Consider the following 70,926-nt stretch of genomic DNA (forward strand, 5'->3'; position numbering starts at 1 on the left):
TAAGTCCTGCGGATGCAGCAGGAAACCAGAGGGACGGCGTCCAGCCCTCCTGGAGCTCAAAGTCCCCGTACAAGGAAACAGGACAACCTCTGTGCAGGAAGAGAGTTGAAGAAAGTCGTGTAACAAGACATAGAGGTCAGATTTGTGGTTGCTGGGGGGTGGGGGGAGGAGGGCGGGGATGGACTGGGAGTTTGGGGTCAGCAGATGCAAACTATTACATGCAGCATGGATAAACAGCAAGGTTCTACTGTACAGCACAGGGGACTAGAGCCAGTCTCCTGGGATAACCCATCGTGGAAAAGAATATTTTAAAAAAGAACATATATATATGTTAAAAAAAACAAAAAAGAAAAGAAAGCCGTGTAAAAAAGCGCTCTGGGCGAAATCTAAGCAGAGGTCTGAACAGTGAGAACTAGCCAGGCCGAGAGCCCGGGAACACCGTCCAAGGACAGGAGACACAGAAGAAATACACCAGTGGAACCCGCTGGGCCCACATGCAGGCCAGCGAGGCCTGACGGGGAGGGAGAGGCAGAGATGGATTGGGTGGGGGTCAAGGGCCAGCCACGGGGCCTGAACGTCAGGGTCCCAGGCAGCATGCCGTCTCAGAGGACTTACGCAGAGGGGAGGCCCCTCGAGTGTCTTGCACGGACAGGATGGATGCGGGGAGGGCACCAGAGTGTCACTTGAGCTGGGAGGCAGCTAGCAGCCGGGGAAGGAGCTGTTTCTGGATGGTTTGGAGCCAGCCCTAGTGAGCAGTGCTGGTCAGGGAGCTGTGAAGACCCCGGGGCTTCTGGCCTGAGCAGCTGGGCAATGGGGGTGTGATTGCAGGAGGAAGAGAGGCCCCAGCTGTGGACCAAAGCCAAGGTCAGCCAAAGTCAGCGGATGCACAGCGCCTGGGTGAGAATAAAGGGCTGTGACCAGGTTATCGAGTTTGTGGTGGGGGTAGGAAACAGGCCAATGTGTGTACATAGAGGCACTTAGATTTTCTAGGCATCATAAACCCAGCCCGTGGCAGGGAGGGCAAAGGTCGAGCGAGCAGGGCACTCCCTCTGGGGCCAAGCTAAGCCCGGAAGGCAGGTTTTCAGCTGCAGTTCAGGCCCCGCCAGGCAGAGCTGTCCCCGGAGGCCAGAGCCCCCAACCCCGGCCGTGCTTCAGAGGGCCCAGGGGCCCTGCGCTGCGTCTGAAGTTGGACCAGACACCACCGAGGTCCCTTGGGTTCTGCCCTTCGCTGGTGCTTCTCCAGGACAGGCTGCCCAGGGGTCAGGGACACTGGGGCAAAAACTCACCTGCGTTCCCAAGTACCCCCGGGGCCCCGCTGCCCCCACCCCCGCACAGGCCCAGGACCCACCCAGAGCCGGTGCCAGAGGTGCGGAGGGCAATGCAACACCTTCCGAATGCAGGGCCACCCAAAGGGCTCCGCAGGAACACGGAGGCTGAGCGCGTGAGGCCGGGACGCCTCCTCCGTCCCTCCTTCCCACCTGCTGGTTTCTTCGTCAGTTTGCCGGGAATAAGCAGCCCTGGACCCCAGACACATGACATCCTTGCAGCCCTGCCAGTGCCCCCCCGTCCTGCAGCCTCCCTGGCACTGGGGCACCCGGACTGGCCCAGCACAGCCCTGGGGGGATGGTTCTCCCACCATGGGAGGTGGGCCAGGAGGGCAGGGCCTGCCCCCAGCACCCAGGGGAGGAGCCCAAGGGAAGGCCCGGGCACCCGGAGCTCTCAGAGCCCTTCCCTCCCAGACAGGGAGGCCCGGCCCCCTGGGACCAGCTCAGGCCAGCACAGCTTGCCCTCCATCTCAACAACGTCACTTCCGGCCAAGCAGCAGCAGGGGAGGAAAAACAGCTAACGGGAGGGAGAGGGAGGGTCTGGGATAGAAGCAGTTCCTGAGGGGGGTGGGGTCAGAGCCAGGAACCCACAGAAGGGAACTGTTTCAGCACCGAGGCATCCTCTGACGTGTGCTGAGAAAGCGCAGGGGTGGGGATGGAGGAGGGGACGAAGGGGGGCCCAGCGTCAGGTTGGAGGGAACCAGGGTGGGCCTGAGATTGCACACACAGGTGTTCCGGGGTCACGTTTGGGCTCCGTGCAGGGAGGGGTCATGGGGGGCAGCCCCAGGCCTTGTTGTCTTCAAGGACAGAGCCTGTGACCACAGTCATGTGTCACCTGGCATCGCCCCCCCCCCCGATGGGGGAGGAAGCACAGGCACATGGCCAGGAACCCCCTGTACCCGGAGCTGGACTGACCCTGCCCAGGGCCCAGGCCTGTGGGAGGCGGACGCTGGAGGCGGAAGCCCTGAGGGGAACAGGCTGCGAGCGGGCCGAGTCTGGGCCCCGCTTCCCACCCCGCGTGGCCGTGAGAGGTGCAGGGCCCGTGGTTCGCTCACGAGGGGCTCAGGGTCTGAGGGGCTTCCTGGGGTTGCTGTGACGACACACAGACGGGGAAGGGGCTCAAGAGGGCACGGACGGCCGTGTCACAGTCCCAGAGCTGGAGTCCGAGATCAGGGTGCAGGCTGGGCTGCGCCCCGCCAGGGGCTCCAGGGAGGGTCCCTCCTGCCTCTTCCTGCCTCTCCTGACCCAGGGCTGCCCCTCCCCACCTGCTCCACGCTGGGCCCGTCTGCCCTCACAGGCCCTGGTAACCTCACAGGGACACAGACAGAGAGCGGGGCCTCTGCCCCCCGGCCACGCCCTCCACCCTCCAGCTCAGGCCTCGCCGCCCGCCCTCGTCCTCTCTGCCCCCTCATCCAAGTGAAGCTCACGTCTAGTTCCGGACCTTTGTCGTCCTCGTCTGGGAAACACAGGTCACCACGGTTTCATCCACCACTAAAGAGTGACCAGGCTGCAGATGTGCTTTCAAAGGAGAAGATGAACAAGACAGCATCTTGCGCCCTTGTTTCGTTACCATGGTGAACGAGGGGGTCTGAGTCCCCCATCTTCACTAGCGCACTGCACCGCCCGCCTTCGGGGCGACGGAGCGACCTACGCCGGTGTGAGCCCCTCCACGCCAAACCCCGTCCCCACGCCACACCACGCCAGCCTCCCGCGGTCACCGTGGAGCACAGGGGACGCTGCTGCTCGGAGCTGTGCCCTGAGCCATGTGCTGGGGGGAAGGAGGGGGTGCAGCACCGGGGTGCCACCCTTGGGGGCCCAGGCTGGGGGGAGGAGAGACAAGAAGCCTCACCCAGGTAGTGACCCCCTGCCCTGGGCCCCGAAGTTGCTCTGGGCGGGGGCAGGGGGCTTCCCAGGGGCTGTGGTGAGGGGCCGGCGGTCAGCCTCCTGCGGCCCAAGTCCAGGGCGGGGAGCTCTGCATCCGCGTCTTCTCAGCCTGACTCGGTGTGCTCCAGAGATGGGGCCTGGGGGCCAGAGGACCCACCCGCCCCCAGTGTCCTCCAACCGCCCCGCAGGTTCTCTGCAGCCCTGCCTGCCGGCCCCCAACCCTGGGGTCTGGGCCCCGCCCACCGGCCCAGAGCGGGGACTCTCCCGAGTCCACAGCGTCCAGCCCCCCCTGGGTGATCAGGAATCACACACGGAACGCGCCCCCCACCCCGGGTATGAAGCCCCACGGAACCCGTGAGGCGCCCCCTGACCCCCGCCCCCCGCCCAGAGCCGCGGACGCCCCAGGCCCCGCCCTTCTGCTCCTGAGCACGCCGTTAACAAGGGGCGCCACTTCAAAGTCCAGGGGAACGTCCAGATTCTGCCCAAAATTATTACTGAAACTTTTCCTGGTGTGCATTTTACGCTTTTCTCCCAAACTTTGGGTTCACAGGAATCAGTCTTGGGCTGAGGTTGGTCACAGCACCGGGCGCCCGGCCAGCAAAGAGCGCTCCTGCCACCCGGTGGCCACATGGGGAATGACGCCAGCGGAGGGAAAGGGCTGGGGACTCACAGCAACAACGGGGGACCCGGGGACCCCGCAGACAGGGGCCCCTCCGCCAGGGCAGCGGCCGAGAGAATCAACACCGACGCCTTAGACGCTGCGGAAAATGTCCGCTGCCCGCCACGCTGTCCCAGGGGCCTGGGGGCCCAGTCTGCAGCCGGCCCACAGCGGCCTGCCTCCCTGCTGTACCCCCAAACCTGGAGGGCACAGGGCAGATCCAGGAGAACGGGACCCCAGGCCCAGGCACTGGGCGTGCAGAGAAGAGCCTGGGATGCCTAGGAGACCCCCAGGCCAAGGGGCTGCAAGGGAGAGGTCTTGGAACCCCCTTGGGCAGGGCCACGGGCACCAGCCACCACCACGACCTGCTGAACATGAGGCCCCCCAGCCAAGCCTCCTCTGAAGGCCCCCAGGTCCTAGCGAGGACCCTAGCAAGGACGAGGGCAGTGCCACTCTGGACAGCCTCTTGGCGCCTTCCCTCCCCAGGCCTGAGAGGCCAGAGCGGACCCCGAGTGGGCTGCGCTAGAAAGCAGGAGATATGATCCCTGGTCAGGTGGCCACTAGGTCAGATCGAGCTGTAGGGACCCGGGGGAGGAGAAGGGCCCACATGGTGTGCAGCCCACGTGAGGGGTCCAGGCGCAGAGGGCCGCCCCAACTTTCCACTTGGGAAAACGCTGTCCTCCCTGAAGGATTCACCCCGACTTTCTTCTCTCATTTATTTTTAGATCAGCTACTTCACATAACTTCAAGATTCTAAATATTGTTTAATGTATTTTCTTGCTTTTAAGCAAAATTTATTTTTATTAATAAAAATCACTGCATATGCATTGCAATTAAGAAAATCCTCCTTATAAATAGACCCTGAGCAATTTTACGGTTTGTTCCAGGAAACCCACATGGGAGGGTAGACAGCCCTTGCAACAGAATAACATTCTCAGACCCCGGGGAGGCCTAAACAGAGCTCAGAGACGCTCCGCCCTGTTCACACAGTAGGTGATTAATGTGTGTCTGCGGAATGCAGATGGCAGTGGGGCAGGAGTGCCCTCGAAGGGCTGGTACTCGAGGACTCCTGGGCTGTCCTGGGCCCTGGGAGCAGCTGCACAACGAGTCCTCAGGGGGTGGCTTCTGAAGGCTTCACAGACCACGAGGAGGCCCCAGAGGGCAGGGGCCTTGGAGCCCCCAGGGAACCAGGGGACAGAGTGGGGAGGGAGCTGGGCTGCAAATGCCCCACAAGGCTGAGCCTCCTCCTGGTCCTAGAGGACCCCCACCAATGGGCCCAGCTGCAGGACTCAGAAGGACCCCATCATGTCACGTGGCCTTGAGTGGGCTGTGGGGAGCCTCCCCCGCCACAAGCCTGCTGAGCCGTGAGCACAGCTGCTGAGCCCCCCAGCTTCCCTCAGGCCGCCCCCCAGCGTGTCTGGATCGTTTAGAATAACAGTGTGTTTGAAGGTGGCAATTTAAGTTTTCAGACAAGGACAGCGGAGCACCATTATGTACCTGTGACCGCTGTACAGATGTCGAGAAACCGAAACAAAGGCTTGTCTACAAAGTTGGATGGGGACCACTGATTGGGCTTTAATTTAAAATGGAGTCAGACACATTTTTTTTTAAATCCCTTCAAAGCGTTTTCCTGGGGACAAGTGAGCTACTGGGCAAGTGCGCCTCCCGGGACCCCTGCTGAGGCCACACCTGGTGATGGAGCAGGGCTGACAGGTGTGACCTCAAAGAGATGCAAATTTCACCACGTTCCTCGGAGATTAAGATCCACAAATTAAGTGTATATCTTGAAAGGCCTGAGAGCCAGGGTCTTATCTGACTATTTTAAATGTGAATGTTGCACATTTGGGCTTTTAGCCTGACAGGTAGTATTGGCTTCCGATGATCTGGTGGTGATCGGGGCTCCAGAAGGAAACTGTCCAAAAAGCTGGTGCCCAAGGAGCCATGCCGACGTCCTCCTGTCTCACCACCCCGGACCGTGCGTGCCCCACGTGGGCCAGGCACAAACACGGACCCCGTAGCTGAGTTGGCATGAGGTCCTTGGAGGAGCACATGGAACTCGGGCACTCAAGCGCTCCTCAGCTTGCCCCAAAGCTCACCTGGTGGGTTTCACACTGAGAACCAGAAGAATCGAGACCAAGTCCTCAGATGAAGCCGCAACCTCTGAACCTGAAAGGGCTGCCCCTGGGGTGCGGAGGGGCTCCACACGGTGCCCCTGGCCCAGAGGTGGCTAACTGGCTTGCACCCCAGATCGTCCCCAGAACCCGGAAAGCACAGGCACGGAGCATGCCTGGCACACGTGAAGGCAGCTAAGATGCTGGGAATGTTAGGACCAGCTGGCTGCCTGGGTCCTGGGTGGTGGACGTCTGGGTATTCAGGAAGACGGGAGGGACATGACCAGGAGGCAGCAGCCAGCCAACAAGCCTGGTGGCCCTGGTGGGAGGAGGGTCGATCCAGACAGCTGGCACCTCAGGCAGACCTCATGGTCTGCCAGTGTCAGGATGGGGTTCAGAGAATGGACGCTCTAAGGATCCTCCCTGTGCAGCTTGGCTCCCCCAAGAAGGGGCCCTATTTCAGACCAGCCAGGCTCTGTGTGGCCCAGAGGAGGGTCTCCGTAGCTCAGGAGGGTAACCATAGGCCAGCGTGCCCCTCTGTCTCCAACCGGCCACAGCTGGACACCAAGATCCTGGTCTGAGCTGCAGCAGAAGCAAAATAAGCAGACCACACTGCTGCTTTGCGTCTTCTGGTGATAAATTCTCTCAGGTTTGTATGTCTGGGAGTTTATCTTGCCTTCAATTTTGAAAGATATTTTCACTGTAGAGTTCTCAGTTCCAGTATTTTATTCCAATACTTTAACAATATTGACCCACCATCTCCTGGCTTGCATTGTTTCTGAGGCTAAACCGGCTGTCGTTTTTATCTTTGTTCCTCTGCCTGCATTTAGGATTTTCTCTTAGCACTTGTTTTAAGCAATGTACCTGGTGTCATTTTCTTCATGTGCTTGGAGTTTATTGAGCTTCTTAGACATGTGGATGGATGGATGGATGGATGGATGGATGGATGAGTGGGTGGGTCGGTAGATGGATGGATGAATGGATGGACAAACGGAGGGATATATAGTTGACAGTCAACATCACCAGAAATTGCCCAGAGCTCATTATGACCCTGCTGAGTTCTAAGCCTCCTCTTGCCTGGTAGGTGGGCCATAAACACTCCCAAGTAACTGCTCACTCACCTCTGAGAACTCACTCTGAGAGTCGATCACCAACTCCCAGAGATGTGGTCCCACCCACCCATCCATCACACACAGTTAGTTGCCCACACAGAGGAGGTGACAGCCACTGGGGACTGGCTGTCAGTCACTGGCCTGGATTCTGCACATACCTCAGCGATCAATCACCCTCTCAGTCACCCGCCCCACACCAGTCGACCAACTTCTGAACTGTGCCCCTAACCCAGATTCAGCTCCCCCCTCCCAAAGCTCCTTGAGTCATGGCTGTCACTGCAGAACTCACTCACCCCCCTTGTGGTGTTTCATCCTGCCTTCAGCTCACCCATGCAGCCCCTCGGCCAGACTTGGGAACAGTGAGCCTTCCCTCAAGGAGCTCACAGGTAGAGGAGCAGCAGACACATGGAGGGGCAAGTCGAGATTGCACCAGGAGCTGTGGACCCCAGAGAAGAGGTCCCTCACTCAGGAGAGGGAGGGAGGAGTCCAGAAGGCTGCCTGGAGGAGGTGCCTCTTCACTGAGCCATCAAAAATGAGTGGGAAAGCATCTAGTGTTTCACCATTGAGTATGATGTTCCCTGTAGGGTTTTTGTAGATGTTCAAGTTGAAGAAGTTCCCATCTATTCCTATTTTGCTGAGAATTGTTATCAGGAATGGGTATTGTACTTTATCAAATGCTTTTTTTGCATCTATTGATATAATTGTGTGATTTTTGTTCTTTAGCCTGTTGATGCGATGGGTTACATTAATTGATTTTTTAATGTTGAGCCAACATTGCATACCTGAAACAAATCCCACTTGTTCATAGTCCCAGTGTATTCTTTTTATACACTGTTGGATTCAACTTGCTAATGTGTTGTTGAGAATTTTTGCATCTTATGTTCATGGAAAATATTGGTCTATAGTTTCCTTTTCTTGTAATTAATATCTTTGTCTTGGTATTAGAGTGATGCAGCTTCATAGAATGAGTTACGAGATGTTCCCCCTGTTTCTATTTTCTGGAACAGCTTGTAGAGAATTGGTATAATTTCTCCCTTCAGTGTTTGGTAGAATTCACCAGTGAAGCCATCTGGGCCTGGTGCTCTCTGTTTGGGAAGGTTATTAATTGTTAATTCGATTTCTTTAATAGGTATTTAATTTGCTCTTCTTTTTCTAGTTTCCTAAAGTGAGAGCTTAATTATTGCTTCCAGATTTTTCTTCTTTTCTAATGTATGCATTCTTCTGTAAATTTCCCTGTAAGCACTACTTTCACTGCATCTTACCAATTTTGATAACTTATATTTTCATTTTCATTTAATTCATAATATTTTTCTATTTCTTTTGAGATTTTTCTTTGACCTGTGCATTGTTTCTTCTCCAGATATTTTGGAACCATCCAGCTATCTTTCTCTTATTGATTTCTAGTTTAATTCCACTGTGGTCTGAGAGCATACTTTATCTGATTACTAGGCTTTTGAATTTGTGAAGGTGTGTTTTATGGCCCAGAATGTGGTCTATCTTGGTGAACGTTCCATGTGAGCTTAATAAGAATGTGTATCTTGCTTTGTTGGATGGAGAGGTCTGTAGGTGTCAATTAGATGCAGTTGATGGATGGCGCTGTTGAGTTCAACTCTGTCTTTATAATTGTCTGCCTGCCGGAGCTGCCCACTGCTGACAGGAGCGCAATGTCCTACCATCACACTTGTGGATCCGGCCATTTCTCCTTGCATTTCTATTGATTTTTGCCACAACGTTTTGATGCTCTGTTGTTGGGTACAGACACATCTGCATTTGCCCAGATGGTCAGGGTGGACAAGGAGGGGAGAGTAAAGGCCCAGGGAGTCTGGGAGGTCAGGGAGAAGGGGCCAGACAGAGGGGAGGGAGGCGAGGTCCAGGCCAGTTTGGCAAACCCCACGAGGGGTGCCTAGACTTCCCTTCCCCAGGAAGCACGCAAAGCATGTGCTGTGGGGCTCAGACCCCTGGGGAGTCTCGGCAGACAGACGCTGGGTGATCCTGGGCCTCCCACATCCAGGTGTCCACCCTTTGCGTGGCCCCCTCCCCGTGAGTGTGGGCAGGACCCATGACTTGCTTCTGAGCAGGAGAACATGATACGAGTGAGGGTGCCCATGACCACGTGCACGTGACTTCCTCACGTGGGACGGTAACCCCGTCTTGATGGATCAGGGGGCAAAGCAGCCACATTAGGACCACAGCACACCAGGACACAAGGGTGGCCTCTGGCAAACAGCCAGCAGGAAAGGAAGCCATAGTCCTACAGCCAAAAAAGAAGCTGGACGGTGCCAACTGCTTGACTGAGCGTGAAGCACTGCGGCCACGCAGGCCCTGAGCCGACTGCCCAGCCGTGCCAACCTCTTCCCGCACGAACTGTGGATGACAATAAACATGTGGGGTCTGAGCTGTGGTGGTTTGCTCCACAGCAGGGGACAATAGCATGACAGCTGGCACAGCTGGCCCCCAGGCTGGGGCTCTAATGCCCAGGAGCCCAGGGGACAACATCACCAGTGGCACCGTGCCCACAGCACCGAGGGCTGAGCTCGGTTCTGAGACCTCTTGGGAAGAAAGTGGGTCAGGACCAATCTTGTGAGCGGAGCAACAGGTGTGGGTGGGCAGCAGGGCCAGTGGGGGTCCCGCGAGGCTGGGGTGCATGGCCCCCGCCCCAGCCGGCCAATGGCTCCAGCTCCAGACCCCCAGTCCAATTTCCTGGGGACGGTTAGTATAAGTGGAAAAGCAAATGGCACCGGTAATGAGCTATGATGACAACAGACCCGGGAATGGCCGTGTTGGAGAGGGGCAGTGCCTCGCAGCCCAGGTATTAATACTCATAATGCACGCGGTTTGGTGAGAATTACCATGTTTTTCACGTGCCTTCAAACTTTTATTTTCCCTCCACAGTCTCCAAGTTTCTCCAGCCCCATTGCTGATTAGTTCCAGCTAAATCTGCCTTTTCCCATCAAAAGAAAAGATCATGCATTTTATTTTCAATTAACTTTCAGGAATCTATCAGGAGCAAGCCAGCGGAACCTCATCATTCACAATCCAATTTCTCAAAATGCCAGGAGCTGCCAGGGGCCATCAAGGGTGGGCCTGGCCTCCTGCCCGCCTGCCCAGGTCAGCCAAGGGGGCCGCACCAACCCCGCTGTCTGGGTCGGGGCTGCTATGGGCACAGGAGGGTGGAGGAGGGTCCCCATCGCCACATCCAACCAGGGTCCACAAGGCGCTCGTGGACGTCCCTGGCAGGACACGGGCCCTGGCCACCCACACAGGAGGGCCAGCTCTCAGAACGCAGGTGGTGCTGCCAGGCAGGTCTCTGGCCACCCAGCCCCCCAGCAAGACCGGAAGCAAAGCAGTCTGAGGGGCCAGCGGTCCCGTGGCTCCTGACCCCACGTCCCAGGGGCATCCGATGGGGGCCTGCGGTGGGCTGTTGCTTCCCATGGCCTGTCCCCGGGTCCCTCTGGACAAGACCTTCCCCATGCCCCAGGTACCCTCTGACCTCGCACCTGCGCTCAGCGCGGCCACAGAAGACTGACTGGCTCTCAGAGGCCTCCCTGTGCACCCCTCGGGTGCAGCCTCCCTGGGCACCCCAAGCCCCTGCCCTTTAGAGCCATAGCTCCTGGGGCTTCACATAACTCGGATGATGTCACCCCACTGGGTGACATCCCAGTTCTTGGAGCACAGATGCCCAGCACCTCCCCCACCTCATCTGCCCCAGCCCCACGGCTCCTTGCCAGGTGCCCAGGTCTCTGCACTTGCCTGACCTCCACCGAGGACTGGCCACGTAACATGCAGAGCCTGCAAGACGGAAAGGCCCCTTGTTCAGAAACAACAAAGGCTTCGGGACGCCTGCCCCGCCCCGACCCGCGTGTCCTCTGAGCCCCTGTGCCCGTGAAGCCCATGGAGCAAGACTGTGTCCGCAGCCCGGTGCCTCAGACCGGCCTCGTCTACAGCTCAGTCCAGCCACGTCACGGCCTCCACTTCACCTGACATGCACAACTGCCCGGCCAGCACGGTGGCCTGCCTGCCTGTCCAGGTGGCCTTCCCGCCCTGCTGGGCCTCTCTGAGGGGTTCCCCCACCCACCGCAGCCCCTCCGCCCCCCTTGACCTGGTCCATTTCCTGACCCCTCCCTGCCGTGCACCCAGGAGCGCCCCATCCTGGGCGGTGCTATGAGACACCTCCTCCAGGCAGCCTGCCCAGCATACCTGTGACTCCTCACCCTTGTCTGGGCACTGCCCAGCTCCTGCCTGGGTGGGGGTGGGGGGTCAGCAGGCTCTCACCCATCTCTTGTCCGACACAGAGCCTGGCACACAGCAGTCCCAGGAAACATCTGTGGACCCAGGCGGACGCATGAAGGAAGGCCCTAGGGAATGGATGGCGCTGAGGAGGGGAGGGGAGGGGAGGCATCCAGGAAGCTCGAGAAAGAGCCAGAGGTGGAGGCTGAAGGGGGAAGGGAGGCAAAGCAAGGAGGCCAGTGAGGCCAGGCCGGGGGGCTTCCCCAGGGGGCCCTGCCGGGCACGCAGCCCAGGAGTCTGCGAAGGGACATGGGGAGGCCATGGCTGGCGGGCAGGAGTGGAGGGGCAGCTGGGTGGTGCCCAGCAGGGCTGCTGACGCCCAGCGGCTCCCGACCGGGGACGTGCAGTGAGGTCTGTCTCTGGGGGAAGGACAGAGGAGGTCTGGTGGCGGGTCTGGGGGGACCATGGTGGGGCCCCTACCACCTGCAAGCCAGACGCATGTCCCTCCCAGGAGGCCACCGGCTCCCCAGGGCCCCCTCCTCCCAGCACTGTCCACAGAGCCCGTCCATCTTCCCCTGCGGAGCCCTCCTGGCCAGGCGTCCCTGCGGGCGGCAGGTGTAAGGCTCTCAGCCCTGTGGGGAGGCCCCGGTGGGGGAGGACTTGCTCAGGGGGCACCCGGGGCCGGGGGCACAGGCCCGCGTCAGGCTCCCAACCAGGGTGGGAAGCCGAGCAGAGAACCAGCAGCCGCTCCCCAGCCCACGGTGCCAAGCCCCCTGGTCCACAGCAGCCCCCAGCCCCGGGGAGCCCAGCTCCGGCAGGCGCACCCACGGCTCGGAGCACCTTCCTGGCTCCGGCCTGTTTAATATGCACAGAGGTCGCGATTCACCGGGTGAGCCAGCGAAGTCGGAGCATCTGCTACGTATAAATTAAAACAAATCTGCTGTTTCTCTAAGGACACTCGGCTGTAATAGGCACGGCCAGCACATCATACATTGTGATTTATGTGCAGAAAGCTTCACACCGAGTGCAGAATCGTCAACAAACACCAGGAAGACGCCACTGCCCGGGAGCCATGGGCCAGGCTGCCCCTCACCAGCGGTGCTAACTGGGCGCAGAGGTCCGTCCTGCAGTCCCCACCCCAGGGCCGCAGCCTCAGCCCGGCCGACAGAGCAGAGCAGAAGCCCAGACGCCAAGCTCAAGTTCACTCACCGACACACACACACACACACACACACACACACACACACACACGGCCTCGCCACACACACAGTCAACACTGGTGTGCATATATATTTATGTTTATATGTGACTATTATTTATTCATCAAACCACCACTTAAAGGCCATTAATGCAGTCCTCGAGGGAGACAAAGGTTCAGGCAGCTTCTCCTGCTGAGCCGAGCGCAGCGCGGAGGTACCTCGACTCCTGGCTTGACTCTGGGGGCTGAGCGGTCAGCACGGACCAGCCTGTCCACAGACCTTGTCCGTCACCCGACGGAGACCCCACACCCACAGCAGGGACAGGTCACGGAGGCTGGGGGTCACAGAGCCAGCGTGGAGACGGAGGGGCGGGGGAGGGGGCGCCACTTTCCCACTTGGGCTGTTTTATTAATACCGGCAGGAGGGCCTGGGCCTCCCGCCCACGCCAGCCCCTCCCCCGGCCCAGGGCCCTTCGCACAGGGTCCCCCCACCGCCCTGGATGTAGCCACAGACCTCGGACCTCTGTCTCCCTCCACCCTGGGGGGCCTCTTCTAGTCGAGCAGATGGAGGGAGGTGTGTGGGCCTGGAGGTCTGGGGCTTCAGGTTGGGAGCTGGTACCACAAGAGACGCTCTTCATGTGCCACAGGAGAAGTACTGTAATGAACTAAGGTAACAGAGCCCCGTTAAAAGTGACAAGAAGAACATTTCAAGCGCATAACGGCCCCGTGTCTGTCCACACCAGCCAGCAGGCAGCCAGGGGCCGGAGTGCCGCTTCCTGCTTGGGGCTTGAGGCATCACTGTGTCCTGGGAACGGGAGCCCAGCCCTCCCAGGTGCCTGGTCGCAGTCAGATGGATTTCCCAGGGAGCCTCTCTCTCTGTAGTTTCTCCCCATATCTGCAGCAAAGAGCCAAGTCCCCCACCCAAGCTTGACAAATCACCGCTTGTGTCTCTGTGAGCCACAGAGGGAGTCTCAGAGCACTGATGAATTTTTAATTTTCAATATCTTTGTGTATATTGCTTTTTAAGACCAAAGAAAATAACTCCACCAGGATATCAAAGCATTTATTTTTAAATACAAGTCTCGTGTGTGAACTGGCGGAGATAACCATGAAATTGTGCCCACGCTGAGCTCTGTAACTCAGCAGCAATCAAGTGTTTTGACCACACGACAGCCGAGTTTGTTTTTATTGAAATGATGCATTTTTAAAGTGAGCGTCTGGGTTATAAACAGCTGGTATGGCAGAGTAGAGGAGGCAACATGATATTCCCCCAGGAGATCCCCCCGCCAAGTCAGCCCAGGCCCCTCCGGGCCATCCCAGTGTCCCCCGACCCGAGGCCGGTTCCCCGCAGCCCCTGCTGCCCAGCCATCCAGGGGAGCACGTCTGTCCACTCGGCATCCCCATCCTTTTACACGGAGACCAGCCGCGGCTGCACGGCAGCCTTCATGGGACCCCAGGCTGGGCCCCGCCAACCTCACCTGGAGGGACCCTCTCAGCCACCTGGCTCTGGACACACTCCTGGGGATCAGGGTCACTGCGCTCAGTTCCCACAAATGCAAGCAAGTCCCCTCTTTGACACAAACAGCGGCATACCCTGCTCATTCTTCCCCGCTTTGCTTTTTACACTTTGAGATTTTCCGCATCAGTATATAAAGCCCTTCCTCACTCTGTGCAACAGCTGCTGAGGACTCCACCGTGTGGTGTGTCTCCGTTGATCTTGGCAATCCCCTGTGGATAGACATTTAGGTTGTTTCTAACCTTTTGCTTTTACCAAAATGCTGCCACCTGACAGAGTCATGTCACACTGGTGAGAATATATCTGAAGGATAAATGCTCAGAGGTAGAACCACTGGGTCAAAGGGCGTTAGTCTGATGACGGGTGTGGATTCCTCCCCCGGGGGATCAGCTCAGCCCCTCGCCCACCAGCAGCGTCTGAGAAGGCTCATCCCCCTCCCTTGGACATTTCCTGTGGTTTTGTTTCTTTGCCAAGCTGACAATTTAAAAATGGCCTCTATGGTGCAGTTTTAATTTGCATTTCTATTACTATGAGTGAAATGAAGCATTTTTTAATATGTTTAGAACCATTTGTATTCACTTTTCTGGGAAATGAGTCCATTGTTGGCCCATTTTTTTCTATCGTATTGGTGGTCTTTTTAAAACTGATTTGTAGAACTTTTATTTCTTAAGGAAATGAGCCCTCTTTCCGTGGTTTGAGTTGCAAATATTCTTCCGAATTGGTCTTTTGACCTTGTGAGTGATGGGATTTTTTTGACCTTGCCCACACAAATTTTTTAGTGTTACATTGTTAAATATGTTGATACTTTCTTCTATGGTTTCTGGAGGTTGTGTCATATTTTAAAAGATCATCTTCACTCCATGGTAATAAATAATCACTCCATGATTTTTTCTGGAATTTTAATGATTTCATTTTGACCGATTTGAGTTTTACCTGCTCTAAAGAAAACAACTGTGGCTTTGAAAGGTAATGTTTTGGGCTTCCCTGGTGGCGCAGTGGTTGAGAGTCCGCCTGCTGATGCAGGGGACACGGCCTCGTGCCCCGGTCCGGGAGGATCCTACATGCCGCAGAGCAGCTGGGCCCGTGAGCCATGGCCACTGAGTCTGCGCGTCCGGAGCCTGTGCTCCGCAACAGGAAAGGCCACAACAGTGAGAGGCCCACGTACCGCAAAAAAAAAAAAAAAAGGTAATGTTTCTATCACATAAAAAAATCTTCAGGCCTGGTAGTGTCAACAAAAGAATTAATCAGTCGAGGGCTTCCCTGGTGGTGCAGTGGATAAGAATCCGCCTGCCAATGCAGGGGACGCAGGTTCGATCCCTGGTCAGGGAACTAAGATCCCACATCCCGTGGGGCAACTGAGCCCGCACGCCACAACTACTGAGCTCGTGCGCCACAACAAGAGAGCCCGCGTGCCACAACTGCAGAGCCCGCGCAACCTGGAGCCCGCGCGCTGCAGCTAGAGAGAAGCCCGCGCATCACCGCAAAGAGCCCCGCGCGCCGCAATGAAAAGATCCCGCCTGCCTCAATGAAGATCCTGTGCGCTGCAACTAAGATACAATGCAGCCAAAATTAAATTAAATTAAAAGTAAATAAAGAAAGAAAGAAAAATTAATCAGTCGATCTACAAAAGAAATGGAACATTTTATTCGAGCCAAATTTGAGGATTATAACCCGGGAAAGAGCATCTCAGAAAGCTCTGAGAACTGTTCCACCCACTAGAAGTCAAGGCAGTTATATAAGGTTTTTGAGACAGAGGGCTGTACATCAAATGACATATTACTGACAATTTTCACAATCCAGATCTAAGTGTCATCGTGGGCCCTTAGGAGATCAAGAAGGAAATTTATCTTTAAGGAGTTGTCTTGTTGACTACGCTGGGAGAATATTGTTCTTTATGGTTGAGCAGGCATTTCTGCCAGTGGGGAAGGTGTGGTCGATGTAACATGCAGATACACAATGTGAAGTAAGGGGGAGAGAGGGGGCCAAAGGGCAGAAAAACATTTTTAATTTTTTTTGTCTTGCCATAAAATATGAATTGTATTTCACAACAGGAAAGCTCTGCGCTTACAGCAAAGGCCCAAGCTCCATCAAGCTTGTGGCTCTGCCACTTTCCACATGGTCCAAAATGGCTGCTCCAGTTCCTGCCACCACATTCACATTCCAGCCAGCAGGAGGAAACTCCTCCCACATGGAGGACATTTCCTGGAAGTGATGCTCCCAGTTACTTCCCATTGATCTTGTCTCCTGGCCTCACCTCACTGCAAGGGAGCTCCCCTGGGGGTCCCAGGAGGGGCCGGGGTACAAGCAAGTGTGGCAAGATCTGACCCCACAAGTCTGTGGGGTGCGGGGGGGTGTGGACAGTCTCTCCCCAGCCTGGGGTCAGCCCCTGGTTGGGGGAAAGGTTTAGGGGAGACCTCTGCCCCCCCCACCCCCCAAGAAGCCAAACGCACCTGGTCCAGGAGTGGGGAGTCTGCCCTACCCGCAGAGCACGCCTGGGAGGGGGACACTGAGAGGACATGTCTGGGGTGGGGGACCCCAGAGAGGGCTTGCTGGGGGGACGTGAGGATCTCTGTCTGCTTTGGGGAAACCCTGAGTGCCGCCCACAGAACTGGGGAGGGGGCCACGCCGCGTGGTTGGACCCTGCCCTGGGGGGACAGGGCCGGGAGCCCCAGTCACATAATGAGCACTGTCTACACTGCCTTGGACACGAAACGCCCCAGCGCCGGGCTGTAGTTCTGCCCCTGCGCTGGGAGCTGGATGACGGGGCCACGCAGGCCTGCCATGTGGGGACTCCGGAGGCTCGGGCCCCACTGCTCAGACCACAAGACCCCAGTGTCCCCCCGAGTCCCCAGCCCTACGGCCTCAAGTCTACAGGGCCAGGGCCCCAGGCAGCGGGTCACACGGGACTAACTGCAGGTGTCAAGGAGAGACCGCCAGCCTCCCGCGGGCTGGCCTCTGGCCTGAGGCGCCCCAGCGCCCCTGCTGGGTCCTCGCCCCCAGCTACCCTTACAGACCCCCCCGCGCTCTGAAGCTGCCCTTTCTGCCCACCTGCCCAGAGGCCCTCCAAGAAAGAAGGAAGCCACAGCCAGGAGCCCCAGGGCCCCCGGCGCTGGATCCAAGAGGGCAGTGGGGCCCAGGAGGTCCCGCTAAGGACACGGGGCACCCTCAGCCCCGCCTGCCAGGCCCCTGCTCGGGGTTTGGGCCACGGCACCACCACAGCCTGGGTGGGGTCAGGTGGCCAGTGCTGGGCCGAGTGAGCTTCCGAGACGGGGGCTCCTTGGGGCTGCCCCGGCCTGGCAGGGGCCCCAGGTACGGGTGAGGAGCTCCCGGGACGCTGACTTCGGTGCTGACACCACAAAGCCCCGGGCAAACGGGGACAGGCTGGACGCCCGCCCAGTGGGCCCGAGCGGCAGCAAGGGCCAGCTCCAGCGGGGTGGGCAGAGCTGAGCGCGGAGGCCCCACCATGAGCCCGGACACGTCCCGGCGGCCAGGGTGGCGGGGCTCCATGGAAACCACAGCAGGACTCGGCGCCAGCGGACGCCGCCAGCAGAGTTCAGGCCGCGGCAGCCCCTCACGACCTTCGGCGTAACCGTGACTTGAGGCAGTGGGGACAGAGGAGGCCCCAGGTGCAGCTCCAGGCTCTGGGGCAGGAGCTCTGGCGTGAAGACCCCGTCCCTCCGTCCCTCCCGTCCCTTCTCCGACCACAGCCGGGGGCCTCACCCGCGGCGACGTGGCCCCAACAGGCCTTCCTCGAGGACCCCAGAACCACAGCAGAGAGAAAGCGTCCGTCAGACACGGGACAAAACTATCAAAGGAAGATGTTTTATTTTCAAGTTTCTATGGAGATGTTACAAACGATGCAGATTGAAAAAAAAAAACATTTAAAAATTTTAAACTACCGTTTTAAAATAAAAATATGATTAGGTAAAATAATAAATAATGACACCCCATGACACTTTTTGAGATGAAGGTGTGTCGCGTGCCTCGGCTGCAGGGACCCTCGCCCCAGCCCCGGCCCGGCCGCCAGGCTGCACGCCCACCCGGCATTCTAATGATGTAGGAATGAAAGGGACACACCGTCCAAATCTTGACTTTATTTTTTAATATAAAAAATGCAATTTTGGAAACCCACCCTACCTTTTCCCCTAACATAATGCTTTACCTCTTAAAAATAAAAATAAAGTACTAATTCTATATACATCACGTGTACCATACAAAAATGTATCCAAAGTTTCTATTGCTACCAAAGTGTTCTAAATTAAAACAAGTTACAGAAAGCCCCTCATTGTAAACAAAAGATTACAAGTTACAAAATCAAAGAACACAGCCAGAGTCATTTGTACAACAACCAACACATCCTGCTCCCGAAGCAAGTTGAATTTTTATGTGCCTGTATAAAAATGCATATCAATATACTTCTGCAAATTTATCTCTCATTATAAAGCAAATGAATACACTTTCTACAATAAATAATCCGCTGGGAGGCACACCCGTGGGAGGCTGGAGCGGACAGGCGGAGGCTGGCGAGTGGTCGAGGCTGGCGAGGCTGGCGAGGCCCAGAGGAGGCGCCTGCCCCAGCCCTCACGGGGGCGGCGGAGTGTTTTTGGTGATTTGCAAGTGATGCACGCGGCATAAATTTATTCTCCACCTCTTTCCACAAAGTACCATTCAAAATAATGTCATTTTCTTTCTTAAAATACACATTTGTCATTGTAAATTTACATCCCATCTATTAAATAAGTGGTACTCTGTGTAAAGAGTATGATTTACAAAATTATTAAACATTCAAAAGTCTTTAAAAAAAAAAAAAAAAACCAGCTACAGATCAAAGAAAGTGACGCCGGCAGCGCCCTCTGGAGTGACCCATGAGGGGCACAGAGCTGCACTCGGGGGACGTGCCCACGCCATTCACAGAGCGCCCAGACGGGGGTGATTTAATAGAAAACTGGGAAATAAAACCTCCCCCTCCCTGGGAGAAAGAATTAAACTACACCTAAAAATCAGAATAAGTTAAGTGGTGAACAATATACACTATGTACAGCGTATCGACACTATGGACAAGGCCACGGCCGCGTCAGTCTATGTCGCTGAGGTCGCTGGCCGGCTCCCCATGCACGCGGCTCAGGTGGTTCATGGCGCGGTCGAAGGCGATCCTCACCGCCTTCCGGATGCTGGAGTTCCTCCCCTCCATCATCTTCAACTTGTCTATCGTCTCGTCAATGCCGAGGGGAACCATCTTGGACTTCGGGAGCCACTGCCTTTGAAGGAAGAGAATGGACTGTGAGGCCGCACAAGTGTCAACCTGCCTTTCGGCCACCGTGCACACACCCAGCCTCCACGCCGTCGGGCACTTCAGGCCAAGTGGCATCTCGGAAAGCGCCCGAGCACGGAATCAGTGGTCACCTCCTCTCCTCGGTGTCACTTCCTGGGGGGCCACTGCAGCCCTCAGACGTCCACGCCACGCCTGAGTGGCCACCAAGGGGCACGCACACGTGACAATGGGCACACACACACAGACATACACACGACACGTGTACTCACACGGCAAGGAGTGGAGGGCAGGGCTACGGGTCCGGGAGACCCACTGAGCCACAGGGAACCCAGCAGGGGGGCCGCCCGGGTCAGCGAGAGGGAGAAAAAGATGGGGGCAGGGGGCAGCAAGACACACAAGCCCAATGCACCCGCACGGGACACTGCGGCCGGCTCCCCACTGAGCAGCCTCGGGCACAGAAAGGGCCACAGTGCAGAGGGCAGAGGAGCCTGGCCCCAGAAGGGCGGGGGGCGGTGGGGGGTGGCAGTTCCCTCGAGCACTCAGGTCAGGGTCTGGACCGCGGCACGTCGGGGGCCGAGGCAGGGGCATCCGCTGGCAGAGCACAGGGGTCTGGGAGCCCGTGGCAGGCCCGGCGGGACCACACGGACGCACCAGGGCCCGCGGGCACTCACCAGCTTCTTTTGTTGTCGAAGAACAGGACGAGGAAGAGCTTCTCGTCTGCCTTGGTCTGCATGTGCTCGCCCACCTTCAGCACATCCAGCGGCGGCGCCGGGATGGTGACCCCGTTGTGGTGGCCAGGCACACGCGGCATCTTGGGGTCGATGATCTGCCGAGGGAGGACACAGGGTCACGGCGGAGCCCTCGCACCCCGTGCCCTGGAGCAGGCCAGGGCCCGACGAGGGGGGAGTCTCAAGGGAACTCCGCCCACACCCCGACACCCCCCCGTGTGCGTCTCCCGGCAGGTGGTCACAGGATGCCTGTCCCCAGGGCCCGGGGACACGGCCACGCGGCTCGACGCCCCCACCCCACAGGCTCCGCGGCTCACCAGGGCCGGGTACGAGGGGTAGCCGCTGCACTTGGCCCACACGACCTTCAGGGGCTCGAGGACGGAGGCCGCGACGTCAGTTGAAATCCACATGCTGTTCTGACCAACTTCTGAGAAGAAGAGGGAGGGAGAGAAAGGAGTCAGAAGGGCAGGGCCCCCAGGACCCAACACGCGCACAGCTGAGGCCGCCCCAGGGCGGCAAGACGGGCCTGGGGGGTGCGCCCGGCCTGAGGGCGCGAGAGCCCGGGGAGGCAGAAGGCCGGCCCAGCGCCTGCCGTGCTGCTGAGGGCCTCCGCACCCGCCCTCAAGCCGCGACACCACGTCGCCCTGCACCCCACCCCTTCCCCAGCTCCAAGACCTCCGGCCCCCGGGTCCCCAGCATCTCCCGCTCCGCGCACAAGGCGGCGGCGGGCGTGGACGCACCGGCCGCGATGCGGGCTGCCTTGGCGTAGTTCCCGTTCTCGATGCAGGAGATCAGCGCGCTGCGGTCCTCCAGCGTGTGCCTGCGGACCAGGGCGGGCTTGCCCCGGCCACACGGGGGCGCGCTAAAGCTTCAGGAGGGAAAGAGGGGCCCGTCAGAGCCCAGCCGCGGGCCCTGCATGAGGGGAGGTGGGGAGGGGTCAGGAGAGAAGGGAGACCGCAGGGCCGTGCTAGCCACCTTTTTTTTTTGGGCCCCACCGCGTGGGATCTTAGTTCCCCGACGAGGGATCAATCCTGGGCCCGGCAGTGGGAGTGCTAACCACTGGACCACCAGGGACTTCCCAGCCAGCCACCATCTTGGTAAAGGCAAGACTCAGCAGGAAAAAACCAAGTATAGACGTAACTCATGCATTCGCAACTCGAGTTAGACTTCTGTGGGGTTTGCCTTCCCACTTCTGGTGAAATTCTACAAAGCAGATTACTGCGGAACAGAGACACTGCCCCCGAGGGAGGGAGGCAGGGTGGGCGGGCGGGGGGCTCGGGGCGGGGCCCACCTGGAGTCGCAGAGCGGGCTGCTGCTGGAGGAGACGCTGGACTCGGAGGCGCAGCGGCGGCGGGGCGCGGCCGTTCTCCCCGGGGCGCCACCCAGCTCCTGCTCGCTCCTCGCGGCCCCAAAGCCATTGGTGAGCCCTGCAACACAGACGCACGCGGCCCTGAGCTCAGCTCCCCGCGGCAGGTGCCCGCGCCATCGCCCTCTCTAAACCGGGGACAACGCCAGACAATCGCGCCCTGCCCACCCCGGCACCCAGCACGCTCAGAACACTGGGACAGGGGCACAGGGCGCACCGAACGGAGATGACAAGCCACGGCGAAGTCAGGGCACACTGGTCTCCAGAAGGTGCTCTTAAAAAACAGGCCCCACAAGGCAAGGAGGGCCTCCCGCGACTCCTTCTTGGACGGTCAACGCCTGCCGACAGAGGCCCCAAGTCTGGGCGGGGGCCCCAGGGGGGGTGGGGGGAGGGAGGGGAGCCACAGGCTTCTGGGGGATCAGCACGTCCACATCTAAGGAAAACCTTTCAGAACAAAGCACTAGCAGGAACCCCAAAAATCGCTCACGACCTCCTGAAACCCAAGATGAGCGTCTTGCTCACGTGGGCGCCCTGTGTCCAGACGCCACCGAGACCATCAGCACCAAGGCACACGGGTGAGGACGCGCCACCGGGGGGCCAGAGCTCACAGGGGTCCAAACACCCAAGCAGCCCAACAAACCAACGGTTTCACCTTAGCACCTGAGAAGTGTTTTAATTGAGGCAAATTTCAAAGACAAACCACACATCCTGCCCCCGAAAAGTCTGACACCAGCAGGAGGCAGGAAGGACACCCCAGGTCAGAAGGTGCCACGAGCTGCTGCCTGTGTCCAGCGCCGCCAGGCCCAGCCCGGCCCCTCTGGGTGCGACGGCTGCAGGGGAAGGCGTGGTTTTTCCCCAGAAAAGAATCCCACTCCTCGTGCTTCAAAATTTTTTAAATCCATTTCTTCAAAAACATTTTTTGAAGTAGTTAGCCAGATTACAGGGGTTTCTCATCTGCTTCACATTACTTTCCTGTAAACAAAGGGAGGTGAGTAAACCTAGACAGACAGATGGCTGCTGGCAAGTACAAGTGCAGAAACAGAGCGCGCTCTGCTGCTCCCGAAGAGAACGAAGCCCCTGACTCCCTGTAAGTAAGCCAGTCAGACGTAATGCTCCATCTCTGTCAGACTTGACACCACTGGCTACAGGAAAAGCATAGCGTTTCCCGTTTTAAACCTAATTCATATTTATAAGTAGTACCTGCAGGCAGTGGCGGATGCTGCACTCATTTTCGGAACTTGGACCAAACCACCTCAGGAAGGCAGGCCCGTGAAATGGAGCAGCTGGGCCCAGGCGCCGCTTCTCGTGGTCCCAGCCCGTGGGGCCCAGGTCCGCCAGGAGGGCCCGCGCTCACGCAGGCGCACGCCCAGCACCAGCGCTGCTACAAGACCCCACCTGTACCCCCCGGGGAGGCCCCAGGACAGCACCCGACACTGGGCCAGGTCCAGACGCACCGTGTGGCGACAGCCCAGGGGTCAAGGACACGCAGCCACCAAGCTGCTCCAAGCACAGCCAGCGTGGACGGCCTCCCCCTGCGCCCAACCTCCCGCCGGCAAAGCGGGCTGCCCGTCCGCCTCTCCTGGCAGAGCAGGAAGAGGGGCCCTAGAAGGTGACGCAGAGTCTCACCGCCTGTGACAGGTACCCGGCGCCTGGGAAGAGCTGGGGCGAGCAGTGCATGGGGCCTGCCATCTGCGACCCACCCCCATCCCAAGGCAGGAGGCGGCAGCCAGGAAGGGCAAGAGGAAGGGCAGGGTGCCCGTCACAGGACACGCGTGGTGAAGGTCAGACGAAGGACGGGCCTCCTGACTGCGGAGAAAGGAGAGGGGAGACCGGCCCCGGCTCCATGGCACTGAGCAAGGCTGCACTCATGTCGTCCTCAGGGAGACGGCACAGACATCACCCACGTAGCACACATGGTGACAAGTGACACCAAGGGGAGAAGATCCAGAAGTGAGGAGCCCTCAACTGGAAACAAGAAGACATGCACGTCTCCCTAAGAACTCAGAGGACACACGCCCCCAGGGTGACCAGCTAGTCGCATATGGTTTTCCCCGTGTCATCCACTGAGCAGCAGACAAGCCCAAGGGCACAAGGCCGCGTGGCCAGAGCAGCGCCAGCCTCCGCAAGCCACCCCACGCCACCCAGAGACCTGCAGGGACCTGAAATGACACTCAGTAGGGCAGGGTCACAGGTCTGCACAGAGGTGGGCCCAGAGCCACAGGCAGACACAGGACAGGTGCCCCCGCAGTGCCTCCGAGAGCCAGGTTAGTACCCGGTGAAAAGTGCCTTCAGGGACAGGCCAACGCCCCCCAGACATGAGCTGCACCCCCAGAGCCCCTGGGAATCAGGGCTGATGCCTCGGGCGATAGAGGAGGCACCCCAGAGTCTAAACTCCCTTCTCTGTCCCAAAGGAGGACACACCGAGCGGGGAGCCCCGGCCCAGCTGCAGCTCAAGCCGTCCAGGCGCCCCCAGGCCTCTCGAAATGCGCGTCGTTAGTGGCTGCAGCAAACTCCATCCTGAACGCCTCGCACCTGCCGGGTGGCAAGAAGCCTCCAGATGCTCCCACAGGGGTGCCGGGCACCCGAGGTCCACCCTGCCACGCCCTTGCCGGGCCGTGAAGACCTCCTGGACAGCAGCCCAGCAAGAGGCACAGTGACAGGAGCGGCTGCGCCCCCTGCCAGCCACACGGTGTGGACACAAGGGCTCCCCTCACATGCACACTGTCAGGGCCAGCGGGCACAGGGGCTGCAGCTGGCCTCTCGGAGCAGGGGGCACGCCTGTTATTTTGGCTCCAAGTTTTTATTTTTACTGTTGGCAACAGAGCTGCATTTTTTGTGTGTTGTGTGTTTTTCCACCTTTCACTAAAAACACAGAAGCACATCAAGTAACGTCCCAACATCCTGCTTTTGCCCAGACCGGCTCCGAGAAGATGCAGCAGCATGCAAGGCTCGCCAGGACGCCCCCAGGCCCCCAGGCCTGCAGCCAAGACGCCCGCTCGTGGCGACCAGAGACAGAACTGTGCCTCCCCGAGAGCCCCAGGAAGAGCGGGAGGAGGAGCCAGAGGAGAGACAGGCGAGAGCAGGCGGGCCCGGCGGGGGCCAGGAGGCACCAACGGCAGACAGCGAGGGCACACGGGGCTGACACCACGTGGTCCGGCACCGCGTGCCCAGTGCCCAACCCAGAGCCCCTGGTCATCTCAGACCGGTCCCGTGCCGGCCAAGGGCGGGTCAGAAGCTCTGTCCACGCGAGTCATCTGTGGACGCAGCAGGCTCTCCAGGCACCTCAGCCCGAGGCTTCCTTCTGCATTGTCACCCTATCCACGGGGAGGCCGAGCGACATCCCAGCCAGGTCCCAGCCAGCTGGAGGACGGGCGCCGTCCCCGGCACCTGCAGGCATCTCGCTGACTTACAGAGGGGTGGGTGGGGTGGGGCACGGCTCCTCTGAGGGCTGGTGATTGTGTTTTTGTCTGGAGGGCGGCTGAACGGATGCTTCCAATGTCATCCACAAGAACTGGGTGAAATGCAAGGGTGCAGGGATCCTTCTGCTTTCCAAAATGACCGCGTAGCACAACTCCAGTCCAAGGTGAGTAAGAGAAAATAATTAGGATCCAAAGAGTGAACTACCCAGCATGTTAGTAGTTAAAATGAGAACCTGGAAAACAGCGAAAAAGCCGTTTAGTCTGACTGCAGGCCCCAGAGAGCAGCCTCCTGCCTGAGCAGCCTGCAGACACGGCGACAGGCGCAAGTGCACACGGCCCGCCACGCGCACGACGGGAGCCATGCGCAGGCATCTCAAGCGAGGAGACGGGCAGCACGGTGTCCTGGCCTGGGGCCCACGAGCCAGCGGTCACAGAAGGAAGCCGGGAGACCACGCAGGCCCTGGCGGCACGGCTCCAGGAGGAGCAGCCAGTGTGTCGACGCCGCCCACGGGCACTTCCGAGGAGAGGCCCGAGTGCCCAGAAGGAACAAGGCAGGGTTCACCCTAACCCGGAGGCCCTGCAGCATATACTGCGGAGCCCCGCGGGCTCCCTATGAGGCAGAGCGCGCAGACGGACCCTTGGAAAACAGAAGGTTCGCAATACCCCAAGTCCCGAGACTGCAAAGACTGCTGCTCGGGGCAAGGGACCCAGCCGCGGAGCCCATGAGACGCCCGGGCGACGGGCCAGCCGAGGGCCGAGCAGACCCTGAGGACTCACCGCATGCCACTGAAGGCACCGCCATTCTTTAATGGGAAGCAAAGGGCTCCGCCTGAGCCAGGCCATAGAGGCCGACACCTCGGACGCGCCCCGGCCCTCATGCAAGGCCTGCGGGAAACTCCTCCCGGCCTCAACCATCACCACTGAATACCTGCAAAATCCTCGGCTCAGACGCAGAAACTGGAAGGAGGGGACGTGATTTTCTACAAGGGACCTTTGGTGAGGGAGTCCAAGAGGCCCCCGAAAGCCCAATGGTTGAAGGCCCACGGGGGGCAATGGTTCCAGAAGAACAGCCAGGCAGCGAGGGCCACCTCGGGGCCTGGCAGCCCAACCCCGGACACCAGCTTCGCCGGGGGCCCTTGACTGCAGTGCCCTGCGCACGCTGCACCAGAACACGACGCCCTGACTCGCCTCCGGGTGCAGATGCCGGGACCCTCCAGTGCGCTTGAAAACCAAGCCGAGGCTCTTTCGCTAAATTCGGCCAAGCAAGGCCCCAGGGTAGTTAGGGAGCCCCGAGCACTGACACAGGCTCCGTCTGATTCTGCATCCGGGACACGCTCAAGCAGCTGGCAGCACTGAGAAATAAAGTTTCAGCAAATTATCAAGAAACACCAACTTGATATCGACCCATCGAACTAAAATCACAAAACGTAACGTTTCAATAACCCTAATTCCATGTGCAAAAGTCTACTGTGGAAGAACAGCCAGCCAGGCGACACACGTCCCCGCACACCGGGCTGCAGCCGCCCCTCCAGGGTGGACGCCTGGGGCCGAGGCACCCAGCCGGCCCCACGAACCCGTGGCTCAAACTCAGTCAAGCGCCGAAGGAGTCTGTCTGGATGTGGCAGACGGAGCAGTAGCAGACACAAGCCGGCTCTGGTCCACATCCGGGACCCAAGGGAGCTCAGACCGCCCCCAAGAGACAGCCCCACGGGCCCGCCGCCGTGGAGGGGCGCGGATGGCAAACGGCTAGGCTACCAGCACAGAAACCCCTTGCCTCCCAGTGAGAAGGCTGGAAACAGGCTTTGAAAGAGCAGGAAGGTGCCTCCTGCAAACAAAGCTGGAGGGAAATTCCTGACAGAGCGCCAGCACGTGGATGTCTGGGTGAGTTAATTAGACGAACTTAAGCCATAAAAGCTTAGAAATAAATGAGAAACACTTTCAAGTATTATCTCAGCAGGAGATAACCCATCGTGTGTGTACCAACCAAGCCACATAGAACGGCGAGAAAATGTCCAAGTACGCTGTAAGCAAGTGGGTGACGCGCCACGTTTAGCCCAGACCCTGTGGGCCTCAGAAGGGAGGCCTGCGGGACGCCCGCCATCACCCGCTGCACCTGGACCCGCCCACACGCACAGCACAGCCAAGCACCAGCCTCGCTCGGAAGCCGGCCTGGGTCCAGACTCTCCAAGGGGAGGGACGAGCAGGGCCCCCAGCCCCCCCAAGGTGGTGCCACCTCAGACTTATGATTCAGGGCTTCTCGAAGAAAAAAACACCATTTGTCTTCTTACGTGGACAACAGAGTGCAAAACACCGAAGCTGCTGGCAGCCCCCACCCCCCCACCCCCGCCCTGCCCCGAGACAGAACGCGCCGGCGGCCGGCGCGGCATTTACCTGTGTCCAGGCGCTTTCCCGGGGACCCCTCCTCCACCTCGGAGTCGCCGCAGGTGCTCCGCGACCTTTTTCTTGGCTGCAGAAGAGTCTCCAACCTCGGAAGGACTACAGACAAAAAGGTTTTGGTCCCTAGCTGAGGAGAAGTTGGCTGGGTTTCAGTGTTCTTGGCAGACTTTGGGGGGCTTACACTTTTCGATTTGCAGAAGAGAACAGAAGTGCGTCTGTTTACATCGCTTGATGGCTCCGCCACCGCGGAGGCCGCCGCCGGCGCATCGCCACTACTGGCGAGGGTGGGCTCTGGAGGGTGTCCGATTACCAGTGCGCTCTGAGGGCAAGTGCTATGTGATTCATTACCAAATGTGACTCTTTTGAATAGTTTACTCTGCTCTGGGTTGAGTTCTACTGGTTTGAGGGTTGGTGGTTCTGAATTAGTCTCCGAGTTTGAAGGAAGAGGTAATGCATCTGATGGTTCAAGTTTAGGGGGAGATTTATCTCCTGAAAAAATTATAAATAAAGTGATTTTTGAAAACTGATAATTATAAAATCTATTATAAAACTTACTACAAATGTGAAGTCCACCAAAATACTAATTCAATTAAGGAAACACAGCATCACACATAACTGTCTGCAAGCAGCCGCAGGTTACACCCTGTGTGCGCTTCCCTAACACCGAGGCCGCGGCGCCTGGCGCCCAGGTGTCCAGAGTTACCCTCTGAAAACAACCGTGAAGATCACCGCACATGCGCCAGCATCAAGACATCGTTCGAGTTCATGACAGTTTCTGCAATCAACATTCACTTACCTTGAAGAAGAAAAATATCTCACGTAACTAAGGGGTTCTAAGCGGGCATTCCCACAGTCCTGACCTGGTCCACAAGGTTAGCAGACAGAAGGAAACAGCACATAAATCTGATTTCTGACCAGGGCATTCTAAGTCGATGTCAAAAATAGGGAGTGGTGAGTGGCTGAGAAGGATCCAGGAGAGCAGGAAAACTTCCCGCTCTGTTCTCAGATACACTAACTTCTGTGCCACCTCCAGAAACATTACAACCTAAGTTCTTTCTTCTAAGTCTGACTTTAAATATAAAAACACAACCTTTGGGGCTTCCCTGGTGGCGCAGTGGTTGGGAGTCCGCCTGCCGATGTAGGGGACACGGGTTTGTGCCCCGGTCCGGGAAGATCCCACATGCCGCGGAGCAGCTGGGCCCATGAGCCATTGCCGCTGAGCCTGCGCGTCCGGAGCCTGTGCTCCGCAACAGGAAAGGCCACAACAGTGAGAGGCCCGCGTACCGCCAAAAAAACAAAACAAAACAAAAAAAACACAACCTTTGGACAAAGACTATTTTAACCTCTTAAGAAAGACTTTTAAAAATTACTAACTGTAGAAACAAGACGCCTGAGAGCTGGTGTGTTAGCCCCGGGCCGCGGGAGGCTGGAGAAGCCTCTCCAGGGAGGACGGGGCTAGCCAGGGCAGGCACACCCTCTGGGATAAAAGCCACCGAGGTTTCTCTCCAGGCAAGGCTGATGCTGGCTTCAGGATGTATGACATAAAACAAGAAAGACACTAAGTAGTACATACCATCACAAAGTACAGTTTCTATTTTATGAAATCTGCACATCTCCCCAAAACCGTCTAGAACACATAAGGTTAATATTTTAAATCCAAAGTCATTTTGAAAATGAAAAGCTACACAACTTCTAAGGTTCGTTTATGTCTCTGAGCAAATGTTTTGAGAATTCTCCCAACTTATGGTGAGGAGAGCCAGCCAGGCTCAGAGCCCAGGAGGGTGGCACGGAACTGCAGGAGCACTCTGCCCAGGCAGCTGTGGTCAGGCTCTGCCCCAGAGGGGCCTTCACTTTCAAACGCCACTCAAAGCCTGTTAAGGCACGTGACAGCGACTCAGAAAATGAGCGGAGAGCCTCTCCTGGACCAAAAGCTGTTAGAAACGTCAGTTTCAGAAGGAGACACTGACTCATCTCGCACATGTGTGCAAACACTAGGGCCTGAGTCCCACTGACGGCACGCGGCTGGTGAGGAAACTCCCCCGCCCGCTGTTCGTGACCACATAGGGAACACTGACCAGGTGGGAACTAGGGACGTGCAGAATGACCGCTGGGAGGCCTCCTGTCACTCACTAGGAACGCCAAGGGCATCTTCCCAGGGGTGGGGCCCTCCTCCCTCCCTTTCTCCCACCCGCCCCCAGACCCATGACCCCACCGCGCTCGCCGCACACAGAGCAGGTGCCAAGCAGGGCCCCGGGGGGGAGGTGCACACGGAGCCGACACGAGACCGCAAGTCCCTGTACAGTCACTGGCTGCAAACAATCACACACCACTTAAACGCTCGTGAAAAACACTCGACTGACTTCTAGAACAAACGCTCTTCGTTCGTGTGGCATAAACGGATGCAAAGCACCTGAAATGCTGTTCACAGGAGCTCATCACACACAGAACAACCCGGCGGCTCCACTCGGGGTACCCCCCTGCCCCCCTGCTTTGGGGCGTCTGCAGGGCAGCTTCTCCGCCGTCCACACCCGTGGTGCCAACCCGCCCAAGAGACGCTTCCAAACCAAAGCCACAAACGACCTGGGGACCCAGCGAGGCACCTGTCTGGACGCCAGGCCACCGACCCTCCCGAGTCAGGGGCCCCTGTCCTCACTCGAGCGTGACTGCGCCGTCCAGCCTCAGCTGCGCTGACCCTCGCAGCCCCTCTGGAGCCTCCAGGGAAAGAGACGGACGCAATCTTGAAACAGTGGAGACAGGGCTCGAATCCGACACTGGACCAAAACCCCGACAGCTAGCGGCAGAGGCCCCTCAGCGACCCAGGCCCATGGCCTCGGCCACGCCGTCCTCACTGCCCTGCCCCCCGCTGCTCGACAGAAACCTCACCATGTGTGAAACCGACGACCCGGGCACGAGGCTCCCCGGCTGACGGCCCCAGACCAGCACCGCACAGACCACGGGCAGAGTCCGCGGGCGCCCGCCCCAAGCTGCGCGGAGCCCCATGCCCGCCACCCCTGGCGCCTGACGCCGGCGTCTCCTCCCTGCTCAAGTTTCCAATGGAAACCCGTGAACATCAAATCACAACTAAGACCGCCATTGATGTTGAGAAATCACTACTCTTTCAAGCGTGACGGATTGATATTGTGGTCCTGAGTCTTTCAGAAGATTCTTGAGTTTTGCCCCAGGACCGTGATCCCAAGTACACGTTTCTACACTCGCTCACAAATGGCTGCTTCCGCCACCTCCACCAACCTGTGTCATCCACACGACCCCAGCCCCAATGTCTGGAGGCCACGCCGCTGCTTCACGGGGGGCGCCCCCACCTCCCTGACAAGCCCAGCTGTTTCTCCTCTCCACCCACACCTCGCCTTCCACGTGTCGCTCCTGACCAGCACGGCTCCAGGCCTCCCTGTTCACGTCTGCCGCACCTCCACCTGCTTCCTCCGATGTGGACCAGCCCCACGGAACAGCGAGAGGGATCGCCAGGGACGCCCGCCCAGTGGGAAAGCTCAGAAGCTGATGGCGGACCAACCTGTCGACACATTCTCCCCCCAACCCACTCTTTTGCACATGAAGAGAAACGCATGCCCTCGGCCGGAAGGGCAGCTCGGGCAGCGGTAAGGGGCCGGCTGGGAGGCAAGCAGGCGCCCATGCCGGAACCCACGCTCCAGGCCCACCCTGCACCCCGAGGACCCCTGAAAACACAGAAGGGGGAACAGCCCGGGAAGCCAGGTAGGCCCGGCTGTCGAAGGTCCCCTTGAGCAAGAGCTCCTCAGAACCAGACCCCCAATAGGCAGGGCCGGCGCAGGTGGCGGCAGGGAGGCTCCCCCAGACTCTACGGACCGAACGTTAACTCCCATCACCCAGGAGAAGCTGCAGAGCTGCAGCTGACAGCGCAGCCGTGCAAACAGAGAGGCCATCGCGAGGAAAAGGCTGCAGGAGCGACTCAGGGCCACTCTCTAAGGGAAGAGAAAACTCAGGGCTCCAGGTCCTTCCTGCCCCACTGCTGCCTCAGGCAACTGGATAAAAAAGTAGAGGGACATGCAGGACACGCTCGGCCAGAGGGACGCCCAGCGCCAGCCCACTCACAGGCGCCCATGCAGAGGCACATGCGGTCACTGCCAGGACGTGGCAGGTCCGCAAGACTGGTGCCCGTCCACGGCACACCACAGATCTTTTAAAAAGTTAAGCTATAGAACAACTTGGCGTCTGGTTTGATTAATGTCTTTGTTGTTCTTATCAGGATGCGGTGGGGAAAAAAATCAGAAAGCCCGTAAAACAGCTGCCAACTGCTGTGCGGGCAGGGAGTCTGACTCCACGGCCTATGTCGCTGCCTGAAACGTGCTGGCCCTCAGGTAAGGTAAGGAGAGCACGAGGGGAGGGCCCTCCGCCCGCCCTAGAGATCCAGCCTGGAGGGCACCTCCCAGGGACCAGGCTGAACTGGCGTCCACGGCCCGTCCTGCCGGGTAGGGGCTCCTCTGGGCATGTGTACGGCCCAGCCCTGTGCCCCACGCGCTCGGCCCACGATGGAGCACGGGAAGGACCTTCGCACCCCCCAGGCCCTCCGCCCTCCCAGGAGCGAGTCAGTGAGGGCTGAGCGCAGCTACGCAGGTCACCAGGCACCTGGTGCAACGACTCTGCTCCACTTTCCTGACCCGACACACAGTCGTGCCCCCCGTCACTCTCCAACCACCCCGGCAAGGCTGTGGACGACCTGAACGGTGCTCCTGAAATAGCTTTCCGGAACCAAACTAAGAAAAAAATCTCATTCCACGCCCCAGACTCTCGTTAGTGCCCCAACGCGGCGCGGACGGCCCGGCGTGTGCCCGAGGTTTCCGAGCACTCCTGGCCCACGCCCCCGAGCATGCTTACCTTCCTCCCCGGTCTCCTGCCCCCGCTGAGCACCGTCCTCTTCGAGGCCTGCGGTACCTGACTCGGCGGCCGGGGGCTGGCTGTGCCGCTGGCTCAGCTGGCTCCGAAGGGCGGCGATCTCCTTCTTCAGCAGCTTGGCCCGCCTGTTCCGCGACCCGCTGGGCTTCATGGAGCACGTGAGGTCCAGCGCGTCCAGCAGCTCCCTCAGCTGCTCCTCCAGGACCATGTGGGCCCTGCCGGCCGGGCTCAGCAGCCTGTCCACTGGAAGCAGAGGCACGACCATCAGGAGCCTCGGACCGCCCCGCCGGCCACGCCGGGGAGCCCCAGGCCCCCACCCGCGCGTGGCGCCCACGAGGGCTGCCGCCAGGGGGTGCACGGGAGCAGGGGCAGCGCCCAGGGACACCGAGCACCCCTGCTCGCCCAGGCCCAGCGAGGACTCCAAGAAAGGGCCCGAGGGAGGTGTGGACTCCCCGAGTGGAGGCGCCAGCGTGGGGCGTCTGCGCATCGCGACTGGTGTCTGAGCCCAAGTCTCGGGTCCAGGCTGTTGTTTGGCTTTTTTAAAACTGGGCTGCAAAATTCAGATAATTTGGAGTTTGGGGCACAGTTACTTCAAAAATCGCTAGCAATTTCCATTTCAGCCAAACACCCAAATTCATAAAGCACAGATTATCTTAAATCAGTGAGAAGCGGCTAAGAAACAAAACGAGTCTACAGAAGCCCCCGCAGATAAAACTGGGACAAAAACAGCAGCACGGCCGTCCAGACAAAGGAACACACCTCCCTCAACAGGCAAACCTTTTACTAAAGCACCGCCTCGTCCACGAAGGGAACGAGACGACGGTATAAGGAAACAAAGCAGAAAGCATCCCGACAAAACCCCGCAGGTAAGAAGGTTCACGGAAACAGAAGACACGTCACTCGAGGAGCCTCACCACAGTGTCTGGTCCGCCCTCGTGCCACCCCAATGCTGAGGGAGAAGCGGATTGGAGTTCGCATCCCTAATTCTACCCTCAGTGAAACCTGGGCGCGGAGGCATACACAAGCACTCGTGGCGGCTCGCCCAGCCGTTTCCTGCAAGGCCCGACCTCCGTGGCCCCGCGCCCCTGCCTGCCCGGGGCTCCTGGGGTGGGGGGGCAGAGCCATGCAGCAAGGCAGCAGCTTCCAAGGGTCGAACGAGTCAGCGGACGGCAGGCCCCCCAAGGCCACGGCGCAAGGAGTGCACCGCCGGGGAGAGAGCCCCGTGCCTGTGCCCTGCTAACTTCCAAGCACAGCGACAGCCTTGCTCTGGTCACAGACGCCCTCCCAAGTCCGTAAGGGCCCACGTGGGCCCAAGGCCCCGGCTACACTGCTTCCTGGTCTGTATCAGGCCGACCCAGGCCGTCCTTCTCGGGGCCACAGGCCACGCGTCTCTCTCAAGTGGGACCCTGAAACGTGGCTGCCCTGAACAGACATGTGCTGAGTGTAAGATACACACTACACGGCAAAGAGGAAATGAGAAGTCAGTGGAGGCAATCCTCCGTAAATTTTATGTCGTTTATGTGTTAACATCACCATACTGCGACACAGTGGGTTAAAAATACGTTGCTAAAGGGGCTTCCCTGGTGGCGCAGTGGTTGGGAGTCCGCCTGCAGATGCAGGGGACGCGGGTTCATGCCCCGGTCCGGGAGGATCCCACATGCCGCGGAGCGGCTGGGCCCGTGAGCCATGGCCGCTGAGCCTGCGCGTCCGGAGGCTGTGCTCCGCCATGGGAGAGGCCACAGCAGTGAGAGGCCCGCGTACCGCAAAAAAAAAAAAAAAAAAAAGTTACTAAAATAAGTTTCGCCTATTTTCCACTTTTTCATGAGGCTACTAAGAAACCTCAAGTCAGTGTGTGGCTCCCACCCCCCTTCTCCTGGGCCTACCCGCACGGCGCCTGCGGGGAGAGCACCCTCCCGCCTGTTCCCAGACAGCCCCGCTTACCGTCGTCCCAGGAGAAAGGCCGCCGGGGGGCCGCGGGGGGCCGCTCGGGCAGGTGCATCCCTGAGGCCTCCTCGAAGCCGACGCTGTCTGCCTGGCGCCTGGCCTGCCTGAGCACCACGCCACCCTGGTCACGCAGCCGCACGGCGGCCCGGTAGAACACCGTGTCCTTGGCGTTGTACTTCATGCAGTTGTCCACGATAAGGTCAAAGTCCTCCTCCAACTCCCTGAGAGTCCGGTACCCTTGTGCTTCTAACCGTTTCCGCATCGTGGCAAAGTCCATAGGGTGTTTAATATGATCCAGATAATCCGGAACCTGATTCCAGGGAAGAAAACAGCCATTTACAGACAAAACAGGATTCATTCATGCTACATAACCAGCACACCTGCCACGTTAAGGCAGCCACACGTGCACATCCACACGTGAACACACGCACACACACACGCACAATGCTCACACAGTACCGAGTGGCAGCAGTGAGACACACCAAACTGAAGCCTGGGTCCTTCCAAGGACCCTCCCAGCCAAGGCCCCTGAAGTACAAACGCAGAAACCCGTCCCCTGGCCAGGCAGACACGCACTGGGAAGGGCTCTTTCTTCATCCCTTTGGTCACCGCAGACATGAGGAAGGACGGGGAACGCGAGGGCGAGGACACCCACCTCCTTCAGGCTCACTGGCTGGGCAAATATCCGGGCCGGGTCCTTCTCCTGCAGCTGGTCCAGCACGGAGCGCAGCAGCACGGTGAGCGGGGTCAGCCGCAGCTCCAGGGCCACCTGCTCCAGCTTCACCTGGGGGCCAGCGCACGCGGTCTCAGGGCCCGAGGGGACCCTCCCGCTGAGAAGCCACTTCCTGCCTCAAGCGCTCAACACCGCCCCGTGGCCGACGGGGCCCACTTTACGGGCACACACGGCGCCCCTTCCTGCCCGTGCTGCCCGGGACCGCACTGGACACCACACCGCCCCAGGCCAGCCAGCCTCCTTCAAGACAGGTCAGTGCCACCCCCCAAAGCCACCCGCACCCAGGGCGACGGTCACCCGGTCTGCACCCCTCACCAGGGAGGACGGCTTGGAGGCGGCAGGGGGCGAGGACTGCGGGCCCAGGGGACCAGCGGCTGCACGCCCCGCCCCCCGCCCCGGAGGCCCCGCCCCACCCCGCCCCGCCCCGGAGGCCTCACCTGCTCCCGCTTGAGCTTCTCGCGCTTGCGCAGGAGCTCAATGAGCAGGCGCGCGCGCTCCAGGTCGTGCCGCAGCCGCTGCCAGTACTTCAGCTTCTCTTTGGCAGCTTGAATCTCCTCGTCGTTTTCTCTCTGAGGAAAGGAATGGAGTCGGCCTCGTCCCCCGCAGAGACCCGCCGAGAAAGGGCTCCACGGCCCAGGCGCCACCTCCCCAGCGTCTCAGCCCCGTGCACGTCCTTCCTGGGGACACGCGTGCGCACCCTGCCAGCCCATCTCCAGGCCAGCGCTGGCGGGGAGGGATGGGGCTGAGCAGCGAGGGCTGGGGACCAGGGCATGCCGGTGTAGAGACCTGGCCACCCGCCCGGGCAGCGCGCCCTCCAGGCGGCCTCGGCTAGGGCGCTCCCAAGACCCTCGCCCAGCCAGGCCGCCCAGCCCCCCCACACGCCACGTCCTCACTTCCTTCCCACCCCAGCTCTGCACAGGCGCTGGGGCCCTCAGCACGCTCCTCCCGGAGGGTCAGGGCTGCTGCCTGTCCCCAGCCCCAGGCGCCCACCCTCTACCGCCTGCGCCCAACACCACCAAGAAGCCCACGTGCCCAGGCTCAGCCCACACTGTGCCAGCATCTCAGCTGAAGGCTTGCCTGACCACAGCTCCAGGAGGAAGGGGCAGTCGGGCTCCTCACCTTCCCACACCAGCCCCGCTAAGGCTCCCAGCGGGTGTCTGGGGCCCTCCCAATTACAGCAGTCCCGAAGCCGAGTCCCACTTTATGCACGGGGCTCCCCTTCCCTGGTGCCGTCGAGGACACACGCACTTCCAGCCTCAGCTGAGGCAGCAGCGCCGGCACTACTGCCGGAACACACAGCACAACTCTCAGCCCCTCTTCTCTGCCCGGCCCCTTCTGCCCCTCGGGTTTCCACCCCCATCCAGACAGAGCGGAAACAGCACAGCCAGCAGGCGGGGTCCTGGCCCGCAACGCTTATCCCAGTCCTATCCCAGTCCGAAGCCTGAACCTGGCAGCAGGGAGCACTCAGCCCTGAGGGCGGAAACGGTGAGGATCAACCCTGAGGCCACCACACATGGGCTGACGCTGCCCTCTGGGACCCTGGGGTCTGAAGGCAAAGAACCCATGACGAGCTGCAAGGCACCTCTCTTCTCGCTCTACCGCAGCAGAGGGAGGCCCAGGGGGCCGGGTGCGGGGACGTGGGCTGGGCCGGAGCCTCCTCTCCGCCAGGCGTCCTCCAGGCCCCACCAGATTCCAATCACTGGGCGTGTTTTTATGTTATCTGAAATTCTCAGGCATCAACCAGGAGTTAACAGTAACATCAGCTGTGTAAACAAAGCCAGTAAATAAATACACTGAAAGGTGGGTTTAGAAAACCAAATTCCCCAAAAGAGCGTCTGAAAATCATCTTGTCCGTTACTTTGAAGCAGACACTCTGAAAATATCAGCTAAAAGGATGTTTAGCTGATATGAGGGCAAGGAAGGCAGGTAAGTCCCAACAGGCCCCTGGTGCCCATCTGCTGTGCTCACCGCCCGGCTGCAGGACTGGAGGGCCGCCCTCCGCGCACACAACGGCCCCACCACGCAGGAACCTGCTGGCAGGACCTGACTGAGGCCCACGCCTCTTCTGAACAAAAGGGCCTGAGTTCCTGACTCTGCTCAAGTGGTCTTACTTCACCTAAAACCAACCCTGGGAAGTTCCATAAACTGGGGCGGTAATGAAGCCATTTCTGGTGCCAAAAAACTCTCAGGAAAGAGGATCTTAGAGGACGGCTTGCAATCGAGCTGAGGTCCACCCAACAAAGGAGGGGAGGACACCCACTGCCTGGAAGGGAGACGGCCAGGACCCCCCCCCGCCCAGGGTCAGGACCACCTAGGTCGGATCAAAACCCTGTGCTGGAGGGACAGGGCAGGCCAGCTCTGCGGGGTGAGGCCCTGGCACACCCACCGACTCCCCGGACATCACCAAGGGCCTAAGACCCTAAGGGATAGCCACCCCGGCCCCTGAGGCTGACATCAGCAGCAGCAAGGTGGACAGCGAGTGGCCCTGCCCCAGCAGAGCAAGACAACCGTGCTGTCCCAAAGCCACCAGAGAGCGGACAGGGGACGCTCTCCCGCCAGAGGGCGCATCGGGGTGAGTGGGCGGGCACGCTCGCTCAAAGGCAGGACAGGAGAGACAGGAGCTGCACCACACCCCAGCACACGCCACAGGCCCTCACCCCCAGCAGGCTCTGCAGGATGGCGGAGGGCAGGATCCAGGGAGGGTCACCGCCAAGGGGACCCGCTCTGAACAGACCACCAAGGAGGCAGCTCCCAACAACCCAAGGCACCTCGTCTGCCCCAGGCCAGCTCATTCCATCTATCTGTCTGTCCCCAACCAGAAAGCGACCACGGGAGGGAAGGGCTGCACCTGCCCTCTTCCAGGGCCCGGCTCAGGGCTAAAAGAGTCAGCTTAACCTCTAATACCAAGTAATTTTAAGGTTTCAAAGAACATCAAAATCACACCAAGGCTTGAACGTCCCGTGTGGAACATTAATGTTTCGGACGTCCCCGTGAGTCAACCTCTGCTAGAACGTGATGGGAAGAGGAGCTGGGTGCCGCCCTTCCACCCGTCCGCCTCCTGTCCTTCCTGTGAAGCGGGAGTTCACACCCCAGCGTGGCGGGTGGCAGGCCGCCCCGCGTCCGTGTCCCTGCCCACACAGGCCACATAGCTGGGCTCTATACGACCCGGTCAGAGCCCTCTCCTGGCCAAGCCAAGGTGCACCCCAGGGCTCAGTGTAAGTCATAAGGACCCAGATCTCTGTGGTTCCTCCCAATTCCTTCCGCCAAGAGAGCTGACGCTTCCCTTTCCTGTTTCCTGTGGGTGAATCCTCCCACCGTTACAAATTTACCTCGTGTGGGGCAGGATGGGGATACAACACGCGACTGGTCTCGAAACCTCGTGCCGGCCTCCTGAGAGCAGTGCTCCCCCAGGAGTGCCCCCCCGCTCCCCTGAGGTGCAGGCAGGCCCCTCGCGTGCACACACCCCCAAACCCCCAGCTTCCTGCCCCCAAACCCAGCCCAGGTCCCACCGGCAACCACACAGGCCCCGGGCCGCCACTCCCAGCGCGGTTCACCCCGCGACGCCCCGGGCCCCGAGACGAGACTCCTGGGGCTGCATTCTGCACGTCTCCCATTTCTCTGCCGTCATCCGGGTGAAGACAAAGGCCTCCGTCCTGCCTCACTGCCCCGATCTTGCGACGCCTGCTGCCTTACCCACCACCCCAGAGGCCCAGCACCCTCTCCTGGCACCCAAGGCCTGCAGGCTCTGGGCCCCCGCCCCTGCCCCTTTCCTGGAGCTCCCGAGACAGCACCCAAGCAAGCCAGCCAACTCAGTCCCCGTGGTTCCAGCCCTGCGGCCTCCTGAACGTCCCCCAGCCCACAGCTGGCCCTCCCGGCCCACGGGCACGTGTTCCGACACAGCCCCGACCGAGACCCGAACTCCGGGCCCAGTGCGGAGGAGGGAGGAGCACCCGGGGCGCCACTAACAAAGGCCCGGGTCTGACGGAAGGCTGAGGGTGAGCCCCGGGGGCCAGGCCCCCACTGGTGAGCACGGGCGCCCCCGGCCCCCAGGGTCGGCAGCACGACCAACACAAGCGGTCAGCGGTCCCGACGCTGGATGGAGCGAGCAGGCGGGCGCGGGACAGCTGAGCACCCGGCAGGCCAGCAGGGCTCAGGACGCGGCACCTCCCGGTGCCTCTATGCACACGTCCACTATAGCCGCAGCCCAGGGTTAAGGGAGCCGCTCGGTGTGCAAGGTCCACCCCAGCAAACAAGGGCGGCAGCGCTGGGTCTGCACAGAGGCCTGTGCCACGTCTCGGGGGAGGGGACTCATATGGCACTGAGCGCACCAGGACCCCCAGGGGAGAGACGGCCCCATCAGCACACCCTCGGGGGCAGCGGGTCTGAGAAGCACACCCTGTCGCCTTGTGGTGCCTCCTTTCCCGGAGGTGGAGGAGGGTCGGGGGCACGGCCCAGCCCGCAGAGGCCCAGGATCTTAACGGTTCCTCTGGATTTCAAAAAGCCTTAAGAAGACGTTAAACTGAGCATCTAAGTGTGTTAGTAACGTTCAATGACCTACGCTGCGAGCACGACAGGACTGGGAAGATCGAGAGAAGGGGCTCCCTAGCAAGGACGTCGCCGCCGGCGAGGTGGACAGGGCGGTGCACAGCCCGGGCCTCGCGCCAGGACCAAGGAGAAGCGACAGCAGAGTCGGGAAGCAGCAACTCCCGAAACACCAGGATGAAAACAGCGGCTGATTCCCTCGACGTGGGGACCCCAGGGATGGCGACCCTCACAGCTGCCAGGCAGTCCTGCCCCGACCAGAACTCGGCGGAGGCAGCTCCCTTCACGCCAGGAACCCAGATGCCGGACGCAGCTCCCGGGACCCCCTGACTGATGATGCACAGGGACAGATGGCAGAGCCTTCAGGGTACAGTGGGAGCCACAGCGATCCAACAGGAACCGGTCGGGAAGGGGGCCCCCGCTGTGCGCCCAAATCTAGAAGGCGGCGCCCCTCAGCACACATGGGCAGATGACCCTTGCTTGTTTTGCGGCATCTCACAGAGTCGACCCCTTCCTTTCTAAATCCATCCTTTTAGAGAAACGCTCTACAACACCAGATGGGTCTGTGAACGCAGATCAACCGCTAAGACGTAAGCGCTAGTCTGGTTTTGTCCTTTGCTCCCCCCTCACTTGTCTTGGCCCTCGTCGCCCTCGGCAAGGCCCCCCAGTTACATCGCTCCTGCACGGCGCCCCCGGTCCCCTGCTGCTCCACCCCCAGCAGGCATCCCCGCGCACAGGATTGGGAAAGAGGCAGACGGAGGCACTGCCTGCACCCACCGGGCTAACGCCGGCACGCGGTCCCCTGGCCCGAGAGGCCGGCCACGCACCTGAGCCTGCATCCTCCGAGCTCCTCGGAGGCACTGGAGGCAGAGGAACACCGGGGGCGCGGGCACGTACCTGCTGTGTGTTTCTGTGGGACTGCAGGCTGGACTGGAGTCTGCGCAGCAGGGGGGCTCCGTTCCTCGACAGCCTTTTGAGGAGCCAGTAGCTGTGGGCACGCTCAACAAACTGCTTCTTCCGCTGAATGGCCACCTGATTCGCAATCCTATTTAATCTAGAACACGGAAAAACTCAGAGTTTAGCTGTAAAGCAAGACATGGGCGCGCTCTCATCACGGAAACGAGAAACCACAGCGTTACTGTTAACACGCTGCGTGCGTCCCGCCGCACCTCTGAGCAGCGGCGCCCTTACGGCCACCACCGCCTCCCTGGTTCTCCGCCTACCCGCAGGCTGCGTCCACCCGTGGTCACTCCAGCGGCCCTTGGGGCACACGTCTAAGAAGAAAAACAGGTGGAGTCCTGGGTGTTTCCGCTTTCTCTGAGTCGCGCATCCACGCGCACTGACCTTCACCAGGTGTGGCTGACCCTGCAGTCGCCCACTCTCACGGGGTTCGGGGCCGTGGCGCCCCGGTCCCCTCAAGAGGGAGAGCAATGGCGTAAGTGGAGGCAGAAGCAGCGGAGCGGGGGCGGCCACCCTTCACCAGAACAACCGTGAGCGTCCCCAAGCCGCCTGCGAGACTCCACCCTTTCAAGGACTGCAAAGCGTGAAGGATTTATAACAACACTTGCACGAGGGGACGCGAAGCCAGCGTGAAACCCTTGGAGGCCAACAGGACAGCCTCCAGTCCCTGCCATCACCCCTGCTGCTGAAACACGCCTCAGGAAGACGACTGAGGCAGCCGAGAACCAAACCTCGACAGGACAAGGAGGCGTCCCCACTGTGCACCAAACATCAACATTTCAGGTCAGAAATTAAGGAATTTCAAGAGCACGTTTTTTGAAAGGCGCGATCCTGAGTTGCACAGAACTGTGCGGCACCCTCGGCTCTGCCGCGTCCAGACCCACAACGGTCCTTCTTTTTAAAGCAGCGGCTGCAGCTCGAGCCTTGGTGCCGAAGGCCACGCACCACACAGGGCAGCCCTGCCCGGGGTGCACAGGGGAGACCCACCAAGGGGGCAGCTCCACACCAAGCACAGGCCAGGGGTCAGCGAGAGCAGCCGGGCAGATGCAGAGCCCAAGCCCCAGCGTGCCCACAGGCCCACCCGCTCGGGACACCTGCTCACATGGTGCTACCAGAGGCAAGGCTGGAACGCCTGCCAGCGGCGGCCAGAGCATCTCCGCTGTCCCATGATGGCTCCAGCAGAAGGCACCAGGGACCCCAGGGCTCCTCATCTGAGGACGGGGCTGTGTTCACCTTGGGCACCTCGGAGGCGCCCTTCTGTTGGGGGCTGTTTTCACCTTTTTGACAGCGGCTTGACAGAGGGGCAGCGAAGTGCATGCATCTTAATGCACAGAGCTCGGGGGTCTCTACACACGCAGACGTGTGTTCTAACGCGCACTCAGTTATCGCAACAGTCAAATGGGGCGGCACAGATAAAAGGCTGAGCACCCAGCTGAAGAAGTCAGGAGAAGACAAGAGAAGAAGGTCCCAGGACCGCACACAGGTGGCGGCAACTGCCCCCAAGGCCGCGCAGCGTCCTGGAAAGCTGCTGAGGGCAGCTTTCATGTTCTCCCCACCATAGCAACAGTGACTATGGCAGGTGAAGGATGAGCGAACTGACTTCACCCTGCAAACACTCACAACGTGTAAGTGGTGCGAATCATCGCACTGTACGCCTTAAACTTACAATGTCACGTGTCAATTAAATCTCAATAAAGCGAGGGAAAAAAAGACAAAAAGCAAAAAATCATGAAACAGGAAACAAGAACACAAGAAAATCTCAACAAGACCAGAACCGCACTCTCTGAAAAGACTAGTAAAGAAACAAACGGGGGCTTCCCTGGTGGCGCAGCAGCTAGGAATCTGCCTGCCAATGCCGGGGACACGGGTTCGAGCCCTGGTCCGGGAAGATCCCACATGCCGCAGAGCAACTGGGCCCGTAAGCCACAACTACTGAGCCCACGTGCCACAACTACTGAAGCGCGCACGCCTAGAGCCTGTGCTCTACAACAAGTGAAGCCACCACAGTGAGAAGCCTGCGCACTGCAACGAAGAATAGCCCCCGCTCACTGCAACTAGAGAAAAGTCCACGCGCAGCAACAAAGACCCAACACAGCCAAAAATAAAATAAATAAAAAATAAATTAATTTTAAAAATGTAAAAAAAAAGAAACAAATGGGACTTCCCTGGTGGTGCAGTGGTTAAGAATCCGCCTGTCAATGCAGGGGACATGGGTTCAAGCCCCGGTCCGGGAAGATCCCACATGCCACGAAGCAACTAAGCCCGTGAGCCACAACTACTGAGCCTGCGCTCTAGAGTCCTTGAGCCACAACTACTGAAGCCCACATGCCACAACTACTGAAGCCCGCGCGCCTAGAGCCCGTGCTCCACAACAAGATAAGCCACCGCAATGAGAAGCCCACGCACCGCAACGAAGAGTAGCCCCCGCTCGCCGCAACTAGAGAAAGCCCACGCAGCAACGAAGACCCAACACAGCCAAAAAAAAAAGAATGAGAAGATAAGCTGAGGAAAAGACACGTGATGAGCACAACCAAACAACCTGCCACAACCAAACAACCTGCCACCCACAAGCTGAGCCAGGGAAGAGAGAGACCCACCACCGGGAGAGCTGGGACTGACTCTGGTGTGCTGGCAGTGCATTCAAGGGCATTGCCCAAGCCCACACCAGACTGCGAGCCCCCCAGGGCAGGAAAACCAGAAAAACAGGCCTCAGAGGAACCCACCCCCATTTACAACTGACTGACGAGTGGTGGGCTGATGGGACAGGAGGGGTCCCAAAAGCGAGTGGTCATTTAACGTGTTTGGGGTTTTTTTGCTACATTTGACAAATCAATGTTGCTATCTAGTTTTTTGTTTTTAAAGTTTTTATATAAAAGTCATGAGAGGGCCTCCCTGGTGGCGCAGTGGTTGAGAGTCCGCCTGCCGATGCAGGGGATACGGGTTCGTGCCCTGGTCTGGGAGGATCCCATATGCCGCGGAGCGGCTGGGCCCGTGAGCCATGGCTGCTGAGCCTGCGCATCCGGAGCCTGTGCTCCGCAACGGGAGAGGCCACAACAGTGAGAGGCCCGCGTACCACAAAAAAAAAAAAAAAAAAAAAGTCATGAGAAACAGGCAAAAATGGCATTAAAAGCCATCCCCACCTGACATGCACAGACATTGGAGGAGCACCTGGGCCAACCCACCGGTGTCTGCGGGGCGGGGTCCACCCTCCCTTCTCAACACCTTCTCAGCCAGCTGGGTCTCCACAACAGGCATCGTACACTTTCAGAACAGCTTGGACGGAGGTCGGGGCACATGAGTGAAGTCCACCTGCCAGACCCGAAGAGCCTGGAGTCTGCCTCTGGAGGGATGTGGTTCTGGGCCACACTGGCTCCGGGGGTGCCCCCTACGCGACCGCACGGACCACAGGCAGGAGCCCCAGGCCCGCATCCACACCTCCCAGCCAGACCTCACCAGCACCCATGGCCACGGCCACAGCCGCGCAGCCAAGGCCAGGCGGCCGACTGCCCCGGGGCCTGCCCTCGACTACTAAGCAGGTTGACAGTGACAGCCAGCTGGGCAGAGCCTCCTTTCCTGAGAAACCCCTCTCGAGCTGCCCACCTCAGTGCCTGGGCCCACAGGGCAGACCCCTCTGACAACCACACCTCCTGGTCCACGCCGGTGGGGAGAGAATGACCCCGCTGAGGTGGATGCTCCCTTCCAGCCCTCGCGGGGAGGAAGGCCAGGAAGAAAAGAGGAACAGGCCACATGGAGAGGAGCCGTCGCCTCCAGGGGCCCCCGGACCCCAGATCCGACGCCAGAAAAATCAAGAGCAGAAATCATCTGGTAGAGGCACTGGTGACACCTCGGTCACCAAGGAGCAGGGGACGTCGCTGCCTTCAGGTGGGGACGCAGGGGCCCCGCAGTCCCAGGCACACCTCTGTGAGCTGCAAAGGCCTATCGCAGGGGACACAGAGGTCTGGGGATGCCCAAATCAAAGGAGGCTGAGTGGGACAGGGCCCGACTGGAGGCAGGAAGGTTCCAGGGGAGGCCGGCTCCACCGTGGGAGACACGCAGGAGCGCGTGGAAACCACCCCCAAGAGGGTAAGCGGGTTATTAGCAAGAGGGGACTCTGGGTAAAGAGCGTTTGGGTGGGGTTTTTTTTCCGACTTTTGCAACATTTTATAAATTTGAAGTTATTTCTGAACAAAAAACTGAAACTGAAATGAAGACAAGACGAGATGCAATGCTGGTCTCTGTGCCTTGGAGGGGAAGGGTGCCCAAAGCACCAAGGTCCGTCCCACCATCCACTCCAGGCAGCGACTCCAAGTGCTAGGATGAAAGAAAACTTCAATGCACGTCCGCCCCATCTCTATGGAAGCAGATACAGTGAACGTGACCAGAAACTGCCAGATTCCACGACCTCGGCAGACCCTCCCTGTGGGCCAGGCCTGCTCTGTGCGCCCGGGATGCCCGGCTGCGGGAGGTGTGAGCACATCAGGCCTGCTGAGCGGGGGTGACGCCAGGGCCGGTCTCAGCAGAGACCACCAGGCAGGGCCCTCACGGCTCCCACCAGGAGGAGGGAGCCGGGGGCGGGGGTAAAGCGAGCAGGACACGAGCCAGGGGTCCACCCGCCCGAGGGACACGAGGCGCGGCACACGGCACCACGCTCAGCACTCACTTCAGTCCTACGCACACAGGAATCCCTGAGACTGAAACGCGTCAGAAGAGCCTGCAACGCAGCAGAGACACATCGTGAAGCATCCAGATTCCTCCCCTGTGCTCTTTTTTACTTTTATTCACGTCAGCTCTTTGGTCAAAACACATCCGCTCTGGGATGTGCCATCCCTGCGCTCCCACGCTCCCCGCCCCGCCCCAGGAGGGCCAGTCTCCCAGCCCCCAGTTCAAAACCAAGGAAAGCAAAGAAGTCACAGGAGGGTCAGAAGCAGAACACTGAGAGCAGCTCCGGGGAAACACAGTGCTCGGCCCCACATCAGGAGGCAAGAGCCACCAAGGCCACCTCCGCTGGGCTCACCCGACGTGACCGGGAGGGACACCTGGAGGAGCGGGACACGTGGCCCGGCTTCTCCACACCGCCTGCGTTTCACGACCCGCACTTCTGACTTCCGGCTGGGTTTGCAGGGCTTCTGTCCAGGAGTCGCTCCTTAAACAGCCCTTCCCCAAGGACCTGGGCAGGCAGGTGGGAGGGCTGCCCGGCAGCACCCACAGAGCAGAGGTGGCACCCACATGCACAGGGCGCCCAGAGCCAGGCTCCCACCTGCAGGGGCTGACAGGCTTCTCCGATTTCCCCAGGCCACGACCCATGAGAACTTCCATAACACGTAATAAAGTTAACTGCTAGAAACATGAAAAAAGACATACAAAACTCAAGTCCAAACTTCTTGCTGTTAAGTTCAACAGGCATTAAATTTGTCTGCCCAACGGCTCCCAAGCACCCGCTCTCCAGCCGTCCTCACCTGGTGTCCCAGCGGCGCCCTCAAGGGGACAGAGCCGTGACCCGGATCCTCCATCCTCATCATGCACTTCCGGTAACAGCTCATTACGCAGGAACACGTACATCAACGAGGACAGGCCAGGCCGGATGTTCCTCCCTCGAGGCCCCTCCTCCCCAGATACACTGGGACACCCATAGCGCAACCAGAGAGAGCAGAGTGACCAGGTTAATTACCCCAAGGGACCCAGGAGGCTCCAACTCCACAAGTCCCTTCACCTGGCCTGGCCCCTCCCCGGTGCCCACCTCCACTGGCCCCTCCCTTCCCCCCACGAAGCAGATGAAATGGGCAAAGAAGCAGAGAGGCTCCAATCAGAAGAGCGGCTACTCGAGGAAAAGGCAACGCTTAACAGAAAAAGAGCAGCACCAGCAGAGGCCAGAAAACGGAGAACAAATGCCTGTTCTCTCTTCTTCAGCCCTGACTTTTCATATCTTCCCCAACTTTAAATATGTTGCTTCTGGGCTGGGAAAAGAATTATTCTGATTTGAGAACAGGTGCGGGAGGGGAGACACAGACAGGCGGGCACAGCTCCGCGCCACTGTGACAACTGCTCAGGAGCAGCTCATCCTCGCTGAAGGCTGGACCCTCACAGGCAAAGGGACCGAGTGGCCGCGAGGACCCCGCCAGACCCAACCCACCCACCCAGGGCAGAGCACAGCATCCCATCAACGTGGCCGCGCCACTCCTGGCCATGCGGCGGCCTGCAAGGCCTCGACCGCCCCGGCCAGCCGGCCTGACCACAGGCTCGGAGTCCTCGAACAGGTGGGCGAAGCCTCAGAACACCCACATCTTTGTTCCGGAGTCTATTACTGAGAGACAAGAAAAGCAATCTTTGTAGCTCAGAAACACTAAACAATAAAACAAATTAAACCAACCATCTTCCTCTCGTTGAGAACAGACTATTAAAGTTAGTTGGTCTGAGTTATCTTTCTTACTTGAAAACTTTTAAACCCCTCAAATTACAAAAGCACCTACAGCTCCTGCCACACACCCCCAGCCTTCTCACAGCCAACCCTCCTTCCTCTCTGCAGGGAATAGGGGGATCCTCCTCTTCTTAGATCTCCAAAGCCCCTCTTCCAGCCCCCCTGCCCCGGGCCGGCTCCCAAGCTCGCTCAGAACGCCTGCCACCCTGGTGGCAGCTCTAGACAGGTCCTGAGCCAGAGGCCGTGGAGAGCAACCAGCTTTACTCCCATCTACACGCCACTGTGCCTGGGTCCTAAGAACAGGACCACCAGCCCAGCCACAGCTCAGGCCACAGCTTCGGGACAAGAGCAGTGGCTGTGAGCCTGGGCCTCCCAGCACCTGCCCCGACACCCACAGGGTGGTCTGATGTCAGGGTCTCCCGGAAACTCTGGGCAACACTGACAGCAAAGCCTGTGGCCATGAGCACTCATCCAGGTGCGTCGTTTATGTCTGCTCCAAACCGAAGTAACAGTTTGTTCCTAAATTAGGAAAGGACAAGACGGAGCATGGCCCAGTCACCTGAGCTGCAGTGTTTACTCCAAAGCAAGTTCTCCTCTCCACCAGACCGGGTTATCTCAGACTCTAGGTGCCCACGTTTCCCAACCGCAAATGCTTTCTCCTGCGGACGGGCTGACAGACCCTGGGGCAGGGAACCAGGCAGGGCTGGACAGACAAGGCAGCACCTCAGACTTCTGGGTTTTCAATTTACTAGATCACATTTTTTGTTTCATTTCTTTCAATTTCAGTAAAGCTGAAATTTTCGGGCTCTTAGATAGAAGCTCTTGATACAAATCCTATACTTTCTGACCTACAGGTAGAAATCCAAGTGAAACTGTCTTTTAAAAGTGAGACTGGCTTATATGCAAAGAGACACCTTGATTTTAACAGAAGCCTTCTCTGGATAAGAGGGATTATAAACACTTTGTATTCACTTTGAATTTACTGATTCTGTAACATAGGTACTGTTCTGTAAAAACAAAAAAACTTCATTCTGGGAAAAAGGCCACACTTCTTCAGTAGCAGTTCCCACCACATCTCACGACCTGACAACATCCCAGTACCGCTCTCGGGAGCAGACACCCACTTACGTCTTCCCTTCATCATCCTGATGCTTTGTTTTCTTAACCAGACTGTTCTAAAGACCCGTGCCCTATCATACAGGGTTTACTTCCTCAAAGCTCAAGCAAGTGTTTGAGTCTTTCCCAAACCACACCCGGTGAGAAATTCATCAAGCCACTTACCTCCTATTCCAAACAAGAGCGTTCTTAAATACAACCAAATAAAAAGAACAAGTCAGTACCAAGGAGAACAAGCAGAGGAGGAAACAAGTCCAGGGATGGGGGTAGCCAGCGGGGTCCTGACCCCACCACCATGGACGGCTCTAGGCAAAGAACCCAACACTGACCAGGCAATGCTAATATCACGAGAGAAACAATCAGGAAAACCAGAAAGCCTGTCCCATGACAGGAAAGAGGCCAGCACCTCCTGCCTCGCGGCTCCAGTGGCCCCACTCTGATCTTTACCCCGGGGTCACCCTTACCCAGCCACGCTGCTTAAGTTTCCAGCAAATTTAAAAATCCCACAAGATTCCCAAATTTTGGGGAGGGAGCAGGGTGAGGAACGGTGTTTTGTCACATCAAAGAAGACAACAACTCCTGGGGCGCTGCGGGGCCCCAGACCGGAGCGGTCAGTGTGGCCGCAGGCCCACGCGGCCATCGAGGAAACCAGACACACTTCCCCATCTCACAGACTCAAGTCTTTTGCAACATCCATGCTCCCGTGAAGCGGAGACTGAAGGAGGCCACCTTGGAGAGGACCGTCAGGGCCAGACAGACAGCACGCTGTCAGACCCTGCGCGCCCTCCCAGCAGGCCTGGGCCCGCCACGCTTACCTCTGAGGGGGAATGTAGGGCGCGCACACAGGCGGCAGGGCCGCACAAGGCTCCCGGAGCGTCTTCTTGGCCTTCTTGGCTTTCTTCCTGACCTTGGACGTGGACCTGACCGTTTTGGCTGCACTCTCCTTCCGGCAGACACCGTTTTTCACCTCGACGTCTCCGTAAATGTTCAGGGGCCTCCGGGTGCAGCCCGGGGGCGTGTGGACGTCACAGTACGCAGTCTTCCTGACGGAGAAGGTGGCAGCACCGCCGGCCAGCTCCTTCACGGGCTCCATCTTCATGTAGAGGCCGGCCCGCTGGGCGCACGTCACGTGGAAGGCGGTGTAGCAGTTGGCCTTGTGGCACTGGATGCAGGCGCCCACGCCCTTCTGCTTGCAGAGGTAGCACGTCAGCTTCCAGCGGGCGGGGGGAATGTTCCGCACGCCATCGATGGGCTCGATGAACACCGTGTTGGCGAAGCCAACCTCGGGGATCCACAGGGCACACACCACGTGGCCCCAGCGGTCATCGTCCGTCTTCTTGAAGGCGCCGCCCTTGTTGGGGCACAGCACGCAGTCAGCCGGCCGGGCCCGGGACTGCAGGCAGTGGCGGCAGAGCCACTGGCCCTCGGGGATGTAGGGCACGCCATAGCACTCCTGGTGCACCGCCAGGTTGCACATGTCGCAGAAGAGGATGGCGTTGCTGTTCTGGCACTCGCCGTCCATGCACACGCAGCACACAGCGTCCTCGTCAATCAGGCACTGCTGCTCCCCTTGTTTCTGCTTCTCGCAGTGCGACGCCTTCTCGAAGCGGTCCATCAGGAACTCGAACACGCTCTGCGACACGGCGGCCACGCAGTCGCCCCTGCGCTTCTCGTTGACGATCTCCAGCCAGGCGTAGTCCTCCTCATCCATGTCGTACTCCACCTCGTTGTCCAGCTCCTCGGCCGACTTCTCCACGAACTTGTAGTACACTGGGGGCCGCCGGGGCGCCGACGGGGGGCTGTACTCCACCACACGCACCTTGGGCTCGGGGAGCGTGCTGGCCGAGGCGGGGGCACCGTGGGCACTGGGCGGGGCTTCATTTTTCTTCTTGACCCTGTTGTTCTTGTGCCGCTTAGTTCTTAAGCACACGGGCGGCCTCTCGCTGTTTTCTTTGTTGCTGTTGCACTCGCTCATCTCCTGAGCAGTGAGGTCATCTTCTAATATGATCTCCAGAGGGTCGAAAATACTGATCCTGTGCAGGCGGCCCTCAATCTCGATCTCCACCATCCTCTGCGCTTGCGCGTAGGTCAGCGTCTCTCGCGTGGGGGAGTGCTTAGTGCTGCCGGGGGAGGAAGGGTGCCTCGCTGCAGCGCGATGACCTCGGCCTTTCCTCCTCATTTGGTACTGACTCCCTGAAACGGACGCAGAGGACACGTTAACTCCACACAGAGGACACGAGAGGCGAAAGCCACCAGGTACGCTTGGGCAGACCTAACCAACTTGTGCTAAATCGAAACAAAACTCCCGGCAAACCTATCTCTGAGGTTTCCAAAATCACTCGTCCCGGGACTCACAGTGGTATCTCAACAACCTTCAACAGCGCGTTGCCCCCAGGCTGCCCCTCCCCAGGGACTCCCGGGACCAGAGGAGAGGGCAGGGGGTGAAGAGGGGCTCCCAGAGGCACACGCGATGACAAGTCCTTCCAGGATGCTGAGGCCCACTGCTCGCCAGTCACCTTCTTGGATCCACAGGTCACCAAGCCGACTGCCACATCCCTCACAAGCAGGGGTCGCAGCCCTGAGCCCAGGGCAGCGCACACACAGGGCTGGACCCCGGCAGGCTCTGGGCCCTGGCTCCCCCGCTACTGCTGCCCCAGAGAGAGCCCTGAGCCACGAAGTGGCGGTCCCGTCAGCACCCCTAGGGAGCCTGGAAGCCTCAGCAGCCTGACCAGAGCCCCGTCCATCCTCTCAACGAACGTGTCCTCCACAACCGTGTTGAGGCACGGGGCCACCAACCACCCCAGGGCTCAAGAGGGAAGCCCCGTACTGGCCTGGGGGCAGACTTCACCCCTGGGAGGCCTCCACCCAGCCTCTACAGGGCTCAGGAGTGGCCACCACGAAAGGCCCCACGGGCCAGCCACCTGCCCTGCCCCTCGGAGCACTTCTCAGCTGCTGGCTTCACCACGGTGCCGGGCCCGCCTCCTGCCACAGCAAGGGCCACCCCAAGACCCCCGCGCCGCCTGCAGAGGCGCCCCCAGCCCCCCCCCGTTCTCAGGTGCCAGCACAGGCTCAGGTGCCCAAAATCTGGGCCACAGAGACTTATGAGGATTTGCTCTTTCCAGACGTCTGCCGTGTGTCACCGACCGCGTCTACTACCGGTCTCACTCGTGTGATGACTCCTGACTCTGGACCACTGCCCGCCAAGCAGGGTGGCACCTTAGGAACTGATGACGAGGACCCCTCCTCCCTCCAAACGACCACATTTTACTGACAGGAAGCAGAGTGACATTTAAGAGACTGGCTGACAACATCCCAAGGTGGAGCCCAAGGCCCACAGCGGGATGTGGCCCCGAGGAGCCGGCACGGGGCGCCTCCGCACAGCGACCCACCTGGCCTCCAGGAAAAGCCCTCCCAGGGCAGGCTTCGCTTTCTCAAACCCGAGTGGAGATCCCGGCAGAACCTAAATGCACTTTTTAAGAGAGATCCTTCAGATCGTGGTTTTCTCTTCTGTCAAATAGAAATCCACGTTTTACGTGAAATTTGACAGGAATCCCCTACAAAGAGAAGCACGGAAAACAGCATGAGCAGCCAACTCGTCGCTCACCTGCATCTCAGGGGTCTCCAGGGGCCCACGCAGCCCTGGACTCCTGTTGTGCGGTCAGCCAAGCCGCTGCCCAGCTAGCTCTGGCCCCGCCATCCCTTCTGGGGGAGAGGGGCACGGCCCCCCTACTGTCAGCACCGCAGCCTGCACGGAGGGGACGCCGGTGCGCCAGGGCACAGCGCACAGCTTCAGGGGTCCTTACTGGGGTGGGGCAGAAGCGACAGTTGGTTACTCAGCAGATGCAAAGCGAACGTGTAATTTTCTCCTCGAAAGCAGAGAACCAACAGCACTAATCAAAATCGGTCCTTCAAAACCCACACTCTCCCAAAGGGCACTGAAGCTCTGGACACTTAGTACCCGAAGAACAGCACTTAATGGTCGTGGCAGCTCCGCCAATTTGAAAGCTAGACGGTGACAGGGAAAGAAGGCGCGGGTCACTCTGCAGACCACCTCACCCGGCTATCACTTCCCGATCTCTGGCCCTCGGGCTCCACCCACACTTGGCCCTTCCGCGCGGGGACAAGCGCACCCACGAGGAGGCGATCAGCAGCCTCTCCAGACCCTACTGATAAATGCACCTTGAAAAGCCATGTGGCCACAAGAGAGGCAGTCGGCACCCAGGGCCGGCTCACCTTCTCAATCAGTGCCTTTCCCGCCTGGCTTTGGACAAGCCACTTACACCCTCGTGCAGGGACGGGACGGCAGGCAGCTCCCGGCCCGCAGGTGAGTGCAAGCAGCGCCCTCCACCCACGACCCTTCCCGGGCGGTGGGCGCCTTCTCCACGGGGGCGCGGCCTTTCGTCAAAACTCCACTGCGCACCCGCAGCGCGCGCGTCCTCCGTAAATTACACCTCAATCAAGTTACTTCTTCCAAAGGGCCCCGGAGGCCGCTGAGTCCACCACCGGCTCTCAGCGCGGGAGGGGGGGGCGGAGGGGGCGGAGGCCCGGGTCCGCGCGCCCCTCGAGGCTTTCAAACGCGGCCCTGGAACAGGGAGTTTCCCGTCCGGGCTCAACGTGCCCAGCGCGTCCGTTACATAACGCGACCCTCGGGCAAACGCTCGGCCGGCGGACCCGAGACCCCGGCCCGCTCCCTTCTCGCCGGGCGGCCGGGCGGAAGGCGCGGCGGCCGGGCGCTGGGGCCCAGTCAGCCCGGCCTCCCTCACCGTCCGGCTTCCCGCCCGCCAGCCTAGCCTCCCTCCCTGTCAGCCTCCCCGGCCGCCCAGCCTCCCGGTCCGGCCTCCCTCCCCGGCCTTCCAGCCTCCCGGCCCGGCCTCCAGGCCTCCCCACCGGCCGGCCTCCCTCCTTCCCGGCCGCCCAGCCTCCCAACCCGACCCGGCCACCCGGCCCGGCGTTCCAGCCTCCCGGTCCGGCCTCCCCGCCTCGACAGCCCGGCCTCCCCTTCGGCCGGCCTCTCTCCTTTCCGGTCCCCCGGCCTCCCCGCCGCCGCCCTGACACCGCGGCCTCCCTCGGCCCCGCCGCCCGCGGACAATGCGCCGCCACGGCGGCCGCCAAACATGGCGGCGGCACCAGCACCGAGAGGCCGGCGGCGGCGGCCCGCGAGAGAGGCGGGCGAGGCGGTGGCCCCGGCCCCGGCCCGTCCGGCGCACTCACCTTCGGGGCCGCGGCCGCGGGAGCCGGGCGGCGGGCGCGGGGGCCGGCGCGGCCGAGGAGGCGCTAATGGCGCCCGCGGCTCCTCCGCCAACGGCCGCGCAGGCCCGGCCCGCCGCCGCTCTGGGCGCGGGCTCCTGGCGGCGGCGGCCCGGCCCGGCTCGGCTCGGCCGCCGCAGGCTCTCGGGCGGCGGCTCGCGCGGGCGGTGGGGCCGGACGGAGGCCCGGCGCGGGGGCCCGGCCGGCGGGCGGCGGCGGCGGCGGCGGCGACGACGGCGACGGCGACGGCGACGGGGCGCTGGCGCGGGGCTGCTCGGACGCCCGGGCCGGCTCGCTTGCTCCCCAGCGAAGCAAACAATGCGGCGAGCGCTCCGCCCGGCGCGCTGCGTGCGAAACGCGCCCCGCCCGCCGCCGCCATGACGCGCGACCGCCGCCGGGGCCGGGGGGAGGGGACGGGAGCGGAGGGGAGCGAAGCGGAGGGGAGGGAAGGGGAACGGAGGGGGGCGGAGGGGGACGGAGGGGGGCGGAGGGGGGAGGGCCTGGGGGAGGGACGAACGGGCAGAGGTGGGAGGGGCGACCGGCCAGAGGGGCCACCGGCCGGGCGATGGGGCGCAGGACCCCGGGACTGGGGGATCATCGGAGGGGGCGCGGGGTTCAAGGGAGAGGGGCGCCGGACGGGCGATGGGTTCGCCGGCACCGGGGCTGGGGGGTCATCTACGGGGGCACCGGACATGGGGGCTTGGAGGCCTGAGGGGGCGCGGCGTTCAAGGGAGAGGGCAGCCGGCGCTGGGCAGAGGGGCTGGGGCGCGCCTGAGGGGGCGCGGGATTTGAGGGAGGGGTGCGGCACACCGGGTCTGGAGGCATCTGAGGGGGTGCCGGGCGGGGGAGGGGCCTGAGGGGAGGCCCCTGGGGAGGGGATGAAGAGGTGGGGGCCAGAGCGGGAGAAGGGGGCACTGGATGGGGCAGGCCCGGCTGAGTGTTCGGGGGACCTGGGGGAGTGCCGGGCGTGGGCAAAGGGAGCCCAGACCACAGCGTGGTGGAGACCCGAGTGGGCGCCCCATGGGGTCCCGCTGGGCCAGGCAGGGGGTTGGGGGGAGCCTGAGGGGCCCGTGCTGGACAGGATCAGGCGCTGGTGGAGAGGAAGCTGGTGGAGAGGAAGCGGGTGCTGGTAGGAGTGGGGAAAGCAGCGGGGCGCACTGGGGAATGGGGGCTGCAGGGCGGCCCAGCTGGCCCTCCTCCTTCAGGAGTTACAGGCCTAGGATGGGGCCTATAGGTCCGGACCACTCTCTTAGGCTCCAGGTAGAACAGAAAGGACCCCTGCGCAGCAGTAGTTCAGAGACCTGAATCTTGGTCGCTGCCACTGGCTGCTTCCACTGTGGCCTTTGCTTCAACGCCAAAATTCAGAGGTTTCATGATAGTTTTCATCCCGAGATTAGTCCCGAAGTGCTTTGGGAGGAGGGAGAAGCCTAGATGTTTCCTTGGTTTCCGTGAGGACTTGAGGTTAGTGCAGTGGCTGTGAAGGAGCCCAGCCCTGGGGAAAAGGAGCAGCAGGTGCCCCCCTCCCCGACAACCAGGGGAGGCCCTTCAGTAGGAGAAGGAACATGCCCCCCAGGCAGAGGCTGGGTCCTTCTGAGCTGGTGAGACCTTACCCCGCGTGGGCAGGCAGGGCGGGCCCCGCTGCTTAGGCTCTTCCTGCAAACGCCCTATCGAGAGCAGGCTGGCCATGTCCACCCAAGTGTCCTAGCCGGGGGCCCTCTGCTGACCAGAACTTGTGCCCCATTGCATCCAGTGTACAAGTAGGAAAGTGAAGGCTTGGAGGGTCACTCAGCCAAGGTCACCCAGTGGTCAAGTTCCTGAGCAAGGTCCCACCTCCAGACACATCCTTGGGCCAAGGTGAAGCAGGTCCAGCAGTGGGCCCCGACCACGTCTGCACCAGATGCAGGAGCCTCAAGTATGTCCTCCGCTCTTCCAGACGTCTGCTATCTGAGTCAGTGGAGAGCAAGCACACGGGGCCTGCACCCTTCTCCACCCCGGGCAAGGAAGATGCAAACCAGGAAGCTGGAGGCCGTGTTGTGAAAGAAGAGAGACAGGAAACAGGAGAGAGGCAGAGAGGATGGCTTCTCCACCAACCAAAGTGACGCCCAGGAGGAGTGAAGGCATGTCATAGTGGCCTTCTGGAATTCCAAGGATGAAGAGACTAGCTTAAAAACCGTCAGAGAGGGACTTCTCTGGTGGTCCAGTGGGTAAGACTCTGTGCTGCCATGCAGGGGGCCAGGGTTTAATCCCACATGCATGCCACAAGTGGAAAAAAAAAAAAAAAAAGATCCTACACACTGCAACTAAGACCTGGTGCAGCCAAATAAATGAATAAATTTTTTTAATTTAAAAAAATTAAATTGGAAAGAAGAATAAAGTTTATTTTTTTAACATCTTTATTGGAGTATAATTGCTTTACAATGGTGTGTTAGTTTCTGCTTTATAACAAAGTGAATCAGTTATACATATACAAATGTTCCCATATCTCTTCCCTCTTGCGTCTTCCTCCCTCCCACCCTTCCTATCCCACCCCTCTAGGTGGTCACAAAGCACCGAGCTGATCTCCCTGTGCTATGCAGCTGCTTCCCACTAGCTATCTATTTTACGTTTGGTAGTGTATATAATATGTCCATGCCACTCTCTCACTTTGTCACAGCTTACCATTCCCCCTCCCCATATCTTCAAGTCCATTCTCTAGTAGGTCTGTGTCTTTATTCCCGTCTTACCCCTAGGTTCTTCATGACCTTTTTTTTTTCCTTAGATTCCATATATATGAGTTAGCATACGGTATTTGTTTTGCTCTTTCTGACTTACTTCACTCTGTATGACAGACTCTAGGTCCATCCACCTCACTACAAATAACTCAATTTTGTTTCTTTTTATGGCTGAGTAATATTCCATTGTATATATGTGTCACATCTTCTTTATCCATTCATCTGTTGATGGACACTTAGATTGCTTCCATCTCCTGGCTATTGTAAATAGAGCTGCAATGAACATTTTGGTACATGACTCTTTCTGAATATGCCCAGTAGTGGGATTGCTGGGTCATATGGTAGTTCTATTTGTAGTTTTTTAAGGAACCTCCATACTGTTCTCCACAGTGGTTGTATCAATTTACATTCCCACCAGCAGTGCAAGAGTGTTCCCTTTTCTCCACACCCTCTCTAGCATTTATTGTTTCTAGATTTTTTTTTTTTTTTTTTTTTTTTGCGGTACGCGGGCCTCTCACTGTTGTGGCCTCTCCCGTTGCGGAGCACAGGCTCCGGACGCGCAGGCTCAGCGGCCATGGCTCACGGGCCCAGCCGCTCCGCGGCATATGGGATCCTCCCAGACCGGGGCACGAACCCGTATCCCCTGCATCAGCAGGCGGACTCTCAACCACTGCGCCACCAGGGAGGCCCTGTTTCTAGATTTTTTGATGATATGGCCATTCTGACCAGTGTGAGATGATATCTCATTGCAGTTTTGATTTGCATTTCTCTAATGATTAATGATGTTGAGCATTCTTTCATGTGTTTGTTTGCAGTCTGTATATCTTCTTTGGAGAAATGTCTATTTAGGTCTTCTGCCCATTTTTGGATTAGGTTGTTTGATTTTTTGTTATTAAGCTGCATTAGCTGCTTGTAAATTTTGGAGATTAATCCTTTGTCAGTTGCTTCATTTGCAAATATTTTCTCCCATTCTGAGGGTTTTCTTTTCGTCTTGTTTATGGTTTCCTTTGCTGTGCAAAAGCTTTTAAGGTTCATTAGGTCCCATTTGTTTATTTTTGTTTTTATTTCCATTTCTCTAGGAGGTGGGTCCAAAAGGATCTAGCTGTGATTTATGTCATAGAGTGTTCTGCCTATGTTTTCCTCTAAGAGTTTGATAGTTTCTGGCCTTACATTTAGGTCTTTAATCCATTTTGAGCTTATTTTTGTGTATGGTGTTATGGAGTAATCTAATCTCATACTTTTACATGTCCCTGTCCAGTTTTCCCAGCACCACTTATTGAAGAGGCTGTCTTTTCTCCACTGTATATTCTTGCCTCCTTTATCAAAGATAAGGTGACCATATGTGCGTGGGTTTATCTCTGGGCTTTCTAGCCTGTTCCATTGATCTATATTTCTGTTTTTGTGCCAGTACCATACTGTCTTGATTACTGTAGCTTTGTAGTATAGTCTGAAGTCAGGGAGCCTGATTCCTCCAGCTCCATTTTTCATTCTCAAGATTGCTTTGGCTATTCGGGGTCTTTTGTGTTTCCATACAAATTGTGAAATTTTTTGTTCTAGTTCTGTGAAAAATGCCAGTGGTAGTTTGATAGGGATTGCATTGAAACTGTAGATTGCTTTCGGTAGTAGAGTCATTTTCACAATGTTGATTCTTCCAATCCAAGGACATGGTATATCTCTCCATCTATTTGTATCATCTTTAATTTCTTTCATCAGTGTCTTATAATTTTCTGCATACAGGTCTTTTGTCTCCTTAGGTAGGTTTATTCCTAGATATTTTATTCTTTTTGTTGCAATGGTAAATGGGAGTGTTTTCTTAATTTCACTTTCAGATTTTTCATCATTAGTGTACAGGAATGCCAGAGATTTCTGTGCATTAATTTTGTATCCTGCTACTTTACCAAATTCATTGATTAGCTCTAGTAGTTTTCTGGTAGCATCTTTAGGATTCTCTATGTATAGTATTATATCATCTGCAAACAGTGACAGATTTACTTCTTCTTTTCCAATTTGGATTCCTTTTATTTCCTTTTCTTCTCTGATTGCTGTGTCTAAAACTTCCAAAACTATGTTGAATAAGAGTGGTGAGAGTAGGCAACCTTGCCTTGTTCCTGATCTTAGTGGAAATGGTTTCAGTTTTTCACCATTGAGGATGATGTTGGCTGTGGGTTTGTCATATATGGCCTTTATTATGTTGAGGAAAGTTCCCTCTATGCCTACTTTCTGCAGGGCTTTTATCACAAATGGGTGTTGAATTTTGTCGAAAGCTTTCTCTGCATCTATTGAGATGATCATATGGTTTTCCTCCTTCAATTTGTTACTATGGTGTATCACGTTGATTGATTTGCGTATATTGAAGAATCCTTGCATTCCTGGAATAAACCCCACTTGATCATGGTGTATGATCCTTTTAATGTTCTGTTGGATTCTGTTTGCTAGTATTTTGTTGAGGATTTTTGCATCTATGTTCATCAGTGATATTGGCCTGTAGTTTTCTTTCTTTGTGACATCTTTGTCTGGTTTTGGTATCAGGGTGATGGTGGCCTCGTAGAATGAGTTTGGGAGTGTTCCTCCCTCTGCTATATTTTGGAAGAGCTTGAGAAGGATAGGTGTTAGCTCTTCTCCTAAATGTTTGATAGAATTCGCCTGTGAAGCCATCTGGTCCTGGGCTTTTGTTTGTTGGAAGATTTTTAATCACAGTCTCAATTTCAGTGCTTGTGATTGGTCTGTTCATATTTTCTATTTCTTCCTGGTTCAGTCTTGGCAGGTTGTGCATTTCTAAGAATTTGTCCATTTCTTCCAGGTTGTCCATTTTATTGGCATAGAGTTGCTTGTAGTAATCTCTCATGGTCTTTTGTATTTCTGCAGTGTCAGTTGTTACTTCTCCTTTTTCATTTCTAATTCTATTGATTTGAGTCTTCTCCCTTCTTTTCTTGATGAGTCTGGCTAATGGTTTATCAATTTTGTTTATCTTCTCAAAGAACCAGCTTTTAGTTTTATTGATCTTTGCTATCGTTTCCTTCATTTCTTTTTCATTTATTTCTGATCTGATCTTCATTATTTCTTTCCTTCTGCTAACTTTGGGGGTTTTTTGTTCTTCTTTCTCTAATTGCTTTAGGTGCAAGGTTAGGTTGTTTATTTGAGATGTTTCCTGTTTCTTAAGGTAGGATTGTATTGCTATAAACTTCCCTCTTAGAACTGCTCTTGCTGCATCCCATAGGTTTTGGGTCGTTGTGTCTCCATTGTCATTTGTTTCCAGGTATTTTTTGATTTCCTCTTTGATTTCTTCAGGGATCACTTCGTTATTAAGTAGTGTATTGTTTAGCCTCCATGTGTTTCTATTTTTTACAGATCTTTTCCTGTAATTGATATCTAGTCTCATAGCATTGTGGTCGGAAAAGATACTTGATACAGGGGCTTCCCTGGTGGCGCAGTGGTTGAGAGTCCGCCTGCCGATGCAGGGGACACAGGTTCGTGCCCCGGTCCAGGAAGATCCCACATGCCATGGAGCGGCTGGGGCCGTGAGCCATGGCCGCTGAGCCTGCGCGTCCGGAGCCTGTGCTCCGCAACGGGAGAGGCCACAATGGTGAGAGGCCCGCGTACCACAAAAAAAAAAAAAAAAAAAGATACTTGATACAATTTCAATTTCCTTAAATTTACCAAGGCTTGATTTGTGACACAAGATGTGATCTATCCTGGAGAATGTTCCATGAGCACTTAAGAAAAACGTGTATTCTGTTGTTTTTGTATGGAATGTCCTGTAAATATCAATTAAGTCCATCTTGTTTAATGTATCATTTAAAGCTTGTATTTCCTTATTTATTTTCATTTTGGATGATCTGTCCATTGGCCCACATCCTTGGGCCAAGGTGAGGCAGGCCCAGCAGTGGGCCCCAACCACATCTGCACCAGATGCAGGAGCCGCAAGTATGTCCTCCGCTCTTCCAGACGTCTGCTATCTGAGTCAGTGGAGAGCAAGCACATGGGACCTGCACCCTTCTCCACCCCGGGCAAGGCAGATGCAAACCAGGAAGCTGGAGGCCGTGTTGTGAAAGAAGAGAGACAGGAAACAGGAGAGAGGCAGAGAGGATGGCTTCTCCACCAACCAAAGTGACGCGTCAGAGAGGGACTTCTCTGGCGGTCCAGTGGGTAAGACTCTGCGCTGCCATGCAGGGGGCCAGGGTTTAATCCCACATGCATGCCACAAGTGGAAAAAAAAAAAAAAGATCCTACACGTTGCAACTAAGACCTTGTGCAGCCAAATAAATGAATAATTATTTTAATTTAAAAAAATTAAATTGGAAAGAAGAATAAAGTTATTTTTTTAAAAAAAAACCTTCAGAGAGGAAGGATCTTCTTTAATCAGACTGAACCTGATTGTCAGTTGGCAAAGGGGTGAAACTGTCAAAATCCTAAGAGAATTTTTTTTTTTTTTTGGCTGTGTTGGGTCTTCATTGCTGTGTGTGGGCTTTTCTCTAGTTGTGGGGGCTACTCTTCATTGCAGTGCACGGGCTTCTAATTGCAGTGACTTCTCTTGTTGCGGAGCATGGGCTCTAGGCACACGGGCTTCAGTAGTTGTGGCACATGGACTCAGTAGTTTTGGCTTGCGGACTCTAGAGTGCAGGCTCAGTAGTTGTGGCTTACAGGCCTAGTTGCTCCGCGGCATGTGGGATCTTCCCAGACCAGGGCTCGAACCCGTGTCCCCTGCATTGGCAGGTGGATTCTTAGCCACTGTGCCACCAGGGAAGCCCACCCTAAAAGAATTGAACCTACAATTCCATACACAGTGAAACTAGCATTCAAGTGAGACAGCAAAATAAAGGTGTCTTCACAACCTGAAAACATCCATACACTAAGTCTCAAAAAGGACTGAAAGACATTCCCAAGCAAAATGAGAAGTGAACCCAAGAGAAAGACCTGGACGCCAACAAAGAAACTAGCTTAGACTGCTCAAAGAAAGTCAAATAACAACTTGAGAGAAAATCCCGCATGAGCTCAACATGGCATATGGCAAGGGGAGGGAGGAGCAAGAAGGAAATGCGCACGGAAGTTCTTGTATAGCTAGAGGATTTTAGAATCGATAGAAAAAAAGTCTGAAATACCCAAGTTTCCATGAGAAAAATGGAAACAGAATTTACAGATTTCAAAGCAGCTGGGAGAAAACTGAAATGAAGAAAAATTGACAGTGCCAACCAAAAGCAGAAAAGAGGGCTTCCCTGGTGGCGCAGTGGTTGAGAGTCCGCCTGCCGATGCAGGGGACACAGGTTCTTGCCCCGGTCCGGGAAGATTCCACATGCCGCAGAGCGGCTGGGCCCGTGAGCCATGGCCGCTGAGCCTGTGCATCCCGAGCCTGTGCTCCTCAACGGGAGAGGCCACAACAGTGAGAGGCCCGCGTACTGCAAAAAAAAAAAAAAAAAAAAGACAGAGACTCTCTAATTAGAATGTAAATACTGTTAAATACTGTTTATGAGAAACACACCTAAAAATGTGGATGGAAAGTATGTGTCATACAACTTATGTTCCTCAGAAGACCATAAAGAGGGCTTCCCTGGTGGCACAGTGGTTGAGAGTCCGCCTGCCGATGCAGGGGACACGGGTTCGTGCCCCGGTCCGGGAGGATCCCACATGCCGCGGAGTGGCTGGGCCCGTGAACCGTGACTGCTGAGCCTGCGCATCCGGAGCCTGTGCTCTGCAACGGGAGAGGCCACAACAGTGAGAGGCCCGCATACCGCAAAAGAAAAAAAAAAAAAGACCATAAAGAGAATGAAGAACCAAAAGCTAGAAAGTATTTGCAACACATACACCTTGCAAATGATTAGTATCCAGAATATATAAAGAACCCTTCCAAATCCATTAGAAAAAGACAAACACGCCAAAAGAATGATGGACAAATCCTGTAATCAGTCTCCTTGCAGAGAAGAACATGGAAAGGGCCAATAACCTCACTAGCAGTTTTGGAAATGCAAACTAAAACCACACTGAATAAGCACAACCGTTAAAGTTGGACGCATACCCTGCTGGCCAGAGCGTCAGGTGGTACAATTATCTTGTAAACAATATGGCATTCTCCAAAGAAATCGGGTGTGTGCATCAGTCAGCTGTTGCTGCATAACAAACCATCCCCCAAACTTTGTAGCTCGAAACCACAACAATCGCTTCTTTCACTCATGGATCTGCTATTTGGGGAAGATTCAGCAGCACAGCTGGTCTACTCCACGCTGCAACCACTGGGGCATCTCCACTGGGGGCTGGACAGGCCGCATCCAAGATGGTGCACCCATGTGGCTTGCAAGCTGGTTCAGGCTGTGGGCTAAGAGCCTGGGGGATGTCCTCGAGGGAGGGTGGTCAGGTTCCAAGAGCAAGAGTCCCAAGAGAACCAGGTGGGCCCAGTCTCACTTTTTATATCATAGCCTCAGACATCATGTAGCATCACTTGTGCACAAACCTGTCCAGATTCAGGAGATAGGGGGACAACAACCCCTAGTTCCCATGGAAAGAAGTGTCAGAGTCACATTTTAAGAGGAGCACGTGGCAGGGAGAAGTGGCTGTGGCCGTTTGGGAAAATGCAAGCTGCCTCGATGTGCACACCTGTTCCCAGCTCTAGGGTTAAGCCAACATACATTCCTAGGTACATCCTCTGCCTAGCTGCATGCCAGAGAAACCTGCACTGACCCATCAGGAGACCTGTCAACATTCAAAGCAGTGCTGTTTTTAATAGCAAAAATACTGGGGGGGAACCCTTAAATGTATGTGGACAATGAAATGAATAAAGTGAGATACGTCTACACAATGGACTAGCATGCAGCGATTGAAATGAATGAATTGCACCACTTGGATCCACGTGGCTGAATCTCAGACACGTGATGCTGAACAGGAGAAATATAATGTCATAATGATAATACAAAGTGTGATTCCATTTGCACTCAGCAGAGAGAACTCGGAGTGTGTAAGCGTGTGCACACGCAAACACATAACTGTATCTTTTCCGATATCTATAAACAAGTCTTGAGCTCATACTGATAGCTTCAGTTCTAACATGACAGATTTCATTCTGCCCTTCCCCCTTTCTATGTTTATAACTCAACAGTGAGAAGCCTCTATGCTTTCACCTGGTAGCTCCAGCCCCATTGTCTGTCGGCCTATACCAGCCAGACAGTTGGCCCCAGACGCATCAACCACCACGCCCCTCAGTTAGATGCATTGGCCCAAAGCTCAGCTCTGGGGACATCCCTGCTTCCTCTGGCTCCGTAGCCCTCCCACCCCCACCCCATTATATCTGCAGCGGAAAGCTTGGGCCCGACAAAGGCAAGGAGACAGGTATTGGTGCTTTTTTGTAAGTTTCTATTTTCTGGCAGAAGTAAGATAAAATCCTTCTTCTTTCTTCTATCTCTAACCTTACATTTAGTAGACTGTGCTTTTGCAAACAAATGAAACATTTTTTAAATGGTATTTTCTTACTTCGGAATTCAGGAAAAATCGTTTTTACTGACTATTCAATTTTAATAGGAATCTAGTTATTTGCATAGGTTCAATAGAAATCAGTCCTCTTTTTTACCAGTATATAATTAGACAAAATGATTGTGCCACTGCAGCCTTAAGCGGGTGTCGTATTTGAGAGCACGTCTCCTGTGATTCAGGGTGACACACCCACCTTCGGAACAAGGATCGTAACCTCTGCGTTGACCCAGTGCCCACAGACCCACACCAGCGCCCGAACGACGTTGTACCAGGTCTCAGCTTCACAAGTAGTCAGGCAGACAGGAACTGTGGCAGACACCTAGGTCCTTGTGAAAAGAGAAACTCACCTACACGCACAGGTGCTGCAGGCAAGAGCAATGCGAAGCTCAGACATGCTAGAGGCTCAGCCGTACATTCTTCACGATGACATCTCCAGACAGAAGTGGATTTTGCGGGCTTGGTCCTTGGGAAACCCCACGTGGCTTAGTTGTACCGGCCCAACAAGGAGGCTCAGACGTGCTAATTGCCACTTCTCTCAGCACCTGTGTAGATGAATCAGGTCCAAACACAATACGACCAGCTTTCTGTAAAGAACAACCTTAGTCCCAAGGCGGTGGGGGGGGGGAGGTGCGGGGACTAATAAAAATTTTCCAAAATATGAATGGGTAGGAGGATGGTGGTGGGTCCTTTCGGTGGGAGGCTGAGTGTGGTCCAGCAGACCCACCAAGGGTACTTTTTGATTCTCTAGGGAGTGCATCTGTTTTACTGCCTACTTACTATTGATTATGATTTTTAATAACAGAGTAAGGATAGATTTTAACTTGTAGAAAATGGATGGCTAGGTAATGTGATTCTTGTCTGATAGCAATGCAAATGAACTTTGCCCAGTGGTAAGTGACAAAAATTATCTCTGTAGAAAAGATTACCTGGAAGAGGTTGCAGTTTTATGGCCCTGTAGAACATTAACCAGTTTTTAATCTACATTAGTGAACTTACTCAAGCAAGCTTTTCTTCAGCCACTACAAATCCTTCCCTCTCTCCAATGTTTTCAACCAGCCTCACTATTATGCTGGTTTCCTTGTTAATGATTTAAATAAATCTTGGACACATCCTCACTTTAGAGCTGTAGAGCCGTATTTTTAACTTTTGAAAATCATGCTTTGGCAGCTCCTGCATCTCGCTGCCTCCTCAGCATCTCCACTGTGATGGCTGATGGACAACCCAAACTTAACATGCCTGATGCTCAGCTCTTGGCCTCCATCCCCAAACTGCCCCCCTGTTGTCTTCCCCATCTGTTACGGGTTGAATTGTGTCCCCCCCCAAAAAAGACAGGTTGGCATCCTAATCCCTGGTGCCTGTGAACGTGACCTCACTTGGAAACAGGGTCCCTGCAGGTGAGCAGGTTAAGAGCAGCTCACTGGGGTGGGCCCTGACCCAATGGCTGGTGTCCCTACAAGTAGAGGGAACTTCGGACACAGGCTCCAGGGAGAAGGCCATGTGACAAACAGAGGCAGAGGCTGAAGGGACGCAGCTGCCAGCCCAGGAACGCCAAGAGTGACAGCCACCAGAGCCAGAAGAGGCAGGAAGGATGCTCCCCGACAGGCTTCAGGGGGAGGCAGCCCTGCCGACACCTTGATCTCAGACATCCAGCCCCCAGGACTGGGAGACAATGTGCCTCTGAGGTTGAAGCCGCTGGGTCTGTGGCACTTTGTTACGGCTCCCAGGGTACTAAACCACCTTCTCAGCTAATGGTGATGCCATGCTTCCTGAGTGAGAGGCAGTCCTACTGCTCACATCTGATCCATCAGCAAACCCTGTTAGCTCCCCCTTCAAAACATGTCCAGAACCAGCCCTCTGTCACCACCTCCTGTTACTACCCCAGGGCCAATCACTCTCCTCCCTCACCTAGGTTATCTAGGTGTCCAGACTGGTCTGTCTGCTCCCCTTGGCATCTCTGTAGCTTTTCTCTGCAGAGCAACCCATGTGATACTATCACTCCTGTGCTTGGAGTCTCCCAATGGCTCCCCATCTCTCTCAGAATAAAAGCCGAAGTCCTCAACTCGATAACGAAAAAATAACCAAATTAAAGAATGGGCAAAGGATTTGAATAAACACTTCTCCAAAGAAGACATACAGATGGCCATAAGTATGGGAAAAGTTGCCCGACATCATTAGCCTTCATGGAAATGCAAATCAAAACCACAGTGAGATATCACCTCACACCCTCTAGGATGCCTAGAATCAAAAAGTCAGGGGAATTCCCTGGCGGTCCAGTGGTTAGGACTCCAAGCTTCCAATGCTGGGGTGTGGGTTCGATCCCTGGTCAGGGAACTAGGATCTTGCAAGGCAAGTGGTGCAGCCAAAAAAAAAAAAAAAGTCAGATAATAGCAAGTATTGGTGAGGATGTAGAGAAATTGGAACTTTCTTGCATTGCTGGTGAGAATGAAAAATGGTATAGCTGCTTCAGAAAACAGTTGAACAGTACCTCAAAATACAAACCATGTGACCCAGCAATTCCACTCCTAGATATGTGCCCAAGAGAAAGGAAAACACACGTACACACAGAACTTGTACATGAACATTCATAGCAGTATTGCTCATAATAGTCAAGAGGTGAAAACAAACCAAATGTCCATCGACTGATCAATGGATAAATAAAATGTGGTCTATTCATAAATGGAATATTATTTGGCAATAAAAAGGAATGAAGTACTGAAATGTGCTACAACAGGGATGAATCTTGAAAAACGTCCTGCAAAGTGAAGGAGACAAAGGTCACATATCATATGATGCCATTTATATGAAATGCCCATAATTGGAAAATCCATAGAGACAGAAAGCAGATTAGTGGTTGCCAGGGCCTGGGGCAGTGGGAGGGAATGGGGAGTGACTGCAAATGGGTGTGGGGTTTCTTGGGGGATGATGAAAATGTTCTAAAATTGACTGTGGTAAGAGTTGCACAACCCTGTGCATATACTAAAAACTATTGAATTTTACTTTGTTTTTTTTTTTTTTTGGCCACACCACATGGCTTGTGGCATCATAGTTCCCTGACCAGGGATTGAACCCAGGCCACAGCAGGGAAAAGTGCTGAGTCCTAGAAACTGGACCGCCAGGGTCCCCTGAATTGTACATTTTAAATGAGTGTACTGTAGGGTATGTGAATTATATCTCATTACATCTGTTTTTTAAATACATTAAATAAATAATTACATAAATTAAAAAATTAAAAATAACACCAGAGAGTAGATAATGTAGACTCATCTCTTCCTGCTCCTCCAACTAAATATAACTTTAAAAACAGTGAAATAATACAAGAGACAAATTATAGACCTCTGATAGGAAAAGAAAGGTAGGCTGGCTGAAGACCTCGGATTGAGGAAAAACACTGCAGCCTGGAGTCTCCCATCCCCACCCACCCCCAGTAGTATAAGGCTGCCCAGGTCCAGCAACTCCTGGCCAACCAGTGGCAGAAAGCAGCCCAGGCCCAGTGTCTCCCCACCCTCCCACCCAGCAGCTAGGGGAAGTCCATCTATCCTCCCATGGGGAAGTCAACGGAGATTGAGCAGGAACCCTGGAGGTACCAGGTCTCAGAAGTATCCTCCATCCCATGGGTGCAACCTCTCCCACTCCCCACCCACTGGCTCTAGGCAGCCTGGAGAATCTCTTCTGTTCCCACAAGCACCACCAGCCGAATTAAGTGGAAGTTCCAGTGGCACAGATGAACAGAACATACCAGAATAGAAATGCAAGGGCTCTGAAAACTAAATTATCATTGGAACCACAACCCACAAAAGTAGGCCAGGATGTGCTGCACCTGAACACGAGCAGGGTGACTGCCTGCTAAAATAGAATGTTTCAATAGGATCCAGAGGTTCCCAACATAATTTCCAAACTGTTTAGATTACAATTTTGAAAACCACTTGTCAAACCAAGAATTTAAATGAGAGAAAAACAATCAGCAGATGCCAATGGTGAGATGAATCAGATATTGGAATTATCTGACAGAGATTGTAAAGCAGCCACCACAAAAATGTCTCAACAACCAGTTACAAGTTATCTTGAAACAAGCAGAAAAATAGAAAACCTTAGTGCATAGAAACAAGTTATTAAAAAAACAAATGGAAATTATAGAACTGAAAAATACACCAACATTTAAAACTCAATGAATGGCCTCAATAACACCATGAATATGACAGAAGAAAGAGTCCATGAACTAGAGGACAGAAGAGTAGAAATTACCCAATCTGAACAACCAAAAGAAAGTAGACTGAAGGAAACAAACAAACAAACAAACAAACAAAGCTTCAGGGACCTGTGGGAGTATAAAAAAAAATAAAATAAATCTAACATTTGTGGAATTGGATTCCAGAAGGAGAGGAGTAAGAGCAGCAGGCTGAAAAAAATATTTGAAGAACTTATGGCAGAAACTTCCCAAATTTATAGAATAGATAACCAACAAGGACCTACTGTAGAGCACAGGGAACTGTACTCAATATTCTGCAATAACCTATAATGGAAAAGAATCTGAAAAAAATATATATGTATGTATAACTGAATCACTTTGCTAACACAACATTGAAAATCAACTATACTTCAATTTAAAAAAAAGAAACTTTCCAAATTTAGCAAAAGACATAAACCTACACATTCAAGAAATTGAGTGAACCCCAAATTAGAGAAATCCAAAGAAATCTATACCACACACATGATTAAACTTCTAAAAACTAGTGACCAAAAACAAAAAACAAAAACAAAAACAAAACCCCTTGAAAGCAGACAGAGAGAAATAACACATTGCCTATAAGGGAAAAACAATTGGAATAACATTGGATTTTTTATCAGAAACCACAGAGGCCAGAAGGAAGTGGCACATTTTTCAAAGCTGAAAGGAAAGGACTGTCAACCATGAATTGTATATCTAGTGAAAATATGCTTCAAGTATGAAGCGGAGGGAATTCCCTGGTGGTCAAGTGGTTAGGGCTCTGTGCTTTCACTGCTGAGGGAGGGCACAGGTTCAATCCCTGGTCAGGGAACTGGGATCCCACAAGCCACACAGCACGGCCAAAAAAAAAAAAAAAATGAAGGGGAAATAAAAACATCCACAGACAAAGAAAACTAAAAGAAGTTGTCACTAGCAGAACTACCCTTAAAGAATGGCTAAAGGAAGTTCTTCAAACAGAAAAGAAATGATAACAAAAGGCTTAGAGCTTCAGAAAGGAAAGAAAAACAATGGAATGGGTAAGATAGAGGTAAATATAATAATTACCCTTCTCATCACCAGTTTCTTATGTCATGTTGGGTGATTGAAGTAAAACTTGTAACACTGTCTGATGTGGTGTTAAATGTATGTGTAAGAAATATTTTAGACAGTTATATTTTTTAAATGGGGATGGTAAAGGGAGTTAAATGGAAGTAAGGTTTCTACACGTCACTCAAAGTGCTAAAATTATATCAATAGACTCTGATAACTTAGGTATGTATAGTGTAATAGCCAGAGAGTCACTGGGAAAACTATACAAAATGTTATACTCAAAAACACTATAAAAAATCAAAATGGAATTCTAAACAATGTTCAGTATCCCATAAGAAGGCAAGAAAAGAGAAAGAAAGGAATGATTAAGAGAGGAAACAAACAGAAAACAAATAATAAAATGGCAGACTTGAACCCTAATATATCAAAATTGTAAATGTAAATGCTCTAAATACACTGAACAAAACACACAGATTGTTCGAATGAATTAATAAAAAAACACAACACAACTATATGCCATCTACAGATGGCAAACATAATGACATACGTAGGGTAAAAATAAAAGAATGAAAAAATATTTATAATTCAAATATTAGCCAAAAATGTAGGAGTGGCCATAGTGTATTATTTTTTACATATTATTATATACATTATGTATTATTTATTATATATTAAAATCAGATAAAGTAGATTACCAAGCAAAGAAAATTACTAGGAACAAAGAGGAACATTACATAATGATAAAAGGATCAATCCAGTTGGAAGACATAATGGTCTTAATTATTTGTGCACCAAACAACAGAGTTAAAAATATATAAAGCAAAAAATGATAGAGCTGAAAGAAGAAATAGACAAATCTAAAATTACAGTTAGTGATTTCCACATCCCACTCTCAGCAACTGATAGAACTTCTAGACAGAAAGTCAACAAAAATATAGAAGAACACGACACTATCACCAAGAAACAGGATCTAAATGACATTTACAGAACATTCCACCAAACAACAGCAGAATGAACATCCTTTTCAAGCACGCATGGAACACTAACCAAGATAGACTATATCCTGGGTCATAGAACAAGCATCAACAAATTTAAAAGGATTGAAATTATATAGAACATGTTCTCTGATCATAACAGAATCAAACTAGAAGTCAATAGCAGAATACCACAGGAAAATATCCAAATACTTAGAAACAAAACTAAATAAACTTTTGAATAATCCATGGGTCAAAAGCAGTGTTCAAGGAGATTTTAAAAATATTGAACTGAATAAAACAGAAATACACTATATAAAAATTTCTGGGACACAACTAAAACAGTGCTGAGAGGGAAATCTGTAGCACTAAATACATATTTGAGGAATGAGGGAAAGTCTCAAATCAATAATCTGAGCTCCTACCTAAGAACCTACACTTGCACACACCAAAAAGAGCAAAATAAGCGTAAAACAAGCAGAAGGAAGAAAATAACTAAATAAGAGTAGAAATCAGGACTTCCCTGGTGGTGCAGTGGATAGGACTCCACGCTCCCAATGCAGGAGGCCTGGGTTCGATCCCAGGTCCAGGAACTAGATACCACATGCATGCCACAACTAAGAGTTCACATGCAGCAACTAAGGAGCCCATGTGCTGCAACCGAGACCTGGTGCAACCTAATTAATTAATTAATTTTTTTTTTAAAGTAGAAATCAATGGAATTGAAAACAGAAAAACGAGAGAAAAATATTTTTTTTAAAAAAAGCTGGTTCAGGGCTTCCCTGGTGGCGCAGTGGTTGGGAGTCCGCCTGCTGATGCAGGGGACACGGGTTCGTGCCCCGGTCCGGGAGGATGCCACATGCCGCAGAGCGGCTGGGCCCGTGAGCCATGGCCGCTGAGCCTGCGCATCAGGAGCCTGTGCTCTGCAACGGGAGAGGCCACAACAGTGAGAGGCCCATGTACCGCAAAAAAAATAATAAAATAAAATAAAAAAGCTGGTTCTTTGAAAATATCAATAAAATTGTCAAATCTCAATCAAGACTGACAAAGAAGTAAAAAAAAGGGAAGACAAATTACCAATATCAAGAATGAAATAAGAAGGACTGCCCTGGTGGTCCAGTGTTTAAGACTCCATGCTCCCAATGCAGGGGGCATGGCTTCGATCCCTGGTCGGGGAACTAAGATCCCACATGCCACACAGCGTGGCCAAAAAAAAAAAAAAAAAGGGATGAAACAGGAGATATCACTCCAGACCCTACAGATGTACAGTAACAAGAGAGATGTGATGGTTAATTTTATGTGTCAACTTGGCTGGGCCACAGTGCCCAGATATTTGGTCAAACATTATTCTGGAGGTTACTGTGAGTGTGTTTTTGGATGAGATTTAAATTCAAATCAGTAGATTCTGAGTAAAGCAGACGGCCCCCATAATGTAGGTGGGCCTCATCCAATCAGTACAAGACCTGAATAGAACA

The 70,926-nt window shown here is 56.0% G+C and overlaps 1 protein-coding gene across 5 annotated transcripts; it reads right to left on the minus strand.

The window, feature by feature from the left end:
* Positions 1-19,105: 19,105 nt before the first annotated feature.
* BRD1 (bromodomain containing 1) lies at positions 19,106-49,989 on the minus strand (the record flags this gene model as incomplete). 5 transcript variants are annotated; one of them, XM_079714564.1, is made up of 12 exons in its annotated part: positions 19,106-19,289; positions 19,975-20,129; positions 20,349-20,458; positions 20,772-20,899; positions 21,323-21,458; positions 27,208-27,702; positions 32,083-32,343; positions 34,042-34,354; positions 34,715-34,822; positions 35,215-35,346; positions 40,217-40,373; positions 48,626-49,989. In XM_079714564.1, the coding sequence occupies 12 exons, from the start codon at positions 49,987-49,989 to the stop codon at positions 19,106-19,108; spliced, it is 3,543 nt and encodes a 1,180-aa protein (XP_079570690.1). The 5 variants fall into 5 exon arrangements, with proteins under 5 accessions (XP_079570690.1, XP_079570688.1, XP_079570689.1 ...); XM_079714562.1 differs by having other exon boundaries at positions 34,700-34,822; XM_079714563.1 differs by having other exon boundaries at positions 34,715-34,828.
* Positions 49,990-70,926: the final 20,937 nt, after the last annotated feature.

This window comes from Hyperoodon ampullatus (assembly GCF_949752795.1).
Source record: "Hyperoodon ampullatus genome assembly, chromosome: 11".
NCBI classification, from domain to species: domain Eukaryota; kingdom Metazoa; phylum Chordata; class Mammalia; order Artiodactyla; family Ziphiidae; genus Hyperoodon; species Hyperoodon ampullatus.